Source organism: Anguilla anguilla, chromosome 12 (assembly GCF_013347855.1).
Source record: "Anguilla anguilla isolate fAngAng1 chromosome 12, fAngAng1.pri, whole genome shotgun sequence".
In the NCBI taxonomy this organism is placed as follows: domain Eukaryota; kingdom Metazoa; phylum Chordata; class Actinopteri; order Anguilliformes; family Anguillidae; genus Anguilla; species Anguilla anguilla.
The window spans coordinates 41,097,036-41,147,553 of NC_049212.1; the positions used below are offsets into that span (position 1 = coordinate 41,097,036).

At 38.0% G+C, this 50,518-nt stretch overlaps 5 protein-coding genes across 9 annotated transcripts; 3 read left to right on the forward strand and 2 right to left on the reverse strand.

Moving 5' to 3' along the window:
• The first annotated feature begins 5,597 nt into the window (after window positions 1-5,597).
• LOC118210141 (olfactory receptor 49-like) lies at window positions 5,598-10,636 on the forward strand. Its single transcript, XM_035386048.1, has 2 exons — window positions 5,598-5,618; window positions 8,237-10,636. The coding sequence occupies exon 2, from the start codon at window positions 8,258-8,260 to the stop codon at window positions 9,215-9,217; it is 960 nt and encodes a 319-aa protein (XP_035241939.1). The 5' UTR covers window positions 5,598-5,618; window positions 8,237-8,257; the 3' UTR covers window positions 9,218-10,636.
• A 4,299-nt stretch (window positions 10,637-14,935) lies between these two features.
• On the reverse strand, window positions 14,936-38,523 carry LOC118209069 (olfactory receptor 51L1-like). The gene is made up of 2 exons (XM_035384202.1): window positions 38,513-38,523; window positions 14,936-15,963 (listed from the first exon to the last, which is right to left on the reverse strand). Exon 2 carries the CDS (start codon window positions 15,940-15,942, stop codon window positions 15,001-15,003), a length of 942 nt encoding a protein of 313 aa, XP_035240093.1. The 5' UTR covers window positions 15,943-15,963; window positions 38,513-38,523; the 3' UTR covers window positions 14,936-15,000.
• On the reverse strand, window positions 18,628-23,158 carry LOC118209068 (olfactory receptor 49-like). Of its 2 annotated transcripts, XM_035384201.1 has the most exons (3): window positions 23,075-23,158; window positions 21,644-21,675; window positions 18,628-21,154 (listed from the first exon to the last, which is right to left on the reverse strand). In XM_035384201.1, exon 3 carries the CDS (start codon window positions 21,131-21,133, stop codon window positions 20,189-20,191), a length of 945 nt encoding a protein of 314 aa, XP_035240092.1. In that variant the 5' UTR covers window positions 21,134-21,154; window positions 21,644-21,675; window positions 23,075-23,158; the 3' UTR covers window positions 18,628-20,188. The 2 variants fall into 2 exon arrangements, with proteins under 2 accessions (XP_035240092.1, XP_035240091.1); XM_035384200.1 differs by lacking the exon at window positions 23,075-23,158 and having other exon boundaries at window positions 21,644-21,791.
• Window positions 29,176-36,734, forward strand: LOC118209066 (olfactory receptor 52L1-like). Of its 4 annotated transcripts, none has more exons than XM_035384197.1 (2): window positions 29,176-29,589; window positions 35,191-36,734. In XM_035384197.1, the coding sequence occupies exon 2, from the start codon at window positions 35,212-35,214 to the stop codon at window positions 36,169-36,171; it is 960 nt and encodes a 319-aa protein (XP_035240088.1). In that variant the 5' UTR covers window positions 29,176-29,589; window positions 35,191-35,211; the 3' UTR covers window positions 36,172-36,734. The 4 variants fall into 4 exon arrangements, with proteins under 4 accessions (XP_035240088.1, XP_035240090.1, XP_035240087.1 ...); XM_035384199.1 differs by lacking the exon at window positions 35,191-36,734 and adding an exon at window positions 31,767-33,382 and having other exon boundaries at window positions 29,178-29,589; XM_035384196.1 differs by lacking the exon at window positions 29,176-29,589 and adding an exon at window positions 33,912-34,051.
• Window positions 38,524-43,147: 4,624 nt separating the features above from the next.
• or127-1 (odorant receptor, family E, subfamily 127, member 1) lies at window positions 43,148-46,044 on the forward strand. Its single transcript, XM_035385962.1, has 2 exons — window positions 43,148-43,179; window positions 43,989-46,044. The coding sequence occupies exon 2, from the start codon at window positions 44,024-44,026 to the stop codon at window positions 44,960-44,962; it is 939 nt and encodes a 312-aa protein (XP_035241853.1). The 5' UTR covers window positions 43,148-43,179; window positions 43,989-44,023; the 3' UTR covers window positions 44,963-46,044.
• Window positions 46,045-50,518: the final 4,474 nt, after the last annotated feature.

Sequence of the window (50,518 nt, forward strand, 5' to 3'; positions counted from 1 at the left end):
GTGGCCTTGGGCCTGTGGGCACTCCTTATTGTCGAGCCCTGCAACCATTGCCCTGTAATGTAAAGTGCGGTTCAGGTCGGATATTTGCGTCCGAAACCGAAGAGAACAGTATCCGACCCGACACGAGCCCGACGAGCATTCTGTATTTTGGTGTCCGCACCAAACCTGATGCAATTTAAAATATACATAGCTCACTGCCTAAAATCATTCATGTTAAGTACATAAGTATGTAATGCTAGCTACGTTGTAAACAATGGAGTGTGTGGGGGAAAGACGCCTGTCACTTTCCAACGCGCTGCTGCTGACTGTAAACAGCAGACTCACTGATTCAGTTGCTAAGTAACCACCGTCAGCAAACCATTCTAGCCTTGCTTGGCTAGCTAGCTGCTATCGACAAGGTAAAAACGTTAGCCAAACACTGTTACTAACGTTAGCTAAACATGCCATAAGTACGTAATGTCCTTGCAACGGAACCCGACGCATTTGACGCAGTAACGAAGGCTGTGATTGCAGTTTGACTTGTACCTGCTTCAACGTGCACCCTCGGTCCAGATGACACTGCAGGGACGAATTTCCCGTCTTTTTGCTGTCATATTTCATTACAACGCTGCATGCATGCGCTTGCATTTAACAAAACCAATTGGCTGTTTTGCTTCCGCAGTTACAACCAAGTGGAAGTGTTTCCATAGTGGTGATTTGCCATGGTGTTCGGTAATAATTAGCCCTCCCGATGAGAGCTTTCGCTTGACTTCATCCATGGTCGCTTTTTTTGTCTTTTCTGCCAAAAACATGCGCAGCAGAGGTAGTGACACAGATTCAACAGAACACACACCCACGTCGCACGCACAGGCAGGCAGCAGCACAGGCAAGATATCAAGTCATTTTATTGAATTAAATAAGCCACGCAATTAAAATTAATCTTAAAATAATTTAAATAAATATAGCTTAAACATGAATACAATCATAACCGAACCCGACCGAGTCCAAGCATTAACAGTAAATCTTCGGTCCGACTCAACCCGAACACGCCAGGTCCCGTCGGGCCCGGGTCGGGTATCCACACTCCACTGTAATGTAACTCCAACTGATATTCGGTAGAACCAATCAGGTTGTAGGAAACTAATCTCATATACTAATGGGGAAAGCAATGGGCAATGGGGGAAAGCACTGATTTGCCATGTTCTGTCTCAGGGTATTAGTCACTAATGTTACCTGTGCTGTCTTCTCTGGCTGACTGGGTGTCTGAGATCTGCACTGGTTCTATTAGCCGTGCTGTCCGCCTGTGCAGTAACTGCACAGTTGTAGTACACAGTCTGTTCTGGTTTGTTAGCTTTGCTGTCTGCCTGTGCAGTAACTGCACAGCTGTAGTACACAGTCTGTTCTGGTTTGTTAGCTTTGCTGTCTGTGTGCACAGTGACTGCGCAGTTGTAGTACACAGTCTGCACTGGTTCCACTAGCTGTGCTGTCTGCCTGTGCAGTAACTGCACAGCTGTAGTACACAGTCTGTTCTGGTTTGTTAGCTTTGCTGTCTGCCTGTGCAGTAACTGCACAGCTGTAGTACACAGTCTGCGCTGGTACTGTTAGCTGTGCTGTCTGCCTGTGTAGTAAATGCGCAGTAACATTTCAGCAAACAGATGGACTTACAGCTTCCAACAAGATTCTAAATGAGATTTTTTTTTAAATAATGCTGAGGCCTACACAGTTGTTAGCCCTGCCAGCTAGGGTAGACCACAGGCAACTCTCAACCCATAAACAAATCCCCTCATTCAGCCAGGAGTTCACTTACCCAGCATGCCACTTCATGCCCTGGGATCCACTCCCTATCTGCTACCTCTGCTTTACCCCTGTCTGAATATTACAAACTGGCGCATATGCAGGGCAGACTGCCTACTGCCTACTGCCTACAAAAATTTGAATGGTATGATTTTTTGACTAAAACTAATTAGTGTTTTTATTAGTCTTTAATGCCTTTAACACACACTGTATTTTTTATGGTTTCTAGGGTTAGGTTTGTGTGTGGTTGGGGGATTCTAGTTCTAATATTCTGCTGGGCTTGTCGTATGTCAACACCCTCTTATGATCATTATGAATGTGTCCCTATGACAAGTAATATAGACCTGAAACACAACAGAGGTTGTGATCTACCATTCATATAAAAAAAAACATAAAGGTTCAAAATCTTTTTTATCTGTATTTTCTAATTCTCTAGGATGCCTCAAAGGCATTTGCTGAAGAAAATCACCAAGTGGAAGGCACACAAAACAAAACAACATTGCGGGTCATCTAAACCCGCACATAACAGAAAGGTTAAATAAAGCTTAAAGATAATGTTATCCCTATTTTTATTTTAACATATTAGGCTACAACTATTTAGTTACACCTATAATGGGAAATTAAAACCGGGCCATAATTATTAAACATTTAGGTAACATTTACTGAAATGTTGACCGTAAAAAAATTTAAACAACTTTGAACAAATTACTCTATTGTGAGATTTGTTCAAAATGTGTTCAACATGACAGCTCTAATAAATATTTACTGTGTGTGTTTGTGTGTCCTTTCATACATGCACTTCTTTCCTCCATCTGTTTACTGTACATTATCCACATGCAATCTGTTTGCAAACTGCATAATTCCAGGCCCTCTCCAGATGGAAAAAGAGAAATGCAGATGACAATGATGTAACTTCTCTCATCAAAGTGAGAGTGGCCTGAGCCTCCTCTTCAGCTCACAGGGAGACCGTATGAAGCAATCAGGGGTCAGAGTCCCCAGGCTGTCCAAAGGGAGGTCATTATTCCCTCTCTCTGAGACCCATCACCCTCAGCTCCTCCCTCCATCCCCACTATAATCTACAGGGAGCTGCTGTTGTTCACTGTGTCCTTTTGGTCTCAGGTGTGAAGGGCTCTAAATTGCTATCCAGGGGATGGACATGTACAGTGGACTAATGACCTCCTGTAATGTCTAATGACTAATGAATGATGGACTAATAAACATGTTTATCACTTAATTGGCTCTGTTTGCTGTTGACCCTCAGAGAGAGAGAGAGTCATCAGATCCATCTACCAAAGGGAGTAATCAGTTCACAAATAATTTTTAAAGAAAGTTACATCACCTGGCTTTGGCCTTCTACTTGTATCTGTTCAAAAAGTGCAGCGTGCAGCCAAATTCATCTTAGTTCTGACAACAGAATTAGAGAAAATGGTGATATTAGTTTAAAGTTTGATACTCGTTTCTTCACACAAAGTAAAAAATAATTGAATAAATGCACAAGCTTTGTGGTAAACTCATACTCTTGAATTGCAAAGCCAAACTCAAACAATGTCACTCTGGGTTATATAGTTTATACATTAGATTATACAGTTTGCCAAGCTAGAAAGCGAACTATTTCAGCATCCAGCTGAAAAAAAAAAGAAATAGACAATGGATTACATCAGTTGTCACAGTAATTGTGGTTCCGTCCTAACATTAGTTATAACTGCAGTATCTTTGTGTTTGCTACATTGGCAGTTTCTTCTTAAAGTACGCCACCATCATGTTAGCTAACTACTTAGCTTGCAGTGCTATAATTGCTTATTTAACTAGCAGGCTAGTAATGCAATAATGTTCTATGCGAATAAACACATATGTACGGCAGTGTCAAAGTGCACAGCCATGTAATAGTGTTACATCCGATAAAGATTCGATGCATCACAATATGACAGAACCGGAGTCGACCGTGCATGGGAAGCCGATGGTGCAGTAACATCGGTTCAAGCACCAAGGGCCCTGTAGGAACTGTCCAAATTGTAAGCTTTTTATGTCTAATTGCAAACTATTGGCTACTTATTGCATTACTAGCTAATTAATTAGAGAGCTGTAATGTACATGGAAAGCTTATGTCAAAGCATTATTACTATTGTAGCTGATTAACATTGTAGCTGGAAAACTTGTAGCTGATTAAAACCCCATTATCTCCAAAATGATATACAGTACAGACATGGTTCAATGCTTGACATAAAGAGGACGTTTGTACCAAAATGACCAGAAATTACTCTCATAGAATCCCTGCTCCTATGGGAGTCTCACTCCATAAACATACAAGACATATTTAATTTGAAAAACAACAAAGAAATAGAAAATTTGCTTAGTATTTACTTTACCCTGTCGAGAGTATGTATTTCTGATAATGGATGAAACTGACATGTTTTTTCCTGAAAACTGCCCCAAATGGCACCAAACCTCTCCAAATTGTAATACTGCACATATCCTACTTTCCAGATGCTAATTTTATTTATGGTGGCACCCTCTGGGACCCCACAAAACAAATATATACATAAACTCTGCCAAGACTATGTCCTTGAGCTACATTTGCACCATTTTAATAGGCAGTTTAAGTGTAGCAAGCAGAAAGAAAAGGTGTTAAATCCTCCATGCCATGATAACTACGTTGCCTAAACTTAACAGCCTTCTAAACAAATATTGTTTGATGTGACCTGAAGTGTTTCGAATGTGGAAAAGACACCCATTCAGGAAGCTTTTCCTGGAGTCAGAAAAATGATTGCCTCTTGCATCACTCACATTTGTACTGGTGAACTATGTAACTATAGTTCATGGAATTTACCTCAATGACTATCGATTATTCATTCGTTAACATTAAAATTACTCGATCAAAGGAATTACTGTAAATTTGCATCCATAGTTTAATGTATTCTGGTGAACTTTCAAACAAAATTCTGCATGTTTGTGTGGTCAAATGAATATTTTCTGTGTTTTTTAGAGCATTCTTCTGCTGCTTCTGCATTTACATACATACCCTGTATGGTGCTGTCATCTCTGGGGGATTAGTGCTTAATTATAGCTGTAGTGGCAATTTAAGTGTATTGAACATAACCCAGCTATGACATCACCAACTGACTGCATCCCATATGTTTACATGGGCTAGACTCTTATAAAAAGCTTGAGTGAGGATTTCATTCATCAAGTGTGTTGTCTGCAGGACACCAACACGATAAGGGTTTCAAAAAAAGATGCAAAACAACTTTTGTAGAGGAAACTGATACTAAATTACCAACCTGCTGGGTATGTATGCTTGTTGTGCTTTTGCTGAAATTTTCTCTGTTAAATGTTACACATGCCAGGTACTTCTTGACATAAACATAATTTGAATTATAATAACTTCTGCTTCATTATTATTATAATTTGTATTATTATTATTATTTAGTAGTAGTAGCAGTAGTACTAGAAGCAGTAGCAGTCATTTTAGTAGCAGTACAGTAATATTAGTATAATTTAGCTGCTGTGGTTTTAAATAGAGTCCGACCGATATATCGGTTTGGCCGATATATCGGCCATTATTTGACTTTTTTGACGACATCGGGATCGGCAGTTATGCCGCCGATGTGCCCCGATTTTTTAATAAGTATAATAAACAAAAAAAACAATGATTATTTATCTGTACTTGTCTGTTCGAACGTTGTAATTGCTATTTACTAGAATTATCCAGTAGAGGGAGCTCTAATACAAGTGTGAACTGCAGCAGCTGACGCGCTACTTCTCTAATAAGACGTTTGTCACTCGTGCCTCATCCAATATTCTCCACTGCAAGACTTCTCTGTACAGATTCGATTGCCGCAATAAAGGTATGTATATTTCGTGAAAGTTTTTAATTAAATGCGTTTGTATGACCACTATGTTTATCAATCCTCATTCTCAAGCGAGTGAGCTAGCTAAAATATTTGGTTCACTTTAGGAAGCTAGCTGGCTAGCAAGCCTTTATGAAGTGGCAGTGAGCACATAAGCAGCGTAGGATCTACATTTCCAGAGGACATTGCTGTATTCTCAAATAAATAACCAGCCAAAATAAAATGGTGATTGAATGTATCACACATCTTTTTTTATTTGAGGTAATGATATTAGCTACTATACGATGCTGTGTAAATAGCCAACGCGTGATTGCAAGCGAGTGTGCCATCTAGTCACGCGTCATCGTAGCAAGCTAACCAGACAGTAAAAACGCAGATAAAACACTTCTAACATGGATAATTTTAAGCCATGTTATCTAGCTTTGTCGTGATAACATGAGAGAAGGATTGCTGTTGGAGAAGTGAATCAACCAACAGTTAGCGTGGGTAACCTGCACGAAAGCGCATTGTAGTTTTTTTCACGTATTTCATCCAGTCAATTTAATTTCATCTAACGTTACACTTGATTCACTCTTTGGCTCCGCTAGATAATGTCTTACTCTTTAAGATCATGTAGTAGAAATAAAATAAGAAAATATAATTCATTTAACTTACTGAGAATATATAATAAGAAATAATGAGGCTGTGTCAATAGCTAATGCGTTATTGCGAGCAATGTCATCTAGTCACGCGTCAGAGCGCATTGTAGTTATTTTCACCACCGAATTCTTACGGGCAGGGAAGCTCGCTAGATAGCCTTACTCTTTGAGATCACGTAGTAGGAATAAAATAAGAAAATATAATTAATGTACTGAGAATAGATACTAAGAAATAATAACAAATTAATAACAAAAACAACAATAATAATAATATTCATAAAAATACATGTTTGAAACTGGAAAACTGACTTATTTAAATTAATTTTTTATAAATGGCTGGAAAAGAAAGGAGTAAAAGCAAGGTGTGGAGTTATTTTGATTTCACACGCTTAAAGATGGTGTTAATATATATATTTAATTTAATATCTTTTACTTTTTTTATCTAAAAAGTTCTTTGTGTGTTTATTTTTATTTTTATTTGTTTGCTTATAAGTTAAATGTTCTTAAATATAGAAACTTTAATAAAATATAAGTTTTTCAAATTGATTTGAAAATGTTGCACTTTTTGACAAAATATCGGTCAAAACATCGTTAATCGGTGGGCTAGGACTCTCCAAAATCAGGATCGGCATCGGACCCAAAAATCTGGCATCGGTCGGGCTCTAGTTTTAAAAGCTTTATTTTCCCTTTAATTGCTGCAATAGTAACAACAGCAAATATAGCATTAGCTTGCTCTTTCATATAAACAACAGATGATTAAGCCTTAAGTATGATAATGTGTCAGTTCAAAAGGGGTAAAAGTGAGTGACAGATGCACACCAATCAGTATCTGCAGCCAATCAGATGTGCTGGATAGACAGGCATTTGCACATATAATTTTTGTGGGAATTTGATCAGGACACTGATCCCTGGCTGCCCAATACTCCTAAGTGCCCACGATGGGTCAAATTCAGAGGACAAATGACCCTGTGGGTCAGTGCAACATGGCCAAAAGTATGTTGACACCTGACATACAAAATTTGGGCATTAATATGGAGTTTGTCCACCCTTTGCTGCTATAACAACCTCCACTCTTCTGGGAAGGCTTTATACTAGATGCTGGAGCATTGCTGCTGGGATTTGCTTTCATTCAGCCAGAAGAGCATTAGTGAGGTTGGGCACTAATTGAGCAATTAGGCCTGGCTCGCAGTTGGCTTTTCAACTGACTCCTAAGGTGTTGGATGGGGTTGAGGTCAGGGCTCTGTGCAGGCCAGTCAAGTTCTTCCACACCATTCTCGACAAAACCACTTCTATATGCACTTCGCTGTGTGCCTGGGGGTACTGTCAGGCTGAAACAGGAAAGGTCCTTCCCCAAATTGTTGGGGAAGCACAGAATATTCTAGAATGTGAATTGTATGCTGCATCATTAAGATTTACCCTCACTGGAACTAAGGGGCCTAGCCCAAAGCATGAAAAATAGGCCCAGACCAAGGGATGTCCAGATACTTTTGGTCATTATGTGTATTTACAAATAGTGCCTTATGATGTTTAATGACAACAGCTCTTCAGTTTTATGACTCCTATGAAAAACTTGTGTTACATCCCTCACTTTTGTCTTCATACATTAAAATAATGTTCTTTGAATATATGAACATGAAAATATTATCACCCAACGTAATCTGGCTAGTATAATTATTCTTAAATTGCCATTTAATTGATTCTGGTGATTTAATTAAACAGAGGATGTCTGCTGTGAGAATAAATATCTTCATCTGCTAATGAATTGTAAATTACAATATGAGTGTTACATTTTCTTGTCTGTTAAAAGCTGCCATGCACTGCTAAGCATTTCTTAACATAATTCTTAAGCAAGTCTTAACATAATTTCTCACTAACTACTCTGCTGTCAAGTCCTGGAAAATTCATTCAAAAGTTTCAGTCCTTGTCCTTAAAATAAAAAAATGGTTACTAAATATGTGTAATTTTTCTAATCTGCAGGATTCATTGGCCAAGTTGACTATGGAGAATGGATCAGTGGTGACATCATTCATATTGATTCAATACACAGAATTCGAAGACCACAGATATCTATACTTCACAGGTTTCCTGTTATTGTTCATCCTTATGCTATTAACCAATGTAATTGTTATTATAGTAATTTACATTGAGAGATGTCTCCATGAACCCATGTATTTTTTTGTGTGTAGCTTAGCAGTGAATGGATTTTATGGCACTATATCTTTATTACCCTCAGTACTTGTTAATTTAATGTCTCATACTTATGAAATATCTCTGACTGCTTGCCTTTTACAGATCTTTTGTGTACACACATATGGTTCAGTTGAATTTTGTATTTTAGCCGTGATGGGCTATGACCGTTATGTCGCCATTTGTCATCCACTACACTATCACCAATTAATGTCTCATAGAAAATTGTGCACTCTTATTGCATTGTCCTGGATTTATCCTTGTATTCTTTTTGGACTCTATTTCAGATTAACTGTACAGCGGACATTTTGTGACAGGATCATGGAAAAGATGTACTGTATCAATTTTGCAGTAGTCCCATTGTCCTGTTCTGAAACTTCTTTTCAGAGCAAAATTGGCTTTGTTGTAACTTTTTTTGTAGTTGTTCCACAGCTGCTCATGATACTGTTTTCTTATGCACAAATACTCAGAATCTGCATGTCTGCTTCTAAGGAATCTCAGACCAAAGCTCTTCAAACATGCACCCCACACCTACTGTCCGTGATTAATTATTCTGTGGGATGCTTATTTGAGGTCTTCCAGAGTCGTTTCAACATGAGTCATGTACCATATAAAGCTCGCATATTCCTGTCTCTTTACATTCTGATATTTCCCCCAGTTTTTAATCCTGTCATTTATGGAATTAGCATTCAAGCCATTAGGGTTCAGATTTTCAAACCGTTTAATACTTGGAAAAACAAGTTAACTCCACTGCAGGTGATGAGGAAGTAGTTTCATAATTGTTTCATTCGTTACGCCAATCACATAAATGAGCTAAACATGGAATTCCACTGGGTGAATGAGAAGTCTTGACACTAATAGCTTTGCAGCAGGACAAGAAAGCTGTGATTATTTCGGCCGGTAGAATCCAATCCCATCTTCATTAATATTTTAGCATTTTGCAGATACTAATTTAGACCGACATACACCAATCACTAACGCAGTGTTTTAGGGTTTCATTTCATGAATTTGCCTCTATGGCAGAGGTTCTGCCGGCCAGAGGGAAATACCTGCAGGGTTCTGACAATCCTGGAATGGCTACTGTTGCAGCAGTGTACAAAAAGATATTTAGCATGTTACAGTTATGATGCCTCACATTTATACTGACTCTCCCCAGTATCCTAAGTGACTAACTAACATAGATGTCATTAGCCTATAGACTGTGCTCAAAACCGGCTATTGTTAAGTTTCACAGTCTGACCATGAAGTTCTATGAATGAACACAAATAAACATAAATTTCACGCAAATACACACAAAAGATGTTATGAGTAACAAGAATAGACACTCATTTGACAAGCTGCTGTTTGTTTGTAAGTCCTTCAGTCGAAGTGTTAACAGTCAGATATGGATTTGAGTGCTCAGATTTGCCACCTGGTGGTGGTTGCAGGAAAAACAAAAAATATATATGCAAATTTGCCTCTGCCAGGAAGATATCTCATGGTGGCAGTGTTGAATGAAACCGTAACCACTGTACATAAAAGTAATATTTATTGATATTGACTGAAGCATTTCCAATCAGTTCCCTTGCTCAAGGTCACGATGGCAGTGACCCATCTGTGGTATTTTTGATCCAATAAAGAATCAAATTTGTCTCTGCCACGTCTATCGGTGCAGTGAGCACACACACCTGGGTTGTGTGAACCAAATCAGCCCAGGTGTTTCAAGGTGTGCTGCTCAGCATGGTATAGGCCCAAGACCGGAAGCACATGCTGAGAGAGAGAGAGAAAGAGAGAGAGAGGGAAAGAGAGAGAGATAGAGAGAAAGAGAGAGAGACTGGCTGATCGTCAGAGCACAGAAGACAGACAGCAAATCAAAACTAACGCCGCGGAAAATCTGAGGGTCTGCTCAGCTAAAAAATGGAGAGCTGAGAAACTTCCGCTACGTTTGGTTTGTCTTTGTTTTAGTTTGTTGTTTTAATTTCTTGTTTTTGCCTGGAATCCCTGATGGGGAATGGTGAAGGTGCTTGTTTTCGTGTTGGTGTGGTTGCGCTCTCTCTCTCTCCATGTAGAAAATTATGGTCCAAACTGCTACAAACATAGCGTGTGAAGCAAACATACAACTTCAGTTTGGTAATCCCAGTTCCCTAACCATTATGCTACATGACCACCCAAATGAAACCTTGACACCGTTTTTGACACCTTGTTGTCCTATTTGTGACTACTGTGCCTTGTTCGGTCTTCATCTGACGTCTGTTACAAAGTCAAATAAACTTTTCCTTAATTATTTAAAGTTTTTTTGCGTTCTTGCTCACTAATGTGTCTAACAGGACGCCCGTTCATCACGTTAGTTCATAATCTCCAGACAGCATTGAGCAGTAATTAAATGCATTTCCACACAGGCTGAACTGTTTTTAATATTAGATAATAGCAGATACATCCATTTCTCTGAAAAACACAATCTTGTTCAGCTCAATTTTGCTTTCAAAGGCAGTGTTGCTCATTGAGGCAAATGTCTTACAAAATATATTTTTCATACACTTTGGTAAAGTTTTAAACTGTCGGTCACAGTGAAACCCAGCCCCTGTATTGGCCAAAGCTTCTTTAAAAAGACGTCTTATCACAGTTATTTGCCACGTCAATATCACATCATTGCTCGCATCAACACATTTAAAAGAACCTCAGCCAATAGCAATGTAGGAATTGCGTGTAGTTTAGCACATTGCAACAAGGCATATGTCACAGCTATGCCATTTCCAGAGTGTTCTGATGCAATGTTATATTCACGAGATTGTTATGTGGCCCATAATGTACAGTAAGTTTCCAGGGCATACTGAGATGTTCTGTCATATGCATGTGACTGTGATTTTGTGTCTAAAGTAAACAGTATAAGAGGGACTTTGCTATTTTTAAGGATGTGAATAACTCAGCTGGTATATGGGGTCACGTGCCCAAAACTTTCAGTTTTTGTTTGCATTTCTTTGTTTTATGTCTGTTGAGAGGTGATCAAAGCACTCATTGGCTGTGCCCCTTTGTAGCAGTCACGTGACAATGAATATACACCAAAGACGATGGCAGAAGCATTCCACTTAGCCATTAATGTTTAACTTTTAGTAGCCCTGGATTGTGCATTGCCAAAATACATTCATTTTTAATACAGGCCTAATCATTTATAGTGTCTGACCTGGAGATTAAACAACAAAGGAGCTATATGTTTTTGAAAAAATCGAATTCCTGTTTTATTTTATTATTACTCTTTAATGTCTCTACTGTTTTCAAAAAAGTAAAGCTGCTTTACATTGCATCTGGACATCACTGCACGCACATGTGAAGCTGAATTCACTCGTATAAAAATGACATGCATTGTCACAACTGGTCACAATCACACTCTGAATAAATATAAAGTAATATATATATGAAGTAATATTATAGTCATGGTATTTACTGTAGGCAGGAGGCATTACATGTGCCAAAAATGAAGTTAGGACTAAGAATGCCATAATAAGTAGCATTCTTAATGAGACTTTTGTAAACCAACTCTGTATTTCTGCTTACATAGAAGCTGTTCAGTATTCTCTGTATGTCAACACCCTCTTATGTTTCATTATGATAATTATGAATGTATCCTTATGATGGGTTTTATAGACCTGAACCACAACTGAGGTTGTGATGACATCTAGTGTTCATATAAAAACATTAAAGTTTCAAATCTTTTTTTTACACGTATTCCCTAAATCTCTAGGATGTCTCAAAGGCATTTTCTGAAAAAAACTCACCAATTTGAAGTCACACAAAAACAAAAAGTCATTTTGGGTCATCTAGACCTGGACATAATAGGAAGGTTAATAAAGCTTCAAAATAGTGTTATCATTATTTCTTTGAAAATTAGAAAGTAAAAAAAATGTGAATACGTGTATGAGGTTTGTGGTAAACTCATACTCTAGAATTACAAGGCCAAACTCACACAATGTTGAAGTCACTCTAGATTTTATAGTTTATACATTATATTATAGCATTCTAAATAATATTAGTATTTGCCAGTATGTTGGAATTTGTCATCCATTACACTGACCAATGACAATTTCTCATATTTTTTGCATTGTTTTGGAATTATAATTATACTGTTTTGGGCTGTATCACCTGCATCCTAGTAAACTTGTTTTTTGCTAAAAAAGTTGGTGCAACACCATCCAGGAATTCAGGAGAAAACTTGGTTAAATTTTGTTGATTATCTCCACATTTATGTCCAAATACAGTACAGACATGGATCAAAGCTTGAAATAAAGAGGACATTTGTACCAAAATGACCACATTATCCAAATCCCCTCATCCTAAGAGAGTCTCACTCTGTAAAAATTCAGGACATATTTATTCTGAAATACAACAAATAAATTGAAAAATTGTCTTGTGTTTTCTGTATTCTGCTGTGATTATGTGTATTTCTTACACTGGACGAAACCAAATTTATTTTCCAATCGTACCCCAGGATGTATACAATACCAAGATGTACAATTTGACATGTGTTTTCCTAAAGGTCGGCCCACATGTCCTAAAAACCTCTTCAAAAGGCACCAAAAGGCATTTTCACGTTGCAATTGACATTTTACATCGTTGGTCTTTTGGAATTGTTCCTGTCCAGATTGTTCCTGTCCAGATTTGAAACGAAAGTGCCAGACTATAACATCAAAATTAGCTCTGTCTAACACATCGTGGCTGATATGAATGAAATTAGCTAACATGTCACCACCTTTAGCGTTACTTCACTGAATCGCAGTTTTTGGGATTTTCAGTGGCACGTGGTAAAAACTTGTAATATTGTATTTGTCTGTATGCATTGATTGTGTAGCATCTATTGTTGCATCAGCAAAGCTAACACGCCTGGCGGAGATCTGCACTCTACTGAGTGCACTCTTCTAGTTGTAAAGTATACAGGTTTTCCAAGCAGGGGGAAAAATCACAATGGGTAGATCATAGAGGGTAGATTTTTTCAGGTAGTAGCTTGCTTTTAGGTCATTTACTCGGCACTGGAATGTCTAATTGTGATCATTTATTTGCTGTTTATAAGGTAAAAAGTTGCTTTTTTCGTACACAATGCGGTTTCTATTTACGTACACAGAAATGCTAGTTTTCAGATGCTCCAGAAAACACTTTCAGCTCAATGGAAATAACCCATAATGACTTATGATGACTTATAATGAACAAAGAGCACACTGATTACTAGGGGAACATAGGGGATTTCAGCGATATCGATAACATCGTTGTCATATCAGCAGTTGTCTGACTAGCTGCGGACAGTTATTATATCCGCCGGGCGGAGCCTGGAGGGGATTATGCGTTTGCTCGCGCGCATGTGTGTGTATGTATGTATGTGTGTGTGTGTGTGTATGTGTCTGTCTGTCTGTCTGTCCGGAGCTAATCGCACAACCGGCCGGTAGGGGCCGCAAGTGATCAACAACTGCGGGGGAGATCTGCACTCTACTGAGTACACTCTTCTAGCTGGATTATAAAAGACCATAATCATCATCAACCTGGGGTGTGAATTTCAGCTCTACTTTGGGGAAGGGACTGCCTTGTTATTTCTTTTGTTATCTCTAGTGGTTTCACTCATTGAGACAGGGTTTTTTGCATGAAAGTGCGACAAGTCTAAGCTTCACAACGGTGTAGGTGTTACAGCAGTGCACCTTGAATCAGTAATCGATGAAATAATAATATAAGAGAATGCTATTTTTAGATGCCGACTAACACTACCATTAGTCCTTTTGCTCTAATTCTACTAGTACTGCTACGATGCATGGCTTTTTCAAGCCAACTTAAGGTTTGTCCTCAAACTTTCCAACTCCGTAGTTGAGATGCTAAATCATGAAAAGTTGGCTGACCAGAGGTGGGTTTATGCAAATGACTTAGTTAAAAAATGATTGACTGTTTTCATTGAAGTGATGTAAAAACTGGGGCCAATTCTAAATGAACCGTTTAGACTGATTTTTTTTATTTATTTTTTTATTATTGTACAACAACACAAAATGTGAAGTTAAACTGAGTTCCTAATTTACCAGCACAAGTATCATGCCATGAACAAGAATACATGATGAAAAAAATCAAGGTTTATTTATTTAAAAAAACATGGTGTGATGGGTATCAAATGTGACTTAACATCAAAAACACAGTACGAATAACAAACATATGACAACAAGATTCCCAAAACTATGAGTGAATAAGAACTTCATTTGGGGGGTAGTGTAGTACAATGGTTAGGGAACAGGGCCTATCAATTTTAATATTATTTACTTTTTTTTAAATATAATTGATGTAGGGGCGACATAGCTCAGGAGGTAAGACCGATTGTCTGGCAGTCGGAGGGTTGCCGGTTTAAACCCCGCCCTGGGCATGTCGAAGTGTCCTTGAGCAAGACACCTAACCCCTAACTGCTCTGGCGAATGAGAGGCATCAATTGTAAAGCGCTTTGGATAAAAGCGCTATATAAATGCAGTCCATTTACCATTTACCATGTATGTCACTCTGCATGAGCGTATCTGATAAATGCTAATATAATATAAGCTTGAATTATCTTGGCAGATATATTACATTATTAACTTATTTTTCTTACCAGTAAACCGTTTGAAAATCTGAACCCTGATTGCTTGAATGCTAATTCCATAAATTACAGGATTAAACAATGGGGGAATTATAATGAAGTAAAGGGACATGAATAAGAGAGCTTTATTAGGTATAACACTCACGTTGAAACGAGTCTGCATGATTTCAAAAAGTATACCCACTGCATTGTTAATCACAGCCAGTATGTGTGGGGTGCATGTTTGAATAGCTTTGGCCTGAGATTCCTTAGAAGCAAGCAGGCAGATTCTGAGTATTTGTGCATAGGAAAATAGTATCATGAGCAGCTGTGGCACAATTACAAAAATAGTTACAGCAAATCCAACTTTGCTCTGAATAGAAGTTTCAAAACAAGACAGTTTAACTAATTCAAAATTGACACAATATGCTTTTTCTATGATCCTGCCACAAAACGTCCGCTGTACAGTTAATATGAAATAGAGTCCAAAAATAGTACATGGATAAATCCAGGATAATGCCATAAGGGTGCACACTTTTCTATGAGACATTAATTGGTGATAGTGTAGTGGATGACAAATGGCGACGTACCGGTCATAGCCCATCACGGCTAAAATAGTAAATTCAACTGAAACACATGTGTGTATACAAAAGATCTGTAAAAGACAAGCAGTCAGAGATATTTCATAAGTATGAGACATTAAATTAACAAGTACTGAGGGTAATAAAGATATAGTGGCATAAATTCCATTCAGTGCTAAGCTACACAGAAGAAAATACATGGGTTCATGGAGACCTGCTTCAATGTAAATGACTATTATAAGAATTATATTTATTAATACCATAAGGATGAACAATAACAGGAAACCTGTGAAGTATACATATCTATGGTCTTCCAGTTCAGTGTATGCCATCAATATGAATGATGTCACCACTGATCCATTCTCCATAGTCAAGCTGTACAATGAATCCTACAGAGAAAAAGAACACGGAATTATTGACCATTCGAACAGGAACCAGGACTGCAGTTTCTTACTAGGATGTGAGGACTGTCAGCAGAGCAAAGTGAAATTAAGCCTTTGCAAATAATTAGCTATGCTTGGCTGCCATTAATAGAAAATAATTTTATTTTAACAAATTTAGTATTATAAATGTATTTTCACATCACACACTCTCTGTTCAATCAAATCACAGGAAGCAATTCAACAGCACTTCAAGACTGAGTATACAAGCTGCACAGACCAGGGGTTCCCAAATGTCTCCATGCCCAGGACCCCTGAAATGTATTGTGGCCCCCACCAACAAATCACAGGCATCTTTTATTTTGGTTCGTTTTATTCAGTGTTTTAATCCAATAAATTGCAGCCTACTATTCCATATCAACATACTCATTAGTAGAATCACTATTTTGCTAATAATAATAATAATAATAATAATAACAATAATTCTTATTATTATTATTAGTAGTAGTATTATACCGAAGTAGAAGTAATAGAAGTAATATTTCCATTAGGAGGTTCCTGACATGTGTAGCATGCTAAACAGCCAAAATATTTCAGAAAAAATATAAAATGCATACATACCCAGTAGATATTTCATTTAGTACTGGCTTGCGTGAAAATTATTATGATTATTTTATTAGTATTATTTTTTGTATGGTGTAACTCGTAGCACTGATCATGTTTGTGTTCTCCAGGCAACAAACTTGTGCGTTTTATAGAGGCCTGGCCCATGTAAACACAGCATGATGTCATAGCTGGGTTACGTCAATGAAGTTACAGTGACACTTTGGTTATACTAATCCCCCAAAGGTATTATCAGCAATGCCATACAGTGCACGTTTCTTAAAGGAGAAGCATCTGTTGAGACTTCTTCTTTAAAATTAGGTTTGTCACGTTGCTCAAAATTACCACGTTGTTGACTGTTTCTAGGCAGTCTTTTTTCTATCCCTGGATAATTTCCAACAAAAAAAAAACTAACAGTCGATGGTGCTAAACCCCAAAGCAAACCCTCTGTTTTGAGTGGAAGTATGCAACTGGTTTTTGAAGTATGAAAATGAACTATTGTCACCACCTGTCATCGTGTGTCACCAAATCCAACAAAACAGAAAAATGATTAAACAAACCCGTCTTCATCTTTGTCCTTGTGCTAGTCTCTTTCTCAGATGGAAAGCCCGCCCTCGCCAAACTGCATGAGTAGGATCGCCATTTCAGAATTTTGATAAATGTTTTAATTGGCTGGCAGTTACAGTACACAGTAAGCACCACACCTTGTTTCTCACTTCCTGAAAGTTCAACCATGTTTGCTGCCCATGAATTCACTAGCTGGGTTCTCACTAAAGAAGACAGATACAACTGTCGTCAGGTCAGTTTGATTTACCAAGCCAAGTTTGGCCCACGGTTTGCTGTTAACAGGCTAGAGAAATTGCCAAAGAAATTGTCCAGAATACAAAATCCTGCTTAATGAACTTGTCTGTTCTTATGAATCATGGACGATCAAGTGACATATTTGAATACAAAAGGAGTTTGTTACACAAGCAAGTCAATTAAAACGTACTGTCAAGAAAATTGTTGTGGGAGACTTTGGCTCAGCAGAGACATTATAGGCAAATCAGCAACAAAAGGAAAGGCAAATAGTTTTTTTCCGGCGAATAAAAGGAATGACTATTGAAGTCTATGAGTTCAACATAGGGAAGAAAGGGACAGTATGCTGCAATTGAGTCTTTATATCCATGTAGGTAATACTGTTTTGAGGCTAGCCAGTTTGGACGCTAGCCAGTTTACCATTTAAATAAATAGTTGACAGGGAGATTAACTTGCTTCCTCCATGTAAAATCAGCAAGTGTATCTTCAGAGTGATTTTATGGCCAGGTGTTATGCCCGAAATGATATAAGAAGCATATAAGAGTCCAGACTGCATTTATTCAGTCTACACCACTCAATTTTTTGCTGTAGGCTAAGAGATATGCAACACTTAACTTTGATAATGAATTCCTATTTCATAATTGCAGGGTCAAAAAAAAAAAAAAACTTGTTGGACAATCTTTCTGATGGTGTAATGGCTTGTATAAAAAACACAAAACGTGTCAATGCAAAAGCGACACGTCCAGTTCTCCTCTCATCACACATTTATTTGTACGAGTTAGCTAGCAGATAGCGAACAGATCCAATTAATTTCCACACTCATAAAATGAAGTAACAGGTACTTCACTGGTGCAATAATTTCTTGTAAAACTGAACAGAAATAAACTTACAGTTTCAAACTTACTTTGCTTGTTTCTTTTTTCGTATGTGTCAGCTTACAGTAATATGCCAGAATTAGCATACTATTAACATACACTAGTATTTAAAAAGATTAGCAATGGTCAGTAGACTGTAGGAAGGATAGGCCTACATCTTAGCTAGGCTAATGCCTTACTTTTCAGTAATACACATTTAACAGTAGATAACTATTATTGACCACCTGAAACGGCAACGTATTTATTTCACATTTATTCAAGAGGACTGGACACCATTACCTAGTAAAATGCACATACTGTAAAAATACATGTAATAAACTGTGTAAATGAAGAAAAAAAAAAACTTCATACATATATATTTTGTTATATTAGTAAAGCCTCTTTTACAATATCAACTTTAAGACAAGGGGCACCAAGTAAAGCCAAGTTCCATTAATCTCTATGGGAGTTTGATACATGTCCCCTTAGCAGCTAATTCTAGTACTGGGCGACTTCTGACATATTTGCACAGAATCTTCTTTTTTTTTTTTTAAATAGTGAAAGTACTGAAAAAAAACCTCCGGAGGATAACATTTTTTCTACATTACCGGGTACAGGTTGTTACCAATATTTCGCCTATTTTATACATTTGCAAATATTTTTACGCTTTACTGTCTATCACGCAACCCCAGCTGATAATAGGTGCTCTCACTCCACATATAGCTACGCATTTTTGTGGTTAGGGGTGCGGTATTTGTGAAGTTTGAAAATATTAATGCACTGTATTTACATAGACTAGGTTACAATAACACAGCCAACTAGCTTCACAATACCAGTTGCTAAATGCAGTTTTCATGCAATGGCATGACAATTCACAATTGGAAATCCTGTTTTATAAATGTTTGATGCCTGTCTGTCATGATATTACTGTAACACTGCCAATATTATAGGTATTTGGTTGTTATGAATACACTTGGTGGCTTGCTTCGCTGGCACAAAATGGCTTCTTTTCAATTTTCTGTATCCTATTGGCTGAAATAGCATCACACATACTATTTTTACGTATCCTATTGGCTGAAATAGCATTACATTGATCAGCATTTGCCATTGCTGAAATTTACTTTTCATTCTCCATTCATTCTCTAAGGGAATTTGTCTCCCCAAAAAACGTTTAAATATTTGGGAAACTATTTGTAATTTCAAAAAGATTCAAACAAGCACATCGCTCTGAATCAAGCGGAATATTATGAAGTTGGTATGGAATTGTCTAACTACAGCAGCATTCAGAAATTTAGGCAGAAAATAAGTATGCAGGAGAACAGGCAGTGGGTTTCTGAAGCAACCAAATGAACAACAAACTAAAACAAAGACAAACCATACAAAACACAGCAGAAGCTTTTCAGCTTTCCACTTTTCAGCTGACTAGCCCATCAGATTTTCAGCAGTACTAGTTTGGATGTGTCGTCTGTTCACTGACTGACCAAATTCACCACAGTCTCAGCCCCATAATGTTGAGAGCAGCACACCTTTAAGCACCTGGGCTGATTAGTTAACACACCCAGGTGCACGTACTCTCTCCCCGGTAGGCACGGTTGAGACAAATTTGATTGTCCATCCATCGGACAAAAGTTGATCACCAGATGGGTCACTGTCATCATAACCTTGAGCAAGGGAACTGAACTGATCTGATTTGTTTCAGTCATTATCCAGCTGTATAAACTGATTTTATGTATAAGTGACTGGCGTATGAGAGTGAATTTGAGTTTCTGTAAAATACGAACATGTAAATGGTAAATGAGATTGAATTCTACAGGCAGAAATAAAAACAGTTTTCTTGTACTGTTGCAAAAGAGCCAGTGTCCAGACTTTTTATTGATCCTATCAACCCGTGGAATTCCATTTGAGCTCATTTAGGTGAAAACAATGCTTAAACAATGTGTTAAAAGAATTACACAGGCATGAGCCTATTTCATCATCACCTACAGTGGGGTTAACTTATTTTTACACGTAATGAATTGTTTGAAAATAAGAACCCGGATGGTTTGAATGCTAATTCCATAAATGACAGGATTACACAATGGGGGAAATATCAGAAGGTAAAGGGATAGGAATATGCGAGCATTATACGGTACATGACTCATGTTGAAACGGCTTGAAATAAATTCAAAAAGCCATCCCACTGCATTGTTAATCACAGCCAGTATGTGTGGGGTGCATGTCTGAACAGCTTTGGCCTGAGATTCCTTAGAAGCAGACAGGCAGATTCTGAGTATTTGGGCATATGAAAATAGTATCATGAGCAGCTGCGGAACCATTCCAAAAAGAGTTATAACAAACCCAATTTTGTTCTGATAAGAGGTTTCAGAACAAGAACGTTTGACTAATTCAAAATTGATACAATACATCTTTTCCATGATCCCGTCACAAAATGTACGCTCTACAGTTAATTTGAAAAAAAGTCCAAAAAGAACATATGGATAAATCCAGGACAATGCAATAAGGATGCACACTTTTCTAAGAGACATTAATTGGTGATAGTGTAAAGGATGACAAATGGCGACATAACGGTCATAGCCCATAATGCCTAAGATAGTAAATTCACCTACACCATATGTGTGTATACAAAATATCTGTAAAAGACAACTGGTCAGAGATATTTCATAAGTATGAGACATTAAATTAACAAGGACTGACGGTAATACAGATAAGCTGCCATAAAGTCCATTAACTGCTAAATTACACACAAAAAAGTACATGGGTTCATGGAGACTTCTCTCAATGTAAATTACTATAATAAGAAGTATATTTGTTAATATCATAAGGAAGAACAATAACAGGAAGCTTGTGAAGTATAGATATCTATGGTTCTCCAGTTCAGTGTATGCCCTCAATATGAATGACGTCACCACTGATCCATTCTCCATTGTGTTGTTGTACAATAAATCCTACAGAGAAAAAATAACATGGATTTATTAACCACTTTCTAGTGGAACAAGGACTTAAGCTTTTTAAAATTAGGATTTTAGGATGCAACTTCCAGGATATGACAGCAGAGCAGTCAGTGAAAAAAAATGAAGCATTTAAAAATACTTTGTAAAGTAAAGCAGACTTTAACAGACAAGAAAATGTAACATTAATATGACAACAAATGAATAAGCAGATTAAGATATTTATTTACAAAGCAGACATCATATATTCAATTAAATCCATCCATCCATCCGTGCACTAGACGAGAGGCAGGAATACACCCTGAACAGGCCTCAATTAAATCACCTGAAGCAATTCATTATCCCCCAAGACTGCACATACAAGCTACATTGGTGTCAATAATTTTTGGTGTCAATCATTCTGTAATGATTGACACCTCACTTACTGTTGTCATTAAATATCACGTTACAATTTCTAAGAGTTAGGGTGTTAAAATGCATACATACCCAGCAGATATTTCATTTATCGTCGGCTTCCTCTAAAAAAAATTGGTGACAGGACATAACAGCACAGCAGTCAATGAGAAATGACGTTAAGACTTCAGAATTAACAGACAAGAAAATGTAACGCTCATAGTGTAAGAAATTAATTGGCAGGTTAAGATATTTATCCTCACAGCAGACATCCTCTGTTTAATTAAATCACCTGAATAAATTAAATGGCAATTTAAGAATAAATATACAAGTTATCTAGATTGCATTGGGTGTTTATCTTTTTATGTTTATATATTCAAAGAACATTATTTTAATTTATAAAGAAAAAAGTGATGATTGTAACGGAAGTTCTTCATAGGAGTCATGAGACTGAAGTGCTGTTGTCATTAAACATTATAAGGCACTATACACTATATGTCCAAAAGTATCAGGACACCCCTTGGTCTGGGGCCATTTTTCCTGCTTTGGGTTAGGCCCCTTAGTTCCAGTGAGGATAAATCTTAATGCTGCAGCATACAATCGCATTCTAGACTATTCTGTGCCTCCCTAATGGTTTGGAGAAAGCCGTTTCAGCATGAGAATACCCCCAGGCACACAGCAGGGTCCATACAGAAGTGGTTTTGTCGAGAACGGTGTGGAAGGACTTGACTGGCCTGCACAGAGTCCTGATCTCAACTCCTTTCCAACACCTTTGTTATCAACTGGAAAGCCAACTGCGAGCCAGGCCTAATTGCCCAATAAGTGCCCGACCTCACTAATGCTCTTCTGGCTGAATGGAAGCTAATCCCGGCAGCAATGCTCCAACACTTGGTATAAAGCCTTCCCAGAAAAATTGATTGGTTGTTATGGCAGCAAAGGTGCATCAACTCCATATTAAGGCCCATAATTTTGGATGAGATGTTGAATGTCAGGTGTCCACATACTTTTGGCCATATAGTGCAAGTGAAGTTGCATTTAAGCAAATTTGTCCTCTGCATTTGACCCATCCTGTTTAGGAGTAGTGGGCAGCCAGGGATCAGTGTCCCGATCACATTCCCATAAAACTTACATGTACAACTGGCTACCTATCTAGAGCATCTGATTGGCTGCAGATACTGACTGGCCTGCATCCGTCACTCACTTCTACCCCTTTTGAACTGGCACATTATCATTCTCAAGGCTCAGGCATCTGTTTATATGAAAGAGCAAGCTAATACTATATTTGCTATTATTACTATTACAGCAATTAAAGGGGCAAGTAAAAATTTCAAAACCACAGCAGCTAAATTATACTAATATTACTTTACTGCTACTACAATGACTACTACTACTATTAAATAATAATAATAATAATAATAATAATGAAGCAGAAGTTATTATAATTAAAATTATATTTACCTGAAGTGCCTATCATGTGTAATATTTAAGATAAAATTTCAACAAAAATATAACAAGCATACATACCCAGCAGGTTGGTAATTTAGTATCAGTTTCCTCTACAAAAATTTTTTTTGTATCTTTTATTGCAACCCTGATCGTGTTGGTGTCCTGCAGACAACACACTTGATGAATGGAATCTTCAGTCAAGCTTTTTATAAGAGTCTAGCCCATGTAAACATACCGGATGTAGTCAATGTTGGTGATGTCATAACTTGGTTACGTTCAACACACTTAAATTGCCCCTACAGTTATAATTAAGCTAATCCCCCAAAGATGACAACACCATACAGGGCAAGTGTGTTAATGGAGAAACAGCAGGAGAATTCTCTAGAAAACACTGAAAATATTAATCTGGCCACGCAGACTATTTTGTGTCAACAGAATAAATTAAAGCTCTACAAACTACATTAAACTAATCTATCTTTGTCTTAGGTCCTCTCCGAGTCTTATTTTCAGATGGCAAAACTGCCATCGGTTAACTGAGTAAATGAATTCCAAAAGTAGAACAGCTGTTTTGACATTTTAATAAATGTAGTCCCCAGTACGCATCACATTTTCTGTTGTTGCATAAGAGAAAAATCACTAGGCAAACCCACCTTTTTGTGATTTACCATCTCGACCGCAGAGTAAAACTAGAAAGTTTGAGGACAAACTAAGTTGGCTTGAAAACGCCAAGCTTGGTAGCAATACTAGCAAAATGACAAATTGTAGTAATAGTGCACATTGACTTCCCGTAGTTGAAAGTATTGTACTAGTAGTAGTTATTTAGTAGCAAACAAAGTGAACAATTGCACTTTGTGAACAATTGCATTTATAGTAACCGCTGTTTTGAATATAATTCAAGAGTTAGCCAACTAACTACCTAGACGAGATAAAAAGCATGCCGAGACACCATTTTGACCTAAAGCTGAATTATAATATTGACTAGGTGACAACTGATGGCGAATCATAAAGCTAGCTGGCATTCAAACCTGGTTTCAGATGGTCTTAGAAAGACGATGTCTACACTGCGTGACACACAAGCAAGACAGAGATAGGAAGATGAATTTGATTAGGTTATGGTTTCATGCAATTTTCTTAAATAATGTAATCACAAAAATGACCAAAATCAGTGCTGATTGTATGGTATAAAACGAGAAGGAACTATTTTTTCCTGATAGAATCATTGTTTTCATAGAAATAATGACCAGAGGTTTTTGATTAACAACCGCACAAACAGAACACCCGATTTAGAGTTTTGCATAACAAGGGTCCAAATAGAACTACCCATGAGAGTTTTGCTTGACAACAGTAAAACAATATGCTCAAAGAAAATTTCAATTTCAGCTGAATAAGTCGATCAAAATCAATAAACATAAAAATAACTATATATAGTCATTGTTGGTAACCGGTTGTATAACTGGAATAAACCCCTGGGCTGTCCCGTTATTGGAAAATAATGTACTTCCGGGGTGGTTAAGTGACCTAGGCGGTCGTACATTATTTTCCAATAACAGGACAGCCCGTCGTGGTTTATTCCTTACGTGTAGTCCATGCACTGGTAGTAGTAGATGCTTGGTAGTTTAGTTAATTTCCGGCTAACAGAAAACTAACTAATATCAGTTTGGGTTTTACTCGCATTGATCTTGCTAATGTTACTCACCTTGCCAGAGATTTCGTTCATTAGAGGTTTTACAGACGGTCTGTATCGACAAATGTGACGTCAGCTGCAGGTGTGTTGTTCAGATTCAGAATGTTTTATCAATGCTAATCAATGGGAAATTTTCCAATATAAAATCGTAAATATCAACATAAAAAAGTTAAGCTTTTGACAATATGAATGAAAATATTTTGTTTGAAATTGTCTTTTGGTATTCCTGTTACACATAACTGTATTAACAAAATGAAGGTCCATCCATTTTACGTTAGCAATAGACACACACAAAGAACAAATACATACTAGTTTCCTTTTTTATATGGACAATTGATCTATACATCACCTGCGTTAGAGTGTCCAAATGAATGCGAAACGGGAAAGGGGGCTTGAATGTTCTGAAGAACAATAAAATGTTTCTTATCCTGTTGCAAATAATTGCATTTGAGCTCGTTTTTGGCTATTGGCTCAACAAAATATGTTAAATAATTAAAATAGGCATCAGACCATTTCATCATCACCTGCAGTAGAGTTAGCTTATTTTTCTTACCACTAAACAGTCTGAATATCTGAACTGTTATGTTTTGAATATTAATTTCATAAATGACAGGATTAAATATGGGAGGAAATGTCAGAAAGAAAAGGGACAGGAATGTATTACATGAACCGTGTTGAAACAACACTGCATAAACTCAAATAAGCATCCCAATGTATAGTTAATTACAGCCAGTAAATGTGGGGTGCATGTTTGAACAGCTTTGGCCTGAGATTCCTTAGAAGCAAACAGGCAGATTCTGTGTATTTGTGCATTGGAAAATAGCATCACGAGCAGCTGCAGATCATACTATCTAGCTTTTAGGTAAACTAAGCATTACAGTTTAGTGGTAGGAACAGACGAGCAGTGTTGGGTTGAATGGCCTGTTCTCGTCTTATGTTATGTTATGTTACGTTAAACAGTTACAACAAATTCAATTTTGCTCTGAAAAGATGTTTCAAGACAAGAAAGTTTGGCTAATTCAATGTAAATGCAATTCAGCTTTTGTATGATCATTTCACAAAATGTATGTTGTGCTGTTACAGCCCAAAAACTATACAATTCCAGGACAATGCAGAAAGTGGGCACACTTTTCTACGTGACATTAATTGGTGATAGTGAAATTGATGACAAATGGCAACATACTGGTCACATCCCAGATACAAACATTATTTAGAACTATATAATTTAATATATAAACTATATAACCTAGAGTGACAGTGTTTGAGTTTGGCTTTGCAATTCAATGAGTGAGTTTACCAGAAACCTCATACATTTGTTCAATTCTTTTTAATTTCAGTGTCAAGACATGAGTGTCAAACTTTGAACCAATATCTCCATTTTCTCTAATTCTGTTCTCAGAACTAAGATGAATTTGGCTCCTTGCAACAGCTTATTCATTTATTTTAATGGAGAAGGCCAAAGCAAGATGATGTAACTTTTGTAACTTTTCTTTAAAAATGATCTGTGAACTGATTACTCCCTTTGGTAGATGGATCTGATGACTCTCTCTCTCTGAGGGTCAACAGCAGACAGAACCAATTAAGTGATAAACATGTTTATTAGTCCATCATTCATTAGTCACCAGACATTACAGGAGGTCATTAGTCCACTTTACATGTTCATCCCCTGGATAGCAATTTAGAGCCCTTCACACCTGAGACCAAAAGGACACAGTGAACAACAGCAGCTCCCTGTAGATTATAGTGGGGATGGAGTGAGGAGCTGAGGGTGATGGGTCTCAGAGAGAGAGGGAATAATGACCTCCCTTTGGACAGCCTGGGGACTCTGACCCCTGAGTGCTTCATACAGTTTCCCTGTGAGCTGGAGAGGAGGCTCAGGCCACACTGACTTTGATGAGAGAAGTTTTGTCAAATTTGTTCTGAATTTCCACTGAAAATGTCAATAAAATGTGGTCTAAATGTTTCTTTATTATGGCCCAGTTTTAATTTCCCATTGATCATGTAACTAAATAGCTTAAACATGCTGGGCTATAACTAAGAAATAATGGTAACATTATCTTGAAGCTTTGCTGACCTTCCTATTATGGTAGGGTCCGTATGACCTGAAATGATTTTTTGTTTCTGTTTAACTTCAGCAAATGCCTTTAAAGCATCCTAGAGAATTAGGGAATGCATGTAAAAAAATATCTTTGGAACTTTTATGTTTCTGATATGACTGCTAGATGTCATCACAACCCTTATGGTGGTTCAGGTGTATATAACCCATCACAGGGACACATTCATAATTATCATAATAAAACAGGGTGGTACCATGCGGCAAGACCGGCAGAATATTATCAGTAGATAGCAGAAGTTGTTATCACACAAAAGCCCCCATCCACACACAAACCTAGAAACCATTAAAAAGTTTAAAAAGACGGCGCTACAAGCTCTCACAATGCCAGGAGTAAATGGTATCCTCTCAGGTTGTGTCAATACAAAGCAATATGCATGTATGCCAAATTTCATGTTTCTAATGAAAAAGTGGAGGAGCTAATACACATACTGCAACCATTAGCCTATAGGTGGTGCCACAGGCTCATGCCATATTCAACTAAGATGGCACTGTATCAGGTCTTAATGACCAACCTGTAGAAACAGTGAATGATTTCACTTTACTAGACAGTAGACTGAGGCTATACAACATCTACATCTTTCGAGAAAGGTGAACACCTTCTCATCAAAAGTGTTCTGACCTACAATATCTCTGCTTGTTACCGCAAGTTGGGGCGAAACTGTCAAATCGGAGCAAACTGTCAAGGATTGTAAATATGGCTGGGAAGATCATAGGGGAAACAGAGAGACAACCAAACTGATTAATTTTCCAGAGTTTCAAGCAAATTTGATTTGATTCTCGAACGACGAACTGACCGCTTAATCTGCATTAGTGCCCTTTGACATGTGTTCATATTGCTCCCCTTTAAAGTAGTACAACTTAAGGGTCACTTAAAGGTCCCTGCAACTTCTAATAATCCGTTCAGTGCTTAATCCTGTCATTTATGGAATTAGCATTCAAGCCATGAGTCAAGATATTCAATCTATTTTGTAGCAAAAACAATAAGTTGACTCCAGGCCTGGTCATGATGAAGTGTCTTGCCTCTTTTTAAATGATCGCATTTGAAAGCCAACAGTCAATAGTTTGGCTGAAAGGGAATTCCATCAGCTGCTCAGAACGAATTACAGGCCCATGCATTGGCCTTTCATATACAGCAAAATCTGTACAATTTAAACTCACTGGTTTAAGATTGTGTATTCTTAACTACTGTGTTGGCAAATTTAGCCTGCACACTGGAAACCGTGGGCCACACCTGGTAAATCAAAGTGACCTGGCAACAGTTGGATCTGCCTTCTTCAGTGAGAAACCAGAAAGTGAATTAATGGGCAGAAAACATGGCTGAACTTTCAGGAAGTGCGAAACAAGATGTGGTGCTTTCCAGGTACTGTAACTAATGTAGTGCACAACCTTGCGACCTCCACAATACGAGGGGACGGGGGTTGGGCCCTGCTTAAGTCTCACAAAAAAACATTTATAAGCTTTTTCTTTTTTACTGATTAAGATGAGATTCGACTGTAGTGTCGATAGACAAGCAGCTGGTTTAGTGTCTAGAATGAATGTGTTGACGAGAGTGTCATTGCTACAGTGAAATATGGTGGTGGCTGTTTGGTGTTATGTGGTTGTTTTGCAACTTGGGGCTCATGTTATTGCCCGTGGAAACATGAACTCCAGAAAGAACCAGGAGATTTGGCCCAAAATCTGAGCATGCCTGGCCACAAATAGATGTTGAAGCAAATCTACTCATAAGAGCAGAAAAGTTTTAGCCTGTACCCTTTCTATCACTGAGAAATTGTGTCTTGGGCCGCTGGTGAAATTGCAGTATCTATCTTTGATCGTTGGATTTTATTTGCTGCTGGCTCTGCGGCTTCCGACCTCCTGACCTCACCGACAACTGCTTTGGAAATTCTAGCCTGCACACTGCAAACCGTGGGCCACACTTGGTAAATAAAACTGACCTGGCAACAGTTGTACATGTCTTCTTTAGTGAGAACCCAGCTGCTGAATTAATGGGCAGCAAACATAGCTGACATTTCAGGAAGTGAGAGACAGGTTGTGGTGCTTACTGGGTACTGTAACTGCCATTTTATAAAAATGCTAAAACGATTATCCTGCTTTTCTGAAAGTATTTACTCAGACAGTTAGCCAAAGTTGGTCTTACCATCTGAGATAGAAAAATGTAGAAGGGCAAATACAAAGATAGATTAGTTTAATGTTTAATGTAGAACTTTAACCTTACACCTTTAAGGATTTAGATCACAAATATGTGAATATAATGTTTACTGAACATTCTAGTGCTGATTTAACAAACTACTTATTAATTAGTAATTTAGTAACTTAGTAATTAAAAGCAATGGAGTTCTAGAACTAGCTTTGAATTTTGAAAAGACATTCCAAAAACCGATGGGTCATGCCTTCTTTAAAACTTTCAAATTAAATAAGTTTGTGTGGCCAAAATGAACATGTTCAGTTTCCTCAAACATTTTCCCTGCTGCTTCTCCATGAACACACTTGCACTGCATCACACTGGGATTAACACATCTGGGGGATAAGTGCCTAATTATAAGTGTAGTATCACATTGACTGTAAGCATGTAACCAGCTATGACATCACCAACTGACTAATACCGGTGTTTCGTAATCAGTCCTTTATAAAAAGAACTGTCCTTTGTAAAAAGCCCTTTATAAAAGCTCAAGCAAAGATTCCATATCTTAAGTGTGTTCTCTGCAGAAAACCAACACAATCAGGCATACGAGTTACAACGTGCGGAAATACTATCATTTTAAAGGAGGCAAACATTAAATGAAATATCTGTGGGTATGTATGCATTTTATACTTTGGTAGAAACTTTCTCTCATACATTACACACGCCAGGAAATTCCTGATGTAAATATTATTAGTATTACAATAACTTATTCTGCTTCAGTATTATTATTATTATTATTATTATAAAAGTTATTGGAACCTGTTGTGATTATTATAATTAGAATTATAATGCCATAAAAGCATCTGGATCTTAGAAACCATAAGGTGTAAAGCTACCAAATTTGGAAAATAGCTTGCAAATGCCACCAACCACTCAGGCACCAAATAACGACCGAAATGAAGCTGTCCACAATGACCACATTTTGTACTATAACAAGGCATTTTGAGATGTTGGTGTGTATCCCACAAGCTGTAATGCCTAGAAATATTTGTTTTCAGCAGATTCCTGGACTCCTGCAGAATACAGTTTCTATTGTTCTGTTTACGATTTCTGCCATTTTTGAGTTTTCACAATTTTGGGATTTTTGAAAAGCGTTTTTTTTTTTTTTTTTTTTTTAAACGCCTCCTATGATTTGACTGACTGTCATAATTTTTTGAGACCCATTTCATGGTTGACAATGAAACGTCTGCAAAAATAGTTTTCTGATCCAAAAGAATTTTGCCGCACAACCCTCACAAAATGTATGGCGAATACACCATAGAGGGAAACTCTGTATGTGAATTGTATGAAATTTTCACAGATCAAAAGTTATGAAAAGAAACCAAACATATTTTCAAAATTTGTGGCGAATATGGATAAAATCAATGTGATATGTAACCTCTGAATAATGCATGTGACCCATATGTGTCCCATCTGAAGTTCACAAAGCTTACTGAGTACAATTAGTTGTGCTCTACAGTGCCACCATCAGATGAAGCATATGCAAATTTTCCACTCGTAACTCCTCAACTACTTGGCCACCTTTATATTATATGTCAAAATACAGAGTCAGGTGTTTTGTACTATTCATTACATCCCAACAAACGATACACAAGGCTGTGCAGTTGTGCACCATTTGCCCAGTGTTGCTTGGGCCACGTTACTTGTCACTTGTGGGTCTAATTATTATTATTATAGAAGTAGAATAGGGGTCCCTCAGGGTAGCGTCTTATGCCCCCTCTTTTTCTTGCTTTACATTGTTAATATGCCAACAGCTTGCTTGTGAAAATTGATTTAATATGCAGATGACTCTGCACTACTTGTCTCTAACAAGAGAAAGGACACTGCTGAAAAGATTCTCAGTAAAGAAGTGACCAGAATTAGTCAGTGGGTTTCAGACAATAAAATCTCCCTTCACATGGGGAAAACTGAATCCATTTTAAGTCTAGAATTTGTCTGTTTGTTCTTGAAGTGAAAAAAAAAAATCAATTCAGTGCAACCAAATATTTAAAAATAGAGTTGGATTGGACGATTTGCTTTGTACACACTTAATGTCTGGCTATCATTTATCAATGTTTCTCTGATGCGTATTGTCTTGCCTTTGCATGTGTTGTGTTGTTTATATGTAAAGCCTGGCTATGCATGTGCTCTATTTTGCCTACAGATATTGTATGTGTAGTATATGGTTTCGGTTCAATGCTTCACACACTATTTTGCTCGTTCCTGTTGGGTCTTAATTTATTCTGTTGTCTGTAATTTCAAATTTGTTATAAGTTAATTGCTTTTTCCATCCAGGAATAAGTGCATTTCTGCATTAGTAACACTTTCATGTGTCATCAAATGTACATGTATGCTGCTTTGGAACAAGGATGTTTTCTATTTTTTTATTCTTACATTAAATAAATCAATCACAAAAATCAGCCATATAGCATTATAATGTGTCAAAGTAAAAGGGGTAGAAGAGGACAAAGATTGTGTAATCAATAAGATGCTGGGGCTAGGTCACCAAATGCAGACACAAGTGTTTCGGAAATTGGATCAGGACACCGGAGTTAACACCCCAACAGTTAGAAATAGACCCATGCAGTGTTTAATGACAACAGTGAGTCAGGATCTCAGCTGCATGGCTCTTTTAATCTATTCATGTCACAATAATAATTCATTCAAGAAATAAGACAATTTTCTTCAAGTATATGAATGTTATATAAAAGGCATTCAGCTTATACATCCAATCTTAAATTGATATTTACATGTTTGTTCCTCTTCAAATAAAAAGTGGTTAATAAATCCATGTGACTTTTCTCTGTAGGATTCACTGTGCAACTAGACCATGGAGAATGGATCAGTGGTGACGTCATTCATATTGATGCAGTACACGGCATTAGAAGACCATAGATATCTATACTTCACATGTTTCCTGCTATTGTTCATGCTTTTTCTTTTAACAAATTTTATTCTTATTATAGTAATTTACACTGAGAGAAGTCTCCATGAACCCATGTACTTTTTTGTGTGTAATTTAGCAGTGAATGGCATTTATGGAAGCTTATCTTTACTGCCAGCAGTACTTGTTAATTTAACGTCTCATACTTATGAAATATCTGTGACTGCTTGCCTTTTACAAGTTTTTTCTGTACAAACATATGGTTCAGTTGAATTTAGTATTTTAGCCGTAATGGGCTATGACCGGTATGTCGCCATTTGTCATCCATTACACTATCACCAATTAATGTCTCGTAGAAAAGTGTGTGCACTTATTGCATTGTCCTGGATTTATCCTTGTATTCTTTTTGGAATCGATTTCATATTAGCCGTAAAGCTTACATATTGTAACAGGATCATACAAAAGGTGTATTGTATTTATTATGAATTAGTCAAGCTGTCTTGTTTTGAAACTTCAACTGAGAACATAGTAGGCCTTATTGTTGCTTTTTTTATAATCGTTCCACAGCTGCTCATGATACTATTTTCCTACGCACAAATACTCAGGATCTGCCTGTCTGCTTCTAAGGAATCTAAGGCCAAAGCTATTCAAACATGCACCCCACACTTACTGGCCGTGATTAACTATGCTGTGGGAGTCTTATTTGAAATTGTTTCAAGTCGTCTCAACATGATTCATGTGCCTCACAAAGCTAGAATATTCATGTCCATACACTTTGTGATATTTCCCCCATTATGCAATCCTGTAGTTTATGGAATGACTATTCAAGCCATCAGGGTCCAGATTTTCAAACTGTTCACTACTCGCAAAAATAGGTTAACACCTCAGGTGTGATGATGTAGTCTCATACCAGTTTAATTCTTTAACTTATTTTCAAAGGCAATAACCTAAGAGAATTCAAGCCCCGTTCCTATTCTCATTTCAGCATTTACCTGATACTCTAATTCAGGGTGGCATACACCAATTACATAAAAAGTGAGAAGCCCTGCTCCAAAACCATTATGCTACACTACCCCCCCCAAATGAACTTCTGGTTCACTCATGGTTCTTGGCAACTACTGTACCTTGTTCTGTGTGTTTAACCTAATAAAATCCCACTTGATGCCCATGACTCAATGTTTATAAATCAACCTTTCCTTGATTTTGTGTTCTGGTGTATTCTCCCTCAAATATAAAAATGAGGCCAAGTTACAACAAACAATATTGGCTATCTTAGCTTAAACAAATTAAACAAGCTTAATCCCAAAGCAATGCTACTTAGTGTTCCCTAAATAATTTCATGCAATGTGGCCCTGTGTTTTTCATCTTACCATCTGAAGGGAATGTAGTCATTAAAACTTCATGTTGCACATCAAAGTGCATTTTTGTACATTGAAAACATGTATTTGTTGATTGCAAAATGTGACAAATCTGAAGGATCTGGTCTGTCTTAGAGAATTAAAAATGTTGATGAAAGATATTAAAGTGGACTCAATAAGTAACTTTGGTTAGCCATGACTTATTTCTTGGACCATGATCCTGACAGTGTACAGTGGCATTTCGCCTTTCAACTCAGACTTTGCACCACATATTTACTGGTATTTAACTGCCAGCCAATAAAAACATTTTATTAAAAGATGAAACAGCTATCCTACTTTTTTAAAAATAAATTTACTTAGACAGTTAGTGAAGGGTGGGATATCCATCTGAGAATGGGACTAGCAAAAGGCCAAAGACAAAGATAAGTTTGTTTAACGTGTGATGCTGAACTTTCAAATAAAATTTTTAAAAAGTTTGTGCAGTCAAAATTAAAATTTCCAGTGTTTTTCCAAACATCTCTCCTGCTGCTTCTCCTTTAATACACTTGCATGGTGTTGGTGTGAATACCATTGGGCTTAAGTGTTTAATTATAACTGTAGTGTCAGTGTAACCGTAATTGTATCGAACGTAATTTAGCTATGACATCACCAACTGACTAATACCGGTGTGTTGCAATCAGTCCTTTATAAAAAGGATTGTCCTGTGTAAAACGTCCTTTATACAAGCTCAAGCAAAGATTCCATATCTTAAGTGTGTTGCCTGCAGAGTATCAACACAACAGGGATACGAGTTACAACGTGTAAAAATACAATCATTTAAAAGGAGGCAAATATTAAATGACATATCTGTGGGTATGTATGAATTTTATATTTTTGCTAACAATTTCTCTCACACATTACACATGACAGGACCTTCCTCATGTAAATATTATTATTATTATTATTATTATTATTGTAGTTGCTAGACACTATTGTTGTTGTTATTATTATTATTATTATTATTATTCCCTACAAGTATCTGGATCTCATAGGCATAGAGCGAGCTAAATTTGGTAGATAGCTTGCAAATTTCACCCACTACTCAGTCGCTAAAACCCTTTCCACAATGACCACATTTCAGCGCTATAAAACAAGGCATTTTGTATTTTGATTTGTATCTCACAAGCTGTAAGGCCTAGATACTTTTTTTTGTTTTTTTTTTGCCGATTCCTTGACTCCTGCAGAATATAGCTTCTACTGTTCATGATTTCTGCCGTGTTGGATTTTTCACAATTTTGGGATTTTTGAAAAAACTTACTTTTTAAAAACTCCCCCTACATGATTTGACCAATTTTTGAGACCCATTTCATGGCTGATGATGAAAATGTATCAAAATAGATTTTCTACACCAAAGAATTTCGCCGTACAACCCTCACACAGTTTGTGGCGAATACCCCTGACCCGGAAAGCGCTACATGCGACTGGGATGAAACCAGAGAATGTGATTGTGTAGTCAATAAGGTGCTGTGGTTAGGTCACCAAATGCAGATACAAGTTTTGTGGAAATTTGATCAGGACACTGCAGTTAACACCCCAACAGTAGAAATCGTGTGATGTTTAATGACAACAGTGAGTCAGGACCTCAGTTGCATGGCTTATTCATGTTAAAACCCTCACATTCTTCCTTGTGAATTAAGACAATTTTATTTAAGTTTAGGAACATAAAAACAATCTAGGTAGTTTGTACATCCGATCTTAAATTGATATTTAAGTGTGTCTGGTGATTTAATTCAACAGAGGCCGTCTGCTGAGAGAACAAACATCTGAATTTTGGTAATGAATTAGTTATGTTAGTATTTTTTTGTCAATTGAAAGCTTCCATGGATGGCTAAGCATTTGTAAAGCCTTAATGTCATTTTTCACAAAATCCTAGTTTTTTAAAAAAAAAGGCCAGTTCTTGTTCCTTTTCAAACAAAAAAAGTTAAATAATTCCATGTGATTTTTCTCTGTAGGATTCATTGTGCAACTAGACCATGGAGAATGGATCAGTGGTGACGTCATTCATATTGAAGGCATACACTCAACTGGAAGATCATAGATATGTATACTTCACAGGTTTCCTGATATTGTTTATCGTTTTGCTATTAACCAATGCAATTCTTATTACAGTAATTTACATTGAGCGAGGTCTCCATGAACCCATGTATTTTTTTGTGTGTAATTTAGCAGTGAATGGAATTTATGGCAGCTTATCTTTATTCCCATCGGCACTTGTTAATTTAATGTCTTATACTTATGAAATATCTCTGACTGCTTGTCTTCTACAGATTTTTTGCATACAAACATATGGTTCAGTTGAATTTAGTATTTTAGCCGTGATGGGCTATGATCGGTATGTCGCCATTTGTCATCCATTACGCTATCACCAATTAATGTCTCATAGAAAAGTGGGCACACTTATTGCATTGTCCTGGATTTATCCTTGCGTTGTTTTTGCAGTGTATTTTACATTAGCTGCACGACTTACATTTTGTGACAGGATCATAGAAAAGGTCTATTGTATTAACTTTGAATTAATCAAGCGGTCTTGTTTTGAAACTTCTATTCAGAACATAGTAGGCCTTGTTGTTGCTTTTTTAGTTATTGTTCCACAGCTGCTCATGATACTATTTTCATATGCACAAATACTCAGGATCTGCCTGTCTGCTTCTAAGGAATCTAAGGCCAAAGCCATTCAAACATGCACCCCACACTTACTGGCCGTGATTAACTATGCTGTGGGAGTCTTATTTGAAATAATTTCAAGTCGTTTCAACATGAGTCATGTGCCTCATAAAGCTCGAATATTCATGTCCCTGCACTTTGTGATATTTCCCCCATTATGTAATCCTGTAGTTTATGGAATTACTATTCAAGCCATCAGGGTCCAGATATTCAAACTGTTCGCTACTTGCAAAAATAAGTTAACACCACAGCAGCTAGTGACGAAGTAGTCTCAGACCTGTTTAATTCTTTAACACATTTTTAAAGACAATAACCTAAATGAGCTCAAATGTAATTCGACTGGGAGGAATTATACTTTAAAAGTACAATGAAAAGTCTGCACAATGGTTCTCTTTCAGCATAACAAGAATGCTGCTATTTCCGCCTGGAGAATTCAAGCCCTTTTCCTATTATCATTTTAGCATTTATCAGACACTCATTCAGAGTGACGTACACCAGTTACGTAAAAAGTGATACAACGTGTTCCCTAGCCGTTATACTATACTGCCCTCCAAATTAAGTTCTTGTTCACTCTTGGTGGTAAAGCCACGCATCCTCCAACGAAACCCCCTGGCATCTCTCTCCAAGCCCACATGCAGCTGCTTGTGGGCATGTTCTTTATTCATTAAAACAAAATTCCTTAAATGTACATTTCACTTAAATGACTGTATATTTTGGAAATCTACACACAGCAATAATTAACGAGTCCTCCTTAACAGATCCACGTCCATGCATCCATACATTATCTATACCCGCTTATCCTGGGCAGGGTCGCGGGTGGAGCTGCAGCCTATCCCAGTGTGCATTGGGTGAGAGGCAGGAATACACACTGGACAGGCCGCCAATCTATCGCAGGGCAAGCAGATCTATGCGAAATGGTGAAATAAAATTTGAAATCAGAGACTGTTTACACCTCTGATCTTTCATCTGATTGGTAATTGCATCATGCTCCCCGTCCTTCTGGGTCACCCTCGCATTGCCCTCTATCCCAGCATGCCTTGCAGTTGTGAAAAATAATCTCCCATTGAAATGAATAGAGGTGATTTGGGAAGTCGTTTCTCATTTGAGGATGTGTGGCTTTACCCTTTTGGTTCCTGGCCACTTGCTGTCATATATTGGTCACCAAATACCTATACATAAAAATATTTTATACAGCTGGATATTTACTGAGGCAATTCCAATCAGTTCCCTTGCTCAAGGTCACGATAACAGTGACCCACCTGGGAATCAAACCCTCAACTTCGTTTGATAAACCCATCATCCCTACCCTACACTCCCACCTAAAGTTCAGTTCACTCACAGAGTTCATGGCACCTTGTTGTCATATACAGTATTTATGACGACTGTACCTTGCTCTTTGTTTTTAACCTTTTACAATTACATTTGATGTCTGTTACACAATGTTAAATAAACTTTTCCTTGATTTTGTATTTTTGCTCACTAATTTGTCTGACCTTTTCATCACAATACTTCAAAATGATCAGACAGTATTAAGCAGAATACTGGGTAAAAACATAGCCGGAACAGTCCGTATTCTTGTGGTTTCATTGGAATTAGATGTGCCTCAATACCCCATTAGCCTGTTATTGCAGTAAGAAACAAAAAAACCTGGGCTTCGTTTCCCATTACCAAATGATCTTAGCGGTAAAGACTGTTTTCAAACTACGATCTTGAAGACATTTGTTTCCCACGTGTGGCGTGTAACAGGCAAACTAACGTACCAGAGAGCAAGCACGATATTTAAGTGTATCTTTAGCACAACAGGTGACTTGAAAGGCGCTGAAAAGTTTGATTAATCAATTTGATAATAACTGATTGGAAATGCAGTTACAATAGCTCAGTAGCTAAAAGGAACTTCATAAAATACAATATTAGCATTGATACACTTAGAATTACATAGACTACCCATTTGTGTTATATACGTTTTTTTTTTTTTTTTTAAACGTGGATAGCAAGAAATCTGTAAAGGGCAGACTTCCATTATATCTTCCTTGTTTTCACGTAGTTTAATACTGAACGACCATAAATTATGTAGTTTAATGTGAATGTGTTAGTAATCCCGAGACAGACTAGCATTAGACAAATTTTGTTTTAAACATTTTCTGAATAAGAATGTCTTCGGTTTCGGCAAAACATGATTCGGCAGTCATGCATTTGCAAACATTTGCGCCTCAGCTGTTATCATTGTCTACAAATGAACGTCTGTATTTAATAATTAAACCGTGGTCTTCCCAAAAAAAAAACAAAAAAAAAACAAAAACAAACCAAAAAAACCCATAGATCTATGAAACATGGCCACTCAATCAAAATGGTCACTAAAGGCATCCTTTCAGCTGGGTGAAATCAAATTAATTCTGGACATGGTGGAAAAGAATAAGACCACCTTATTCAGTAGATCCAAATGCACATTAATAAGGTTTCTCCAGTATAGCTGAATGAAGAGGTGCACTGTACAGGCGCAAATTACACCAAACAGGTAGGGGCAAGAACAGTGCATCCTCAAATTCAAAAGGAGAGGGCCTAGACCATCCTTGGGCCCACTGCCCATTGTTACTTATGGAGGATCCCTACCTGATAGTCCAATTATGATGATCCCCCTCAATCAGGTGTCTCCCAAGGGTCAGAATCTCCACCCGGCTCATCCTGCCAACCGCCTTCCCCTTCTGTTTCTCCCACACTGAGACCACCCCACCCTCAGCCTTCCTCTCCAACGGGGAGAGACCACCGTGACCACATCTCAGGGTGCAGCCAGGACCTCTTTCAGTTGGAGATGGGGAAACCGGAGGTCTTGAAAGACATCAAGCAGGTGATGGTAGATGCCTTTGAGCAAGACAGGAGGTTCCAGGAGGAGGTTGTTGCCAAAAAGAGAGCCAAACTGGCATTAATGAAGCGTCAGCTGGCTCTGGAGGAACTGGAATTTGCCAGATCTTAAATTTTAGTGCCTCATTTGCTGCCAGAGAACTATGGTAAGCTGGTCAATGTGCAATACTTTAAAATTCTACTGAATGTATAGCTGTCCACCTATCCATTATCTATAGCCGCTTATTCTGAGCAGGGTCGGGGGAGCCTATCCCAGCGTGCAATGGGCGAGAGGCAGGAATACACCCAGGACATTTGGCCAGTCCATCGCAGGGCACACACACCATTCACTCACACACTCATAGCTATGGGCAATTTAGAGCCTCCTACCTGCATGTATTTGGACTGTGGGAGGAAACCAGAGTACTTGGAAAAAAACCCACACGGACACGGGGAGAACATGCAAACTCCACACAGAAAGGCCCCAAGCCGAGATTCGAAACCACAACCTTCTTGCTGTGAGGCAACAGTTTTGCATCATTCAAATGCAAATAAGTATGAGAATGTTGCATTTTGGATGACATGCAAATCGTAATGACAAGGAAATTTAGAACTGTGCGTTTAGATGACAGTCGCATTGGCAGATATTGGATTCCTATGGTGAGGAAGAACTTGACTGGCCTGGATGAGATGTTGGATATCAGGTGTCCACATACTTTTGGCCATGTAGTGCATGTAGCAATTCTGACTGACAATCCATCCAACTAACATAGACCAGTATGTTTTTTTTCAACATCTCCACTGTCCAGTGGTTGGCCCAGGCCTGAATGCTGTGCACTGAATACATGTTTGTGCTATCAAAAGGCCATTCCTTCATCTTAATATATCTAATATTAATATTATATATTATATATATATTAATATATCTATAATAATAGTAATATATCTGACCGGCAGTTTGACTCAGTGTTATCTACAGCTGTATGCTAAGGGCGCTTGTAATTGCACACACCTCTAAGAATTGGCCTGAGGCTTCTAGGCCTGCTGTTTGTTATCAGGCCTGCAGTATGGGCCTTCCTTATGGCCTGCCAGTCTGCAGCTGAATACTAAGGGAGCCTGTACCTGCACACACCTCTAAGAACTGGCCTGAGGCTTCTAGGCCGTTATTACCACAGCCGTAGATCCCTGTCATTTATGAAAAATTAACTGCCAAGTGCTGATTTTGGGAGATTTGACCATTGAGTTTAATTTGTCTTTCTTTAATCAATTTCACAAATCTCTGAGAAAGTAAATGGAAATTTACTTTCTCAGAGAAAGTGTTATAGTGGATCTGTTGAACTAGCAAAGTGCAAAAACCAGGCCTGAACCAAAAAAAGCAAACGTGCATGTGCTTGTTACTTGGGGGTTCAGGCCTGGTTTTTGCTCTGTTCTTGCTCTTTTCTTCCACACTGTCAAGTGTCTCTGTGACCGTTTTCTGTAAGAAGTGATAACATAACATAACATAACATAACATAACATAATATAAAGTAAGACGAGAACAGGCCATTCAGGCCAACAATGCTCGTCTATTCCTACCACTGAACTGTACCTAATGCTTAGTTTACCTAAAAGCTAGATATACAAATATACAAATAAAACAGATTTGTTAATTAAAGCAAGTCAATGCCGTTTCTGTGTCTAATTTATGAATGGTTGGCTCTTTAACTGGGTGTTAAGTTCAGAAGCTGTGAGGACAAACACATCACATCACCTAATTAAGGACAGAAGTCTGGCATTTAAAACTGTTCCTGTTCTATGCCATGCCCCTGTAATCAGATATGTGGTTGTCGTGGAAACAGGCCAGTAAGGTTTTGAGAGCAGTCATGAAATCATGTAGTTGTAGATACATCAAGTTGTTTTAATTGCACATTTTATTCTTGCTAGATGCTGTTGTTCACCTTTATCAGTGTGAAAATTGCAGATCGGTGTGTGTGTGTGTGCAGATCAGCTCCTTTAAGTTGCACTACATATGTACACACATCAAGGGCACTAACGCAGAGTACATATTCATGGTATGCATATGTATGTGTGTGTGCACATGTTTGTGTGTGCATCCTGTTGTTCATGCATTTCTTTCCTCCATTTGTTTACTGTGTATTATCCACATACAATCTGTTTGAATAATTGCTCAATGTGAGTAAATGTTCCCTTACAGAGCGATACTGCAGATAAATTATTTGTGAAAAGTTCACCCTGTACAGTATGCAGGACATGGAAGCTGATCTGTGACCTTTCAACATGAACTGCATCATTCCAGGCCCTCTCCAGATGGAAAAAGAGAAATGCAGATGATAATGATGTAACTTCTCTCATCAAAGTGAGTGTGGCCTGAGCCTCCTCTCCAGCTCACAGGGAGCCCATATGAAGCACCCAGGGGTCAGAGTCCCCAGGCTGTCCAAAGGGAGGTCATTATTCCCTCTCTCTGAGACCCATCGCTCTCAGCTCCTCTCTCCATCCCCACTATAATCTACAGGGAGCTGCTGTTGTTCACTATGTCCTTTTGGTCTCAGGTGTGAAGGGCTCTAAATTGCTATCCAGGGAATGAACATGTACAGTGGACTAATGACCTCCTGTAATGTCTAATGACTAATGAATGATGGACTAATAAACATGTTTATCACTTAATTGGCTCTGTTTGCTGTTGACCCTCAGAGAGAGAGAGTCATCAGATCCATCTACCAAAGGGAGTAATCAGTTCATAGCTCCTTTTTAAAGAAAGGTTACATCACCTGGCTTTGGCCTTTTACTTGTATCTGTTCAAATGAATTAATAAGGTGAGAATAGAATTAGAGAAATGGAAGGATAGTAGTTAAGTTTCACACGTCTTCATGCAGAAAGTAAAAACCATTTTAATCATGGAAACACTCTTCGTTCACACAATGTAGAATTCACTATATATTATAAGCAAACAGTTCTAAATAATTACAATGGTTGAAATTAAACAAATTATACAAATATTATCATACTGATAAGCGTGGGGGAATAACTAGAAATTATACAAGTATTATCATACCGATAAGCGTGGGGGAATAACTAGAAATTATACAAGTATTATCATATCGATAAGTGCGGGGGAATAACTAGAAATTATACAAATATTATCATACCGATAAGCATGGGGGAATAACTAGAAATTGTACTGACATTATCATACGGAGAAGCGTGGGGGAATGACTAGAAATTTTACTGACATTATGTATGAGTATCAGATTGCAACCTGTAATAAAATATTTCCAAAAAATAAATTGATGAAAATCAAAATATGAGGCAAAAAAACCACACTTATAAGAATTAATAAACCAAAGCAATTATTCACAGATATGTTTCCAGAACGTATTGAATTGAATTTTTATTACAGTCATCTGTCTAATTTAAATATACATAATATGAATCTATTGGTCACTCATTACACTAATTTCACACACAGGGAAGCTTTCTGACAGTTGTTGCTGATTATTTTGGGGTCCTGTACTGGGGCGCCTGTCGTAAGCCACTACACACAACAGTGTAAACGGCTGTGGCCTATGTCTAAACTTCTTCCTTATCTGCTTGGATAATTTGTATGAAACTTGTCACCCAACAATCCCTTACCAATTTTGGTGCCGATTAGCCGCATGATGGAGCTATAATGGTCAGTTCAATTTGCAATTATTAAACAGTCATAACAATCAGTAGATGTCCCTCCTCACAAAGACCAAATCCGCCTCAAGGACCATAAGGCCAACATACAGGATTATCTATACCATCTATTACCATTTTAAATTCTCTGAAAACACTTAAAATGCTATTCCTCCAACAAAAACAGACTCATTCGCACTCACATTGCTTTTCTATTAGTTATGCCAAAAATGGCCAAATGATGATTCTATGAATTTGCACTGGGTGTGGCTGATCATAAATATGTTAATAATTGCAAAACCATTTAACATTATGTTATGCAATATACCAAGTTATGCAACTTGGTATGTGCATTCATTGGCAGGCATAGCCCAATCCAAACACATGGTGGCACAACAGAGATACAAATATGAAAAAAATATATTTTAAAATTCCCAAAAAAAATCACTGCTGCGTCAGATAGGTCCCTACGATGATATGAATGCCGGCTGTTTGTAAATTTTATGCGCAATCCTGTTCATGTGACTCGCATAAGGAAACAGCCGTGAACAAATACAAATTATAAAAAAAAAGTGATGAATGCCAAAATGTTCTGAGAAACGTTCTTACGTGCAGTTTGCGATCAAATGTGATCGTACGCATGTGTCGTAAATGAGGCCCACTGACAGTGGAAACCCTGTGGAGTTTGAGGGATTTCAGGCATATAAAACCTAAGGGCCATTCCAGTGACAGCACAGAATCCCACACAGAGGAGCACACTGGACCCCAGCACTCACAGGAAGGTAAAGCCAAATCATAGGAACCGTAATACTGCTTTGCTTTAATTTAAAATGTTAAAATATTACATGCCGTATCTGGGAGTTATTGTGATATATTTGCTTTTTCAGCTGTATGTATTTTGCAATCTGTGTAACAGCATTAATGTACATGGGGCTACTAAGAAATGCACAATTACTCTTTATTTGCTAAATTTAGTTTCTAAATTTGCAATTTATTTATTTATGTATTTATTTATTTGCTGAATTGGCAAACGTTTTTATTTGCTGAAATAATTGATTTCTACAATAATGGCAATTCGTCCAGGTCCTGAGGCAGCAATGCACACCCACACTATCGCATTACCACCACGATTTTCGTCTGTTGGTATGATGTTATTACCGTGAAATGGTAAGAACATCAGCAAAAAAAAGAAAAAGCAAATACAGATTCTCCTCGCTTGGATGAAACTTCAGGATCTTTGGTGGCACAGTATGTTCTTGATTATTTTTCTTTTCTTTCTTTGGACCATCATGGACTTCTCTGTACTGTATCTACTACAATGTTATTGTGTGTCAGGTAGTGCCGATATATTTTGGGGGATAGGCGCTCTGTTAGTGAATTTGTTTTAGTGTAATTGTTTAAGAGGAATTTTCAGACACACAGAAACACATCTGCAAGCCTCACATCCTTTTTTTAGTCTTTCCAGCGAATCCAGGAAAACAAGGTGGAACAATGTGGAATCCTAACCCTCTAGTCTTTAGTAATTACTCAGCATTATTCATATCATATAAAAATCTGAAGTAAGATTTAAAAGTTGTTTTGTGATCCCCAGGATTCACGTGGGGACGCTCAGCACCTGCAAGACAGATGGAAAATGGAACTTTCTCATCCCATTTTCACCTGTCTGTGTTCCAGGACTACGGGCACCTGAAATATGTTTTCTTTGTCTTAACGATCACACTGTACTTTGTAATCATATTATTCAATGTCATTATCGTTGTAGTTACAATCAGAAACAGAACACTGCACCAGCCCATGTACATCTTTATTTCTTGCCTGTCAATGAATTCCCTGTTTGGCACTTTGGGATTCTATCCAAGGCTCTTTTTTGATCTACTTTCTGTCATTCATACAATATCTCATCCCGCGTGTTTAATTCAAATTTTTGTCATTTACACCTACGCTATGTGTGAATTCACCATTTTAACTGTAATGGCATATGACAGGCATATTGCAATCTGTGACCCCTTGAAGTACAACAGTATAATGACTTTAAAGGTCACTGGCACATTGGTGGGGATTGCCACCATATACCCCATTATTTGTATGTGTGTAGTTGTTTCACTCACTGGCAGATTACCAATGTGCGGCAACAAAATAGCACGAGTGTACTGTGCAAACTGGTCGGTCGTCAGGCTATCTTGCATCGCCACAACGCTTAACAACATTGTAGGCTTTTTCATCACCGTAACTACAGTTTTTATACCATTGGGTTTTGTATTATATTCGTACATGAAAATTTTAGCTGTCTGTTATAAAAGCTCAAAGGAATTCAGGAAAAAAGCACTGCAAACATGTCTCCCTCACATAGTGACATTTGTCAATTACTCAATAACTATGTTTTGTGAGATCATCATAAGTCGATTTGAACTTGGGAATGAACTGCAGATACTGGCGATCCTTTTATCATTAGAATTTCTCATCATTCCCCCGGTTTTGAATCCCCTCATTTATGGTCTTAATTTGCCAGACATAAGAAAGAGAATTATTAATTTATTTCAAAAGAAAGTCATTACACTGACTTAATATTTACAGCAGGAGAAGCAATGAATAAGACACAATGCACATATTAGCCATTCCTTAGGTGCAACCTGGGCTACACCACAGTGTTACCTTTTAGATTTTGTCCATGAAATTGCTCATTTGCTTCCATTACAACATACAACTATCCAATTGTCATCTATTTTATAAGGCTGAGTCTTTACTGTACCTGTACACGTTTTTTTTTTTTTTTTTGTGCCATTTTTGTGTAATGAAAAAGAAACATTTCCCCAGTAGTTATTGCTATGTGAGGTGTCATTTATGGGGAATGTTTATTTGCTTTTGTACATTACTTGCGAATATCTTGCAGAGAGCAGAATGTTGCTTTGACACTGCATTTATTCATATGACTGAATAAAAAGAGAAGCGCACCCCTCATATTAATCTTCTTGATCTGTCACACCCACACACAGGTAGCCATCGATGACCAATACCCCAGGACCAGACTCCAGGAACTCTAAACATATGCAACAGCAACATCAGGTCCAATAAATTTATTTACCAACGTACACGCAGGGAGAGCATCTCAAGGCACAGTCCAAAAGAACTGAGAAAAGCTTACTGACACATTCACCTTCATGGCCCAACCGTTTGGCTGAAACATCATATGTGAGATTATGTGAGATTACTGCCCTATACACTGACAATTACACTACTCCTTGGGCAGTGAACCCTGCCGAATACCTCATCACCTCTCTACCCTTCCCGATGTCCAGTTAGATGCCTGCTAGTATGCCACAAGGTAGCTTGCTGTCATTGCTGTGAAGCAGTGGTGCATTGGATCCCAAACAATTTATAAAGAACAGATACAGTGTGTGCAATCAAGACATTCCAGTTCGGTCCTGTACGACTCCACCAGGCCGATTTTCCATCCCCCAGCGACAGTAGGCCTATTATAATCCACCCAGGCCTCACACTCACACCAGAAGGCCTGAGTTAGCCCAGCTGCCTGAGAGCCAACACGCCACATCAACACCTAAGCATTTGTACACGGTGATCACAGGGGCCTTGATGGGACAGATGAATTTTCAAATAGCAGTAACAGTTCAGTCTAATTCATAGGAATAGGGCAACTGTATATCAGCTCTACTGGAGTTCATAATAAAGAATATAAAAAGAAAAACATCAAGTGAAGTAATATTTTTTCAATTAAGTTCCATTTTGCTGAGTTTTTAAACCCACTTTACTCAACTCAAAGAAACCAATAATTAATTTTCCTCAGTCAATAAAAAACATCACATTTCTCTTTTAAAAAATGAGACTTTCAAGAAAGTGTGATTAATTGTCAGGGGTGGATCCATCCTTCAATTTTAACTCAAATGTTTTTTAATAGAAAAAGATACAATTCTCTATTATATTCTCTATAAGTAGCAGTTGGACAATAATTGGTATGTTCACAAATGCTCTAAAAGTCAAACGTCTTTTTTAACTGAAACCAAAGCTAACTGGTTACAACCAACGCTAAATTGCTTGTATATTCATCTTAGTTTTGAAAGACCCTGACCAATCACCTTTTAACTTCAAAGTTTTCAGTAAGCTATTAGAAAAGATGTGTGTTTACCTTTTCAGTCACAGTAATGTCAACCTCAACATGACCATATAAAGCAACCTATTTAGCAGTTACACTTCTCACAATTAGGCTACCTTTGTGATGAGTGCACACGTAAGGTTACCACTGTATTTAATATTACAAAGTAGCATACAATATCAAAAATAAGGCTCATTTAATGGCTTTCAGAAATGCCTCTCATACATTCTTTGCACTCACACAGGTCCCCATCTTTTTTCTTTTTTCTGTCAAAGTTGATAATTCTGGGACTGCTAATGGTCTATTCCGTAAAATGACCATAGTCATTATAACCTTTCTATTCAAACCTAACTTTCACTGAGGTGATATGTGATCTATATCTGACGTCTTTTTTTCACATTGGCACTATTTTTTTTTTTTTTTTTTTTTAACAATAAGCACAGAACCAATAAGTTCATAATAATATGAGTATGTTCTCGGTAGCCAGAATAAAAGAACAATAATATAACATATCACATAAATATGAATTACTTTATGCCTACCAAAATGTGTCAATGTTCGCAAGCTATCTAGCTACAGTAAATAGCTGGATCCATGAGATCCAAATTCAGGTGGACTGTATTCACACATTTAACCTGAAATAATGTACTTTTCTTCATTTAGACATCGGACACTTCACAGCAGATGCATAACAAAGGCAACAAATTGAGTTAAAACCCAACATCAAACAGCTTTCACCACCCTTACTACCACAGTTTGTTTTTCAATTAAACAGGTAGTAACACATATAACCCTGGGATCATTTGGGATACCATTATTTCAACAACAAAAAAAAGGCATGGGGCCCTGCTCTCGCATTGTAGAACGCAGGCATGCTCTAATCCTCTCGTGTGGCAGTTTAGTACATGTAGAATGACAGCGTGGCACTCTGGGTCACCGGCATTTTTGGTAATGTGCGACAGAATGGCCCGTGTCCAATATGAGCCAGCCGTCATGCAGTCCTACACCACTTCTGCTATTTGTATGTGAGAAATCCCACAACACATTCCCAAAGCGCAGAGGAACAGCTGTGTCCCATCCTCACTAATCCTATAATTATGAACAAACACCTCAGTCTCCACTGTTAGGAACCTGGTGATGGGAACTTTCCCAAGCTATCTTGTTTCACATGGCTGAAAGCAGCTCGTTTTTGTCACGAACACCATGAGTAGGAAGTACCAGAAAAGCCGACAAGCAGGACGAACAACTGTAGCTCTAGTGAGCTAAATATGCGAGAAAGACTGACACCACAGTACTATGTTGTAACACAAGATGTTTGAACTTTTTTATGTAAACAGAAATACTGAACTGTTCATTTCAATTTCATATTTGTGAGAACATAATTTTTCAGCTCAAACCCTTGATTTACATATGAAAAAATAAGTGCGCAATTCATACTTGTTTTGCATGTGACTAATTTATGAAATGATCTTAAATTTTGTCATCAACTTTCCTGACAATGTTATGGACATGAATATACAGAATAAAAATCCAGGTCTGATTGTTCAGGACAATGCAAACACATCTTCTTGTTGAAAGAAAGAAGGGTTCCATGTCTGACAATGATAAAAATCATAGCATCATAGCATCTAGTATACAATACCTACTTCCTGAGAGAACAATGAGCTAACACTGCAGAAATGATATGCCTGCACAAAAGTGTATGACACATGTAGGTGCACATAGGCTATATACACACAAATAATTATCCTCAAATCACATAATACATGACTTCATTACAAGATCATGACCAACGCGCAAAAATCAGCAAATATCCATTATCCATCAACTCATTCTCTGAAACTATTGAAATGACTAATATCAATCCAATTTTTTTTCCCAATATTTCTTTTCAAAAAATAAATTATTCAACATTATTTTTGCAGCTATTTTTTTATCAGGATTGCAGCACATTATGGTTCCTAAAAGTGGGACAAGTTCCAAAATGGACCCACGGCTCTGTTACCCAAACCTGACCCACATAAATTAATCTTCGAGGCACAAAGACCCATTCTGAAGTGGACACAAAGACAGTCAGAACCATTCTGAAGTGGACCCAAAGGCAGTCAGAACCATTCTGAAGTGGACCCAAAGACAGTCAGACCCATTCTGAAGTGGACCCAAAGGCAGTCAGAACCATTCTGAAGTGGACCCAAAGACAGTCAGACCCATTCCAAAGTGGACCCAAAGACAGTCAGACCCATTCCAAAGTGGACCCAAAGACAGTCAGACCCATTCCAAAGTGGACCCAAAGACAGTCAGACCCATTCCAAAGTGGACCCAAAGACAGTCAGACCCATTCCAAAGTGGACCCAAAGACAGTCAGACCCATTCCAAAGTGGACCCAAAGACAGTCAGAACCATTCCAAAGTGGACCCAAAGGTAGTCAGACCCATTCCAAAGTGGACCCAAAGGTAGTCAGACCCATTCCAAAGTGGACCCAAAGACAGTCAGACCCATTCCAAAGTGGACCCAAAGACAGTCAGACCCATTCCAAAGTGGACCCAAAGACAGTCAGACCCATTCCAAAGTGGACCCAAAGACAGTCAGACCCATTCCAAAGTGGACCCAAAGGCAGTCAGACCCATTCCAAAGTGGACCCAAAGGTAGTCAGACCCATTCCAAAGTGGACCCAAAGGTAGTCAGACCCATTCCAAAGTGGACCCAAAGATAGTTAGACCCATTCCAAAGTGGACCCAAAGGCAGTCAGAACCATTCCAAAGTGGACCCAAAGACAGTCAGACCCATTCCAAAGTGGACCCAAAGACAGTCAGACCCATTCCAAAGTGGACCCAAAGGCAGTCAGAACCATTCTGAAGTGGACCCAAAGGCAGTCAGAACCATTCTGAAGTGGACCCAAAGACAGTCAGACCCATTCCAAAGTGGACCCAAAGGTAGTCAGACCCATTCCAAAGTGGACCCAAAGGTAGTCAGACCCATTCCAAAGTGGACCCAAAGATAGTTAGACCCATTCCAAAGTGGACCCAAAGACAGTCAGACCCATTCCAAAGTGGACCCAAAGGCAGTCAGACCCATTCCAAAGTGGACCCAAAGACAGTCAGACCCATTCCAAAGTGGACCCAAAGACAGTCAGACCCATTCCAAAGTGGACCCAAAGACAGTCAGAACCATTCCAAAGTGGACCCAAAGGTAGTCAGACCCATTCCAAAGTGGACCCAAAGGTAGTCAGACCCATTCCAAAGTGGACCCAAAGACAGTCAGACCCATTCCAAAGTGGACCCAAAGACAGTCAGACCCATTCCAAAGTGGACCCAAAGACAGTCAGACCCATTCCAAAGTGGACCCAAAGACAGTCAGACCCATTCCAAAGTGGACCCAAAGACAGTCAGACCCATTCCAAAGTGGACCCAAAGGTAGTCAGACCCATTCCAAAGTGGACCCAAAGGTAGTCAGACCCATTCCAAAGTGGACCCAAAGATAGTTAGACCCATTCCAAAGTGGACCCAAAGGCAGTCAGAACCATTCCAAAGTGGACCCAAAGACAGTCAGACCCATTCCAAAGTGGACCCAAAGACAGTCAGACCCATTCCAAAGTGGACCCAAAGACAGTCAGAACCATTCTGAAGTGGACCCAAAGGCAGTCAGAACCATTCTGAAGTGGACCCAAAGGCAGTCAGAACCATTCTGAAGTGGACCCAAAGACAGTCAGACCCATTCCAAAGTGGACCCAAAGGTAGTCAGACCCATTCCAAAGTGGACCCAAAGGTAGTCAGACCCATTCCAAAGTGGACCCAAAGATAGTTAGACCCATTCCAAAGTGGACCCAAAGACAGTCAGACCCATTCCAAAGTGGACCCAAAGACAGTCAGACCCATTCCAAAGTGGACCCAAAGACAGTCAGACCCATTCCAAAGTGGACCCAAAGGCAGTCAGAACCATTCTGAAGTGGACCCAAAGGCAGTCAGAACCATTCCAAAGTGGACCCAAAGACAGTCAGAACCATTCCAAAGTGG

Bases quoted from the DNA above. Each gene is read 5' to 3' on its own strand.
- LOC118209069 (XM_035384202.1), bottom strand. From the start codon at position 15,942: ATGGAGAATGGATCAGTGGTGACATCATTCATATTGATGGCATACACT.
- LOC118209068 (XM_035384201.1), bottom strand. From the start codon at position 21,133: ATGGAGAATGGATCAGTGGTGACGTCATTCATATTGAGGGCATACACT.
- LOC118210141 (XM_035386048.1), top strand. From the start codon at position 8,258: ATGGAGAATGGATCAGTGGTGACATCATTCATATTGATTCAATACACA.
- or127-1 (XM_035385962.1), top strand. From the start codon at position 44,024: ATGGAAAATGGAACTTTCTCATCCCATTTTCACCTGTCTGTGTTCCAG.
- LOC118209066 (XM_035384197.1), top strand. From the start codon at position 35,212: ATGGAGAATGGATCAGTGGTGACGTCATTCATATTGAAGGCATACACT.